This window comes from Lactuca virosa, chromosome 7 (assembly GCF_052849685.1).
Source record: "Lactuca virosa cultivar CGN04683 chromosome 7, Lactuca_virosa_CGN04683_v6, whole genome shotgun sequence".
In the NCBI taxonomy this organism is placed as follows: domain Eukaryota; kingdom Viridiplantae; phylum Streptophyta; class Magnoliopsida; order Asterales; family Asteraceae; genus Lactuca; species Lactuca virosa.
This window is the reverse complement of record NC_136432.1, coordinates 387,901-459,989: the sequence shown is the minus strand read 5'-3', so window position 1 is coordinate 459,989 and position 72,089 is coordinate 387,901. Positions and strand designations below refer to the sequence as shown.

At 36.6% G+C, this 72,089-nt stretch overlaps 1 protein-coding gene across 1 annotated transcript in view; it reads right to left on the bottom strand.

Annotated features, from left to right (window-relative positions):
- Positions 1–150, bottom strand: part of LOC145124477 (aluminum-activated malate transporter 10-like) — a 2,160-nt gene extending 2,010 nt beyond the window's left edge. The window contains exon 1 of the mRNA XM_079059821.1: positions 1–150. This exon is cut by the window's left edge and continues 339 nt beyond it. Coding sequence (XP_078915947.1) covers positions 1–31 — 31 coding nt within the window. The 5' untranslated portion in view covers positions 32–150.
- Between the last annotated feature and the right edge of the window lie 71,939 nt (positions 151–72,089).

Genomic DNA, 72,089 nt, shown 5'->3' with positions numbered 1-72,089 from the left:
ACGCCCCCGCCATTTCCAACCATGTTGCCATGTTTTAATGTTTAGCTACCTGTCTAGCTACCCCTGCAACCTTCAAGACTCGTACACCTGTAGCTTCGCTTCCATTCGCCGCTATAACGTTTTTGGTTTCACCACTAAAGCTAAAATCGACTTAGGAGAAGAGATGTACAACAAGCTTGGAACCACACTCTATATTTATATATAATTCAATTTTATGTGATGACAATGTTGCCATTTTGAAAAACAGACTTCACTTATTTTTTATTCTGGCTTTGGCTTGTGTTATGGGTGCGTTGCTTATTATTTATTATTATTTTTTTTTTTGGTAGTCTTCTTATCTTATGTCATAAATTTTAAGTTGGAATGCAACTTCAATGGGTGCCATGCCTCTTTGCCAACTCCTCCCATGCCCACTTCAGTGACTTCACCTTAGAATATGCAACCAATTATATGAATTCCAAGTTTCATTACTTTTTATCCAATTATATATATATATATATATATATATATATATATATATATATATATATATATATATATATATATATATATATATATATATATATATATATGAGAGAGAGAGAGAGAGAGAGGTAAGTTCAATTGAGAAAATAAAAAAGGTTGAGAATGGGGGAATCATTCTCAGCCACTCATTTATTTTTGCTGCAAAAACCTCCGTTGTAGCAGCGGAAATGGATAAGGAATACACATGTGTTTCCAACAAAACATGTTTCCTTAAACTATGCTAATCATTACCTTAATATATACAAAAACATAGTTTTTTTCGTTTTTTTAATTTTTAAGAAGCTATTTTGATCGAAAAATGATTTTAAATATACCAAAATTCATGATTTTTTATTCTCTACAAATAGACATCCATATTGATATACTTTTAAGATAAATTAAAAATTTTATTTTTTTTATATTTTCAGTTATCGTTATTCATAAGTGAATAAAAATGCATCAGATTTTTGCCACAGTATATTTGTTATTCACTTATGAATAAAAATATATAATTAATTTTTTTTTACAGTTTAAGTATTATTTATACTACTTATTCATATATGAATAACAAATTAACAGTAACAAAAATCTGATAAATGTTTTATTCATATATGAATATAAAATATAACGACAACTAATACACGTTTTATTCATATATAAATATAATATATGACGAAAGATGATGTAAAAAATATATTTTAAGTAAGAAAAACGTTATTACGTGTCATATTCATATATGAACGATACTTAAACTATAAAAAAAAAGTTAAGCATACGTTTTATTCATAAGTGAATAACGAATGTACTGTAATAAAAATCTGATAGATTTTTATTCACTTATGAATAACGAGAGCTGAAACTCTAAAAAAAATAAATTTTTTATTTTATCTTAAAACTATATCAATATGGATGTCTATTTATAGAGAATAAAAAATTATGAATTTTGATACATTTAAAATAATTTTTCGATAAAAATGCTTTCTAAAAATAAAAAAACAAAAAAGAAATATGTTTTTGTGTATATTAAGGTAATGATTAGCATGGTTTAAGAAAAAACATGTTTGGTTGGAAACACATGTTTATCCGTTATTCATTTCCGACGGTACGCCTAAGTGTTTTGCAGCAAAATAAATGTGTGGCTGAGAATGATTCCCCCATTCTCAACCTTTTTTTTTCTCAATTGAACCCTCCTAGTCATATATATATATATATATATATATATATATATATATATATATATATATATATATATATATATATATATATATATATATATATATATATATATATATATATATATATATATATATATATATATATATATATATATAATTTACTTAAATATTGAGTTTTGGCGGTGTATAACAGCTTAGCAAACAATAAACTTTTATATTATATTACGAACAGTCTACATTTTATGGTTTTTTAGGGCGACCTAAGTTAAGTCCTAAGTTAGGTCACCAATCAAAAATTCTATTAATTTATTAACGTGGTAAAAAGCATTTCCACATCTCATTATCCATTATTATTTATTATTTATAAGTTGTGCTACAGTTAGGTCATGACATTTCTTATATTTACTGTCCCCAAATATTTTATTTTCTATTGGTAGTTAGTTAATGCGTTGGATATATATATATATATATATATATATATATATATATATATATATATATATATATATATATATATATATATGGTGAGGTTCAATAGAGAACCATAATTAACAAGGAACCAATGAACCAATCGTAAGCGTCGGAAATCATAATGATCAACGGTCAAGAAAATGGACGGATGAAGGACTGAAGGGACTCGACGAGTTGTATGGTCAACTCGGCGAGTCAGTAGGGTGACTCGGCGAGTCAGTTAGGGTTTTCCCGGCTTTCGGCACGTAGGAACTCGGCGAGTTGCAGGGAGACTCGTACTGTAGGCTCGATGGTAATCCAGATGTGAGCAGTGGGCCCGGAAGGCAATCTAGACTCACATTGTGGGCCAGGGGTAATCCAGTCTGTAAAGCTGTGGATCCAGTACATGCTGTTAGTTGTATATGTGTTACGTGAAGTGTATCGGTATGTTGGCATTCCAACCCAATGGTTGAGGGCCTGGGGTATTCCATCTCGATGGATGATTGGACTCATAGTATGATGTTTGTTATTGTATGTTTATTATGGTGTGTATGGGTATTTTGAGGGTAACTCACTAAGTCTTCGAGCTTACAGTTTCAGTTTATGGTTTCAGGTTCAGCGGATGACCGCGGAAAGGCGAAGGCGTGACCGTACACTTCCTCGATTGATGATTATGATTTCTGGGAACTCTGATGTTGAATTATTTTGGAAACAAATTGCAATAATAGAATGGTTTTAAATGATTTAAAAAGTTTTTAAATTGGCTAAGTTTTTATGGATGTTACAAGTTGGTATCAAAGCCTTGGTTTGAGTGAATTGGAGGAACACTCGTGTGAATCCAGTCTCAAATCAAGGAAAGATTTTCGAAATGATTTCTAAATGGTTTTCAAAATAAGTAAAGAGGATGCGAAGTGTACGATCAACCGGAGTCAGTAAGTAGACCCCAAAATACCATACGGTTATTTGATATTGTGATATGTTAAAACAACATGCTAGTACTAGGCTAGGGATCTTCAGGAATTGCATGATAGAATTGCCTGATTACATGATGCCTGCTAGCCTAGGGTTTCCTTTATATGAGATTGACATCATTATTGTAGTTGTTTAGTTTATGCATCACGGTTATACATAATTAAGATCTTATAGCCAGAGAATGTTTGATTTGGCCTTATGTTCTGTTCTTATCTGATTGGGGGCTTAGGGTAGGATTGGATATTCGAAAGTCTACAGGGTCCAGCGTTATGTATGGCCAACATACACTAGTGTTACAGGGTTGGTGGAAGTTTCACGGATGGGTGGTTTGTGTGGGACCGGTAGGTCAGTTGTGAGACAATTAGCCTTCCTCTAGGAGTGAGGATTGAGCGCTCGCTATGTTCATGTATATTGTTAGGGTGTTGTGGTGATACTTGAGAAAAATATGGGTAGGTGTGGAAGGTAGTATGGGCTCGTACTACTGAAAGCACATGACCCATACACGTAGCAAGGAAGTCACAACCCCTGGGGTTTAGTTGGGAGTTGGATCCCAGTTATGGTATGGATTTTTTTTCGATACGTTTTGAGACAAGATCCAGATCAGGATCGAGAGCTGGCAGCCAGGATAGGCAAGTATTGTCAGAGGATCATGTCAAGGAGATCATCCGGGAGGAGGTGATCGAGATCGTTCGGGGGACAGATTCCGGAGATGATTGGGTCTTTCAAGACCGTCATGGTTGAGTATTTTGACGAGCGTCATGCAGCCATTGCTGAGACGGCTGACGCAGCAGCTTCAATAGCTGTAACGACGGTAGGGGGAGGAGCTGGTCGAGCTTTCCAGTACCGGGACTTATTACTGGTACATATTCTGATGAGCAGAGGAATGGAGTTATCTGGGATCAGGAAGATGATCTATACTCGTTATATTTTCGTGGGTTGAGCGGGAGAGGCTAGCACATGAGTTTCTAGATTTGAGGCTCGGGGGTTTGCTCGAGGCCGGAATGTGAGTCGCGGGGACTCCGGAAAGGAATGATGATTATGCTCAGCTGGGGTTTTGCAGTTGGGAGTGGAATGGTTAATTGATGGATTGAATTGTCGTTTTGTAGGGCAAGGATTGCGCCCTCTCAGTTTCGAGCTCAAAGGAGTGAGCAGACTTGTGACCCCAGGATCAGGTTGTATTCCAGCTCGGGGTCAGTTGGTTGCAGGGATATGCAACATTATTTCAGCGCCGGTGAGCGCAGGTGGGTCGACGTGACATAAGTAATTGTGAGGTCTGGTTTTCCTTGGATCTCTTATATCAGGTGGTAAGGATTGATTATGCGACCTATTGCACTTTTGGGATTGTAGACTATGTTTTGGGAGTAGTTTGAAGCCCGGTTTAAGGCAGAGGTTACTTCCGCTATTGCAGTTCAGCTGTGGATGTTTAAGATGGTAAGTGAGTCAGGGTGCGAACCCTGAAGAGAATGATTTCTAGATCCCGAGAGCGGGAAACTTGTTGGAACACCTTTGGAAAAGGGGATATTATGTGGGAGGTCTGTGGGTAGGGTCCCACAGAAGGGTTATTCAGCATTGTCAGGATTCAGTGGTTTTAGCAACCGTTAGTGGTTGATGGACTAAAGCGCCAAGGGAAGTAACTCGTCACCAAGGTATTAGTTGGAGCATCTACCTTTTGGTCTCCAAGACTTGAACGTGGGGTCATCCAAGAATTTGGGACTGTCGGTTCCACTGGGATTCAGGAAGTGTCCATCTGGTTCTTAGAAGTGTGTGATCATTTGGGATTGGCTAGTAATGGAGCACTAGTGGGAAAGAGTTGGTTGTTATTGGATCGATCGTTCGGAAGTGAGAAGGATTAGGAATCCTCCAATTCTCATGTATTATGAAGGCTTAGTCGAATCTAAGTGGGGGAGAGTTACCCCGGGATGCGGAAGCGGGTGAGGATTTGAATCGAGGATAAGTTTCACAACCCGACAGGGAGAATGGAGGACCCAGTGGCTGCTTGGTTTGAGGATTGGGTCGATTGGGGGTTCGGTAAAACTCCCCAGCATAAGAAACACGTCTTCTTGGTGCTCGATAGCAAAATTTGGGGAAACAGATTGGAGTTCCAGTCAGGAATTGAGTTCAATTCGAGTATTCGGTTGAGGGTGTGCTGGACTCTGAGGGTTTTTGGATCAATGAATTGATGGTTTTGCTAGCTTCCAGGGATCGGCAGTACATTCAACACGGGTGTGCAGGTATTGAGTATGCTGTTATGCTATAACAATCAGTAGGCCTGTCCCCAAGTATTGAACATGCTGTTGGGGTAGGCTGAAGATGTCGGTATATTTTTGGTTTGATCGGAAGTTGTTATTAGAGATTGGATGGAGTACAGAAGATCTTGGTGATCTCATCAGTTCGGAGTATCTCAAAGGATTAATCTTCTTGGATTGGGTGATACTCCAGTTGGGGACTGGGAGTAGATCCGAATGGGTGTTCCAGTTGTTGGATTGGGTGATACTCCAGTTGGGGACTGGGAGTAGATCCGAATGGGTATTCGTCAGCTTTAGGAAGGCTTGGGATCAGAATGTCCTGTCATTCAGGTTCTGGGAACCGGGTTAGATCTTTCTCATGATCGTCTATGGCATTTGGATAGGGTTGAGGTTGTCCTGATCTATACAGTAGGCCAAGATACCCGGTGCGGGCCGAATGAAAGTCGTAGGCATGGAGGCTCAAGAGGAGCGGTAGGGTTGAGGCGGTAGGCCAACAAACCTTGAGAATTTCAACTCGATAGTTGAATTGATTCGACATGGTGGTAATCGCTTATGGGACTGTATTTTATGGATGTGGTGTGAGACACAGGTGGAGATTCATTGATGTTGGGTCATGAGTGGGTATCAAATCGGTTTTGGGTAAGATCTCAAGTCGGGTATCGCGCATGGTTAATGCATGATTTTTTTCGTTCCAGCGAGAATATGGTTTGAGATATTTATACACTGAGGGCACAATCGCCAGGTTCAAGGGTAATGGATGGGTTTAGTTGATGGTGGTTTGAGTTATTGTGATGTGTCTTGGGTTGGTTTCATATATGAAAGAGCCATAGCGTGTCTGAAGTGAGGAAAAGATGGGTCGCTGAAAACCAGGTAGGAGGTGAGGCTGCAGTGGGTCATGTAGCGTTCATTATGTTAGCATAAGTTTGATGGCAGGGCGTGGAAGCAAGTCTAGCCAGTCGATTTTCTTCTCGGGAGACGCGTGGGACTGTTGTTTGTGTGTGTCGTTTGGTTCAGCAATCGGTGAGGTGTCCGGTGTTTCGGGTAGTGGGCAGACAAGTTGGGACCAGGGAGATTTCAACTTCGTCTGAGAAACATCATATGGTAGCAGGAAGAGTTGAAGTGGGTTTATGACTTGGGATTCATGTGTGGTAGAAGTTTTTGTATTGTGATGTTTGTTTGTTGATGAGAGGAGCGTCAATTAGGCTCTTCGAGCGGCGGAGGAAAGTGGATATCTACAGGGCCGGAGTGTTGGGCAACTTAAGTGACGATCGTAGTGTTAATCGGTCATCGGGAGCTTTCCATTCACAGGCTGTAGGCATAAAGATTGTGTTGGTTATGTCTTTTGTAAGAGCGCATTTGGAATAGATGTATTGTTGAGATTCGGGGGAGTTGCACTCGGTTGTGACGAATCAGAGGATGGTGGATGAGACGCAAGGATAGATCCTTGGATCTCAAGTTATGAGTAGACCCGAGTTATGTTCATAGAGGTATTCCAATCTAGGGTATTTCATCCTGAGGATGACCGGACCCTATGATTGATTGGGCATGATATGTTTGGTAATCTAACCCGAGGCTGATTGGGCCAGACATGAGTGTTCGTGTTTATTAGTGGATTGATTTTGTATGATATTTTGGAAGCTGAAGGACGCATTATCCTGTCAGCAAAAAGGGTTCACTTCAGGAAGAGGGAAAGTTGGGTTTCCGATAATTTGGATCATCAGGATTTTGTCAGGTTGGCAAAGTGGCATGTAGGATAGACCGTTTGAAAAGGTTCGGTTGAGATTCACATTGCATTTCACGTTTTGCAATGGCGGAAGTGCATCCTAGATGAGGAGACAGTAGTATCATTGGATGACATTCAGGTCGATGAGCGCATGAATTATGTGGAGAGGCCCGTGGCCATTCTTGAGAGGAAGGTGAAGGTTCTGCTGAACAAAGAAATACCTTTGGAAAAGGTACAGTGGGAGCACCGAAGAGGGTCCGAGTGGACGTGGGAGCCAGAGGCGGAAATGCGGAAGCACTATCCAGGGTTGTTCACCGCAGCAGACTTCGAGGACGAAGTCTAGTTCAAGTGGGGGATAAGTGTAACACCCCAATTCTCAAAGTATTAATGTATGGTTTTAAATTTCATGATTTCAAGGTCTACTCGACGATTTGGTTGCCCTGACTCGTCGAGTAGCAGCGGGTTGGTCCACGTGTTTAAGTGACCTACTCGCCGAGTCCAAGAGGGGACTCGACGAGTAGGAGCTGGAGGATGAAACCCTAATTTACGGGGTTTTGCACCCTATTTAAAAGATCATAAGCCTCCTTCAGCCCCCTTACAGCCTCTTGAGAGTTCAGCACACCCTAATCTGTGTGTGTGCTTCATCCTTTTGTGTTTTAAGCTTTGGGAGGTGGATCTTTGTAAGAAGAACTTGGAGAGCAAGTGGCTAGGAGCAAAGAACGTGTGGGGATCTGATATCTACCTCAGTTGTCATCTCTTGGAAGGTATCAAGTCGTTACCTTGATCTCATTTCCTTCTAGATCTCATTTGATTAAAGATTAGGGCTTTTCTAGCATAAGGAGTTTACGGCCGCAAACATTAGGAACTCGACGAGTCACTCATGTGACTCGGTGAGTTGACGGGTTATGCAAGGAACTCGACGAGTGGCTGGTTAAACTCGACGAGTTGAGGTCAACATGGACTATTGACCTTGACCTTGACTTGGACTTTGACCAAGGGTAGATTATTTGACTTCTGTGAGCATTTTGGGAAATTGGAAATTATGAGTATGGTTTTATGGTGAATATAGGTGGTGGAGTTTGTGAGGGTGATCCGAGAGTGGAGCTTATCACTTCAGTGCGTCAGTTGCGAGGTGAGTTATGCTCACTATACTAAGGGGTCTAAGGCACCAATGTCGGCCCACTGGATATGATTTCCTAGCAGTTGGTAGTATGTTGAGTATGAGTTAGTGTTGTATGATAGTTGCTATGCCAGTTAGGTAGATCTGTAGGACTACCTGTAGTATCATGTGATTATCTGTATGTGCATTAGTTGTGTTATATGTCGTATTTTGTGGGATGGGTTGAGGTGAAACTGCTCCGTGCGGTAACCAACAAACCCGGGAGCATTCCAGATACGAGCTGAGGGAGACTCGTAGTGTGGGCTCGATGACAATCCAGATGTGAGTTGTGGCTCGGAAGGCAATCCAGACTCACACTGTGGGTCAGGGGTAATCCAGGCTGTAAAGCTGTGGACCCAATACATGTTGTTAGTTGTATATGTGTTACGTGAAGTGTATCGGTATGTTGGCATTCCAACCCAATGGTTGAGGGCCTGGGGTATTCCATCCCGAGGGATGATTGGACCCATAGTATGAAGTTTGTTATTGTATGTGTATTATGGTGTGTATGGGTATTTTGGGGGTAACTCACTAAGCCTTCGAGCTTACAGTTTCAGTTTATGGTTTCAGGTTCAGCGGATGACCGCGGAAAGGCGAAGGAGTGACCGTACACTTCCTCGATTGATGATTATGATTTCTGGGAACTCTGATATTGAACTATTTTGGAAACAAATTGTTATAATAGAATGGTTTTAAATTATTTAAAAAGTTTTTAAATTGGATCGGTTTTTATGGATGATACACAAAAAGTATGAATTTTGATATATTTATTAATTTTTTTTCTATAAAAAAATCGACCGTAACTTTTCAACAAAGAAAATGAAGTGAGTTTTTTTCGAAAAAAAAAGTTCGTTTATTATATGAAAGACCCACACTTTCATACCTGACAATTGTTACTCCGAAACATGCTACATGCATATTCATAAAAACAATATTTTATATTGATAAAGTGATTACAAACTACTGGATACAAACCAACTATTTCAAAGTGTTATATATATTACATAACTTCCCAAGATTTTATAGATTTATACATATGGGAGTGTAAAATACAATAGTTTCAAACTATTCGAAAATCTTCTATCAATACAATAGTTTCAAACTATTCAAAAATCTTCTATCAGTATATAACTATACTGGAAGCTTATCTCCTGCAAATTAGTTAAACATTGAGAGGGGTAAGCGGTGACGCTTAGTGAGTTCAATAATAGATACAATATAACGTTATGCCATATATATACTTCAATATGGCAGAAGCAAGAGGAACAAGGAACAACAAAGGCATAATGCGAAAAGCTTTCCATATCAATCAATGAGACATAACAATTTCCATACTTGATATACAATCAATAAAGTTTCAGCACAAGTGGCATAGAAAATACTCAGGAATATCATTTTGCTAGAATATTCAGGCTTTCAGCCTTATCTTAGCATACTGCCGAAGCCAAAGTGATGCCTATGTCATACACTTCGTGGTCAACGGTACATACCAATACCCAAGTGATGCCTATGTCATACACTTCGTGGTCAGAGGTATAGCCTTGCTATAAAAATAACAGAAATAATAACACGATATGATAACATGGAAAAGCACATAGCACATATAACACATAACATACAATTGTTCCTATATATTAAACTCACCGTGAAATAACATGGGGTTAAAATAGTAATTTGGGTAGCACTTCGTTACTATAATTAGCTTTCTTCGTTGAAAACCGGGCCCTGCGAGGATTGGGCTTCGAAACCGAAAAGATAAATTTTTCGGGCTTCTCGGGAATTTCGGGGCGTGTTTCAGGCGTTGGAATTAATCTCGGGGCTTCGGGGGAAGTGGAAGTAGAAGAAATATAAGTTTAGGGGTGAATTTTGCCAATTTTCTAACATTTACCCGGGAGGTCTCGCACCCCTTATATAGGTGCGAGCCTCGGATCCGAAGCGAGGGAGAGAGGGCAGGTGTCTGCGAGGCTCGGAACACGCGGCTGCTTGGGCGAGGCTCGGATGCGAGGGTCAGACAGGTGTGCGCTTCGGATTGGTCGGATGACGCAGCTACTTGCTTCGGATCGGGCCAGCATCCTCGGTCGAATCAGGAAACAACATGCGGGTCGGGCGCGAGGGACGCATGCGAGAATCACGTGATCGACTTCGGACACCTGTGCGACACGCGTTGCTTCTCGGACGCGCCACGCAGAAGCTTCGGACTCGTGGCCAGCTCAGAGCGAGGGTGACGTGGCTGGCACTATTCATGTGAAAATTCTCGAAAATTGTGCCCAATCTTGTAAAATCCATAACTTTCTCATACGGGCTCCGTTTTTGACGTTCTTTATATGCACGCGTAGGGAAAATTATGCTCTATGAATTTCGTTTAGACTTCGTCGGAAAAATTTAACTTTATTTTTATATTATTATTTTTAACATACCGGGACTGGTAAATCCGTTAAAAATTCATAACTTCTTCATCCGACGTCCGTTTTCGTCAGACTTTTTACCGTTGTACTGCTAATGACGAGACCTTCGATTCTCGTTTAGGTTGTGTCGGCTAAAAATCACTCGATCTAAAATTCGAGTTTTTAGCTGTCTACTGCTAAGCTGAAACTTAGAAAAATCATAACTTCCTCATACGAAGTCAGATTTTGGCGTTCTTTTTATCAAAATTCTCGGTTTAACGAATACTACGACTTTCATTTAGACCACTAAGGCTAAAAAGTAGTTTATCAAAAACTTACTTTTTACGTCATGCGGCACCGTGCCGGTTTTGTCGCGGATCTTCGATTGGTCATAACTTCTTCGTTATAACGCGGATTTCGATGAGGTTTTCGCCTAACTGTTTCTAACGAGATTATCTACAACTTTCAATAATAAAATTTTACTTATTTTAAATTTTATATTTTCGTTAAATTTCGATATTTTAACTTTTAGTTGGAATCTCATAAGACTTCCAATATTTTCCGAGTGATTCTAAACATAGTTTTACTTTATTTCTAGTAAAAACTATCTGTTAGAACTCAATACTCAATATCACATAATATTTCATAATATTATTTACTTAAAACACGATTTCAAAACGTGTATGTTACAAATACCTCCTCCTTTTGAGAATTTCGTCCCCGAAATTACATCGATTAAAATAAATGGGGATATTTCGCTCTTATCTCATTCTTATTCTCCCAAATATAGTTCGAGCCTCGATGGTGTTTCCACTTGACAAGCACCAATTCTACTTCTTTATTACGTAGCTTAGTCGTTCTTTCATTTACGATTTCTTCAGGCTCTTCTACATAAGTTAACTTATTATCCAGTTTCACCTCGGATAATGGAACTGCTTCATCATACATGCTTAAGCATTTGCGCAGATAACTCACATGAAAGACATCATGAATACCTGCCAAGTCTTCATGCAATTCCAAGCGGTATGCTTGTTTACCAATCCTCTGGAGGATTTTGAAAGGACCAACAAATCTAGGACTTAGTTTTCCTTTCTTTCCAAATCGCATAATACCCTTCCATGGTGATACCTTCAACATTACGAAATCACCCACCTGGAATTCTATTGGTCGTCTCCTCTTTTCTGTATAGGACTTTTGTCGATCCTGGGCGGCTGTCATTCTTTCTCGTACAATTTGAATCTTGTCGGTGGTGTCTTGAATCATTTCAGGGCCTCCAAGGATTTTCTGTCCTATTTCACGCCAACATAATGGAGTACGACACTTGCGACCATATAATGCCTCATATGGTGGCATTTTGATTGAAGCGTGGTAACTGTTATTATACGAGAATTCAACAAGAGGTAAGTATTTATCCCAGTTACCACCGAACTCCAAGACACATGCACGAAGCATATCTTCTACTGTCCGGATTGTTCTCTCCGTCTGACCATCTGTCTGGGGATGATAAGCTGTGCTGAAAGCAACTGGGGAACCCAATTCACGTTGCATACTCGCCCAAAAGTGAGAAGTGAAGCGAGTATCACGATCAAAAATGATCTTTAGTGGCACACCATGTCTTGCAACAATTTCATCCAAGTATACTTGTGCGTATTTCTCCATTGGAGCCGTTTCACGCATGGCAAGAAAATGAGCGCTTTTAGTCAGGCGGTCGACGATTACCCAAATGCTATCATGCTGTCTAGCAGTCTTTGGCAATTTGGTAATAAAATCCATGGACAGTTCTTCCCATTTCCATACAGGAACACTAAGACTTTCTGGGGTTCCGTAAGGCTTTTGGTGTTCTGCTTTGACTTGTAAGCATACTAAGCATTCCTGTACATATCTTCCAATGTCTCTCTTTAATCCAGGCCACCAATAATCAGCTCTTACATCATAGTACATTTTACTTGTACCAGGATGTATTAACAGTTTAGATTTATGGGCTTCATCTAAAATCTTCTGTCTTAATCCACCAATCTTTGGAATCCATAGCCGATTTTTGAATACCTTTAATCCTCGTGGATCATCGAGTAGAGCATCATTATAATGTATCATTCCTTCTTTCTTCACATTTTCTGACTTTAGGGCCTCTTCTTGCCATTTCTCTAGTTCATCAAGAATAGTGAATTTTACTGTAGTATGAGTAATAGCATAACACATACTATTACGATAAACCTTTCTGCTAAGTGCATCGGCAACTACATTAGCCTTTCTAGGATGATACAGGATTTCACAGTTATAGTCTTTGATCAGCTCCATGGCTCGTTGTTGTCTCATATTCAAAGTTTGCTGACTGAATATGTACTTGAGACTCTTATGGTCAGTATACAATTGACATTTTGTACCAAAAAGGTAATGTCTCCAAAAGTTTTAGGGAAAATACCACCGCAGCGAGTTCGAGATCATGGGTGGGATAATTCTTCTCATAATCTTTCAGTTGTCTTGAGGCATAGGCTATCACTTTACCACGTTGCATCAACACACAACCGAGTCCCAATCTTGAAGCATCGCTATATACGGAGAAATCATCATCACCTTCTGGGAGTGATAAGATTGGAGCATGAGTCAAAAGATCTTTTAAAGTCGAGAAAGCTTTTTCTTGGGCTTCACCCCATTCGAACTTCACTTCCTTTCGTGTAAGACTCGTAAGAGGTACGGCTATACGAGAAAGTCTTTAATGAATCTCCGGTAATATCCTGCGAGACCCAAGAAACTACGAATTTCGGAAGCATTACGGGGCACTTCCCAACTTTGAATGGCTTCGATTTTGGTAGGATCTACGAATACACCGTCACTAGAAATCACGTGGACGAGAAATTGAACTTGACGAAGCCAAAATTCACATTTCGAGAATTTAGCATATAGTTTCTCCTTTCAAAGAAGTTCTAATACCGCACGAATATGAATGGCATGATCAGCTTCAGACTTGGAATAGATTAGAATATCGTCAATGAATACGATGACAGATTTATCGAGCATTGGGCGGCATACCCGATTCATCATATCCATGAATACAGCAGGAGCATTTGTTAAACCAAACGGCATAACAAGGAATTCATAATGCCCATATCGAGTACGAAAAGCAGTCTTCGGTACATCCTGCTCGTGAACTTTGAACTCATGATAGCCAGATCTTAGATCAATCTTTGAGAAATAGCTAACACCCTGAAGTTGATCGAACAAATCGTCGATGTGAGGTAGTGGGTACTTGTTCTTGATTGTCACCTTATTCAGCTCACGATAATCAATGCACATCCGCATCGATCCATCTTTCTTCTTGACAAACAGTACCGGAGCACCACAGGGAGAGGTACTCGGTCGAATGAAACCTTTGTCAAGTAGTTCCTGCAGTTGGATCATCATTTCTTTCATCTCACCTGGCGCAAGACGATAAGGAGTCTTTGCAATCGGAGCAGCACCAGGCACAAGGTCAATTCGGAATTCTACTTGCCTGTCCGGAGGAAGTCCAGGCAATTCTTCAGGAAAAACATCTGGATATTCTTTAGCAATGGGAACATCATTCACCATTTTCTTCTCCTCTTTTGAGACATCAACTGTGTAGGCCAGATAGATAGAACACCCTTTCGATATGAATTTACGAGCTTTGAGGAAAGATGTTATTTTTAAGGTTCTCTGTTCTCCGTAGACATAGATAGGATTATCCTCTTCAATGGGAATACGTACTATCTTTTCATAGCACAAGAGGTCTGCGTGGTTCTTTGACAACCAATCCATGCCGAGAATAATGTCAAAGTTGGGCAAGGAGATAGGAATTAGATTAGCAAGAAAATTGTAGCCTTCAATTTCTATAACACAATTCCTATAGACTTTATCGGCAAGTAATGATATACTTCCAGCAGTATCTACGTGAAATGCTTGCGCGAGTGCATAGCAAGCAATTTGAAAAGAATGCGCAAATTCATAAGACACAAAAGAATCTGAGGCACCAGAATCAAATAAGATGTGAGCAGGTCTAGAGTTAACAAGAAATGTACCCGTCACAACATTCGGGTCCTTGCGTACCTCTTCTGTGGTGATCTGGAATGCACGACCCTTAGCTTTTGGAATCTCCTCCTTTTTAGTTGGAGTACCCCTTGATTGTTAAACATGAGCTTGACTTTTCACCGGTTGTTGAACAGAAGCTTGACTCCCCGCACTTTGACTAGTAAGAGTAGGGCATAAACGCTTCCTGTGGCCAGTAACACCACATGCAAAGCATGTAACACCTTTCATTGGACATACGGGCCTCTTGTGGCCTATTTCTCCACATCCATAACAGACCACAGATCCTTCCTCTATTCTGCATTCGCCCAGATGATTCTTTCCACAATTTCGACAAGCTGGCGACTGAGGAGAAAAAGATTGTGACCTGCCGCGGCCACGAAAAGCACTCTGAGATTGTACTTGCTTGCTAGGTTCAGATCGAACGGATTGAGTTGGTGGAATAGGGGAAGCAGGAGCAGTCCTTTCAGTACGTGGATGTTTCGGAACAGTAAGAGTGGCACCACGTAGTTCTAAGTCGTGCTCACGTCTTCGAGCATACTCAACGGCTTTATCGAATGACAGTACTTCCCGATTGGCAACGAAATCGTGAATTTCGTGCCGTAGTCCCTCTAAGAATAACTGAATTTTCTCATCTTCAGTTGGAATATACTTTACAGCAAACTGTGCTTTTTGATTGAAATGAGTTTCATACTCATTCACAGTCATTCCTCCCTATTTAAGCTCGAGGAATTCCTTCTCCACTCTCCTCCTCATATCTAGAGGACAATACTTCCCTAACAAACGAGTTTTGAACATTTCCCAAGCTAAATTCTCCTGGTCAAACCCGTTTAGAGCTTCATATGTTGCTTCCCACCACACCAAGGCTTCTCCGATGAGCATTGCGGAAGCATAATTAGCATTGTCTTTATTATCCACATGAGAAATTGTTGGATTAGTGTCTAAGTCCATAACTATTTTGGTATGTACTTGACCCGATTGTGAGCATGGTCCTTTTGGGTTGCCTTCACCATAGCAATTTGTAGGATGAATTAAGAAGAGAAAGGTTTAATTATGATTTATTAATATATTATGAGAATAATATATTAAAGGAGAAATCATATTGTTTAATTAATATTAGTCAAGAATTAATTAAGAATTAATTTAGTGGCTAAAAGAGATTAATTAAACTTAGGGGACTGGAGTTGAAATTATAAGATAATTGCAATTGGGCTATGGATCACCTAAGAATAATAGGTTGGACGAATTCAATGGGAAGCCCATTAGGAATTCGTCCAAGGGATATTCTAAAGGGGTCCATGGGCTGCTTAGGGCCTAAGCAATCAGATTAGGGTTTCCTAAGTTCAAAACCCTAATAGCCTAAGTATATAAAGAACCCCTAAGCCCCAAAAACGTAGCAATCCTTTTGAGAGGGTTTCTGGACGTCTTTTGGGTGCTTTTCTTCTTCTCTTCTTCATCCAGTTGCTTAGTGGTGTTTGTGACTCCATTAGAGGTGCAACACTTGAGGCACTAAGCTTTCTGAAGCCAAGGAATTGATTGTTATTGCTACATAACAATCAAAGGTATTCTCTAAACCCTAATTCAGATTATAATATGTTAGATCTAGGGTTTATAGCTTTGGATATTCAATTGCATGTTCATTAGACAAACTAGATCCAAAAGCTATTAGGGTTTGCATGTACACCATAGGAACGATGTAGTGCTCAAAACCCATCAGTGGTATCAGAGCCTAGGGCTGTTTGTTTGATGTATTTGATGCTATATTTGATTATTCAAGCTTAAAATCGAAAAATTATGCTTTCCGGGGGGCTGGACTCGTCGAGTCCATGACGGAACTCGCCGAGTCCACTGGGAACTCGACGAGTCTGAGGCGCAGAAGGCTGATTTTGCAGGATTTTGACCTATTTTGGGTGTGGATAATTACCTAAAACGTTTTTTATTAATAAAATCCGAATTTTATCAATATTTGGAGATTATCCTTGCCAAAATAGAAGATAATTATCAAAATTTAGATAATCATTTGTTTTATTAGATAAAGATTGATTATTTGTAATTTAGATTTGAATTATCTTGTGAAAATAAAATTAAAGGTCAAATTAGATAATTATAAATTAATTGTTCAATTTTAAATTATTTGCAATTTGATCTTGTGTGTTTTGAATAGTTTCAAAACTTGCCCTCAAGTTTAGAATTTAAAATTTTGATTAAAAGTTTGATTTTGAAAGATTTGAATTCTAAACCCAAATGTTTTGATAAAGTTCAAAACTTGTCCTCAAGTTTTGGAATTTAAATTTTGATTAATAGTTTAATTATGTAATATTTAAATCCTAAAACCCTAGTATTTTTTGAAAAAGTTCAAATTACACCCTTATGGTTTTATTAATTAATTAAGGTGTATAATTAAAAGAGATTTAATAAACCCATAAAGTTTTGGTTTACATTTAATTAAATTAAAAGTATAATTTATTAAATTAGACCACCTAATATTTTAAAAGTGTAAAATACACCCTATACTATATATAACATTAAAAGTCTAATATTATATATATGTATGAGTAAACAGTCAGTCTTACCGTTAGTAGGCCTCATTCACGAAGCTGGTCTATAAGGGGTGTTTAAGGAAATTGCCTATAAAATGGCGATTGAATGGGTATCCACTCTCACCCACCGCACTCTTGACTAGTGGATGGTCGTTAGCCGAATGGGTAGGATAGGACGAAACCTTCCATTATAAGTATAATGAAGTACAAAGTAACTAAATGTTCTTACAAATTCCCAAATCATAGTTACTTTAGGCAAAATGTGAAATTGTATGCTAATCCATGGAATTACACTTCACACCCTTGCCAAACGTTAGTGGAGCGTGCGTGGTTAACCGGTACACTAATTTGGGGTTGGCATTGGTAGTGAAGGGTGGCTCGATGTTTATCATAGATCAATGGAGCGTGTGTGGTTAACCGGCACATTAATTAGGCGATAGTAGCATTGAGTGCATCACGTAGATTCGTATGGCTATTCACACCTTGTTTGTGATCCTCGGCATCCCAGTCGCAAATTTGAAGGGCATAATCGAGATTAAACATGCCATTGAAAAGTTCAATGAATCTCAAAAGATCTAGGAGTTTCAATTCATTTAAAGCTTAAGTTTGTTTTTTTTCGTTTTTAATGGTGGAAATTGGTAAATCGTCATTTACCTACCTTCAAATATTTTGCAGCTAGATTACGGCATCCCTCTTCTAGGTTGTAGAGTATTGTGTTGGATCCTAGCCTTAATGTTTCATTTGGGTGTTACATCAAGAATTCTTATCAACTAACTTGAATTTTCTCCCGTTTTGTAGATGTCTAAATCTTACAATGGTCTTCCCAAGTCCTTTGGAACAAGCTTTCCAAATGAAGATGACGTTCCACGATACGATCAAGGAAATGAGAGTCATGCTTCACTTCCTCCACCTCCTCCAATTATTCTCCCTAACCCACAAGTTCGAAGGCTTGAAAAGTTCAAGCTCACTTAAGCCCTTTTGGCAAGCAAACACGAAGATGGGAAACCTGTGTATGCACACGTCTTAGAGATAAAGTCACACATTGACAGGTTAAGGATGTTGGGTGTCAAGATTACAGGTGAGTTGGCTATTGACCGGGTTCTTCAGTCGCTTCCTGAATCATATAGTGAGTTCGTTAGAGAGTACTATATGATGGACCATGACGTGACCCTCATTGATTTGACCTATTTGCTTATAGCTGCTGAATCAGCAATGATTTGGCGTACTGATCAAGCAAATTTGTCTGGTGAATCAAACTCCCGAACTTCAATGGACATTGAAAATGGTGACATTGGAAATCCAGAAAAGGTAAATTCTGAGATAGTTCCTTGTGCCATTACAAAAGAGTCCATTTGCTTCTATTGCCAAGAAAAGGGGCATTGGAGACGAAGCTGCCCTATTTACCTGAAAGATCTGAGAGTCAAGACGTATGGCTCTACTTCAGGTAAAATCTATTAACTAACTCTATAAGTTCATATTCTTTGATTCTTAATACATGATGTGATAAGATTACATTTTGATGTTTTGTAGGATCGAAGAAAAGAAAGGAAGCTTAAGGAAGAAGCGTGCTGAATCTGATCGTGAAGAAATGGTTTTCGATCGCATGGATTCATTGATCGGATTTTTGAGCTGCTACTTTAGAGTTAGGATATATTGCTAAGAAATATGTAATAGCATAGTTTTCAGTTGAACTGCATTGTAAGGACAGATTTTTCCGCAATAAAATAAATTTTGATTTTATCTTATTTATTTATCCTTGCAATGGTGTGTGTGAAAAAATTAATGTTTAATTGTTTCTATTATTAGTAATAATGGATTTGATTCTTAATTATGTTATTTGTGGAAATGTCGAGAATTTACCAAATAAAGGAAGATTCTCATCGCCCAAGTTTCAATTGGACAAAAACCTGGAATCATACAACTTGGTTGCGTGATGAATGAGAAACTTCATATTTGGAAATTAGACTAATTCTTTGACAAAGTGTCTAGAGAAGGACTAGGAGATCGAGTACACTAGGTTGTGCGTTGAGCAAGTCCACCACAAGAGTGATAAATATATTCGTCATGATTTACTAAAGTTTAGTACATATGGTTATACTTATAAGATTAAGTATAATTCTGAGTTGATCGAAAGAGTTTCAATCAATAGCAGAACGAATAAGAAGAATCAAGTAGGCAGAAAGATAAAATTTTCTCTATTCTAAGAAGAAGGGAGAGTACCTTTTATTGTGTTTTATGATAAGCTTTAATGATTAAGAACTATTTCTCAACTGGTTCTCTAAGTGAGTCTTAGTGCATTTGTATGTCTAAGAAGAGGAATCGAGAATTATGGAAATAGTTAAATCAATAAGTCAATCATACTTCGGTCCAAAATCAAGTCTTAGAGTCATACTCCAAGATTGTGACTTGAGTGACAAGTCTTAAGTAGGTTTGTAAAACTTATCAAATGTAGAATAAGAAAGTTTCTTATTCTTGTACATTTGAAATTGGTAAGTTGTGATGTCTTGGATAAGACAAAGACCAACTAGGACCAATTGTGTGAAGTGTTAAACTTGATAAGAAGCTACACTTACTCTTGAATATTTGTTTGTCGAGAAATATTTCTTGACAAGAGAACCTCATATGTCAAGGAGTCAGTGGGAGTCTTAATGGTCTTGAAAAGTTTCAAGAACAAATCAAGAATAAACCTAGTTGATCATCACTAGCGCACGACTTGAGGTTTATAACCTATCGTGTTGACATTATCTTGTTTATGTGTCATTCCAGTTGAGTTAATTGTGCATGTGAATTCTATGAGTTCTCATTTGAATGCATAAAGACAAAGCACCTTGATCAATGGAAAGTACATTGATATGTAGGGGTGAGTTGCTTGGAAGACACGGTGGGCATTCGTGCTACCATGAGGCAAGGAATCGAGTTTGAACGAGTTTAGTCCATATGATTTTGGATTAGTCGCGAACCTTGTCTTACGATTATGGTTGTGGCAAATTCACATGGATAGGAACATATACACCATGAAATCTAAGTGTCATAAGGTTTCCCTACTTCATGAAAATGATTGTGAGCAAATGCTTTCACTAAGAGAGATTTTAAGAAGATAGCAATTGTGAAAATTGTACTCTCAAATTCGATTATGATTATGGCATCCCTCTTCATAGTTCGAATTGTGAGATTTGGCAATTAGTCTGAATATCTGGGACTTAGTAACATAAATTCTGAATTGTTTAGACACACATGTGAGCTATCTAAGGCAAAGATGTATGAGCTTAAAAAGCTTAGATAAAGGCTTATCAAAGCATTAGGTATTTGAAATATGAACTTGAGAAATTCAATAAGCATTGTTTTCTAGAAGTTCAATTGTTTTCTGAATACATGTCAAAGCTAGTGGGAGCATAAGTGTTATGCTGGTAAGAAAATAATCATCATGTTAGTGGGAGCATGATTATTATGGTAAGTATTGCAAGTTAGCAATATTAATTATAGAAAACAAAAGTTCACTTTGCAAAGTTGCAAATGTTGAAAAGTTGTTTTGCTATAATTAAGGGAGAGAATATTATACTTCGTTTCAAAATTCTAAAGCTTAGATCGAGAAATGTTAATAAATTTAGTCAAGGATACATAGTGCATTCTCAAAATTCGATTATGATTACGGAATCCCTCTTCATAGTTCGAATTGTGAGAACATGGCTAACAAAATATTATGGCAGAAGACTGATAAAGTATCATGTCTTTATGTGAGACATTATGCATCGTGTCCCATATGCTTCGGGTATATGATCGATTGCATATGCTATAATATTTGACCGTTCTAAAATTTTCCAAATGCCTAGGGCATTAAGAGGGAAAGAGGGACTAGAATCGGTTTTGACTAAAATAATTAAACAACTATCAAAGGACGATCTGAGGTTCACTGAGGATTTGTCGCTTGTGAGCAGTTGGAAGTATAGTAAAGGAAGGACCATGTTGACATTATTGTGAATAGATAATATTATATTTAGAATGAGTTGTCACATGGCAAATATGGAAATGTTTCCATTAATGGGAGTTGGATATTAAGAAATATGTCTAGATTGGAAACTTTTATGCGAGAAGGATGTTCAAAGGAATGTACTTTGAATGTGAGACTTCACGTCTATGGAATTGTCTTGTAACAATTTTCGATAGAATACCTTGTAATTTAATTAGCCGGGTCTTGGTGACTTTTGTGCTATGACATTACGAAAGGATCATTCCATAAAATGTTAGAATCTAACATATTCTAAAAGTGGCAAGAATTTGGTATTCTTACACTAATGATAAGGATTGGGGATTGTGAAATGAGTTTCATTGGAAATGTTTTCAATTGATCTATTTCACAAAGTATGGATCATAGGAAACATAGTGTGCATGCTCGGAGCATGGGACATCTATTGTTGTAATTCAAGTAACAATTTGATTATCCGAAACATTAAACAATGAATAATGAGTAGTCAATATGGTGTTGAAATAAAAGGTGTTTTATTTACACTCATAGTTTTGGGACCATATAGGATTAAGTATTATTATTGTGTTTCACTTTGCATGTTTTGGCTTCCAGAATAACTGGGCTATTCGAACCTCCACAGTCGGTCATACATTGGAAGTAGGTATGAAGCAAGACTATCATGAATTTGTCTGTAGATTGTCTAAAGTGTTTAGACATAGCACAAGTTTGCTGCAGAGTTCATGAGTGCTTTAATAAGATTAAAGTATTGGATTAAACCCACGCTCACTTGAATCACTTCATGGTTTTTATCACGAGCGATTGTGAGACGATACTATTGTATATTCTTGAAACCGAGACGTGTGAGTTGTTATTTGCTGGTCGGTTGCACATTGATGATAAGTAAACGCACCAGTAACTTGGTGTTATAAAACTTATTGTTGTGTGTGACTCGATGAGTGAGTGCAAGCAAGCATTTGAGTCGAAGTTTATCCATTCCTTTTACCCAAAGTGGGATAAAAGCGATATCTGTGGGCCCCTCGATGATTTAGTGATGACACCCTAAGCGCTTGACCAAGCCGGGACTAAGTTGATGTGTTCAATTGTAGTCTATTGTCAGTCGTCATGAATCGGAAGTCGGGAAACAATACATAGACAGAGAGAATGATTTAAATCCATGTCTTGTGTCTATACGATATCTTGTAGAATGGAGGAATATATGATCCCTTATCTAAAGGACAGGCGTATCTGATAAGATCAGAGTTGACAGCAGCTTTTGAAAGCTACGATTGCTGATCAGGTTCTAAAGTCATGCAAAATAGTTATTAGACTTATCCAAGTGGGAGACTGTTGGATTAGTGTCTAAGTCCATAACTATTTTGGTATGTACTTGACCCGATTGTGAGCATGGTCCTTTTGGGTTGCCTTCACCATAGCAATTTGTAGGATGAATTAAGAAGAGAAAGGTTTAATTATGATTTATTAATATATTATGAGAATAATATATTAAAGGAGAAATCATATTGTTTAATTAATATTAGTCAAGAATTAATTAAGAATTAATTTAGTGGCTAAAAGAGATTAATTAAACTTAGGGGACTGGAGTTGAAATTATAAGATAATTGCAATTGGGCTATGGATCACCTAAGAATAATAGGTTGGACGAATTCAATGGGAAGCCCATTAGGAATTCGTCCAAGGGATATTCTAAAGGGGTCCATGGGCTGCTTAGGGCCTAAGCAATCAGATTAGGGTTTCCTAAGTTCAAAACCCTAATAGCCTAAGTATATAAAGAACCCCTAAGCCCCAAAAACGTAGCAATCCTTTTGAGAGGGTTTCTGGACGTCTTTTGGGTGCTTTTCTTCTTCTCTTCTTCATCCAGTTGCTTAGTGGTGTTTGTGACTCCATTAGAGGTGCAACACTTGAGGCACTAAGCTTTCTGAAGCCAAGGAATTGATTGTTATTGCTACATAACAATCAAAGGTATTCTCTAAACCCTAATTCAGATTATAATATGTTAGATCTAGGGTTTATAGCTTTGGATATTCAATTGCATGTTCATTAGACAAACTAGATCCAAAAGCTATTAGGGTTTGCATGTACACCATAGGAATGATGTAGTGCTCAAAACCCATCAGAAATACGAAACACTTTCTCTGTGTTCTGGATCCAGGTAAGAACAACAATGGGATTAAGAACACCAGAAAACTCTGTAGCACCACTACTCTTGAAATCTTTGAACGAGGAACGCTTCACCTCCCATTTTGAAGATTCTCCAGTGGCTTTCTATTTTCCTTTATCACCATTCTTTTTGTGTTCTTCGAGAGTCTGTCGAATAACACCGGTAAGTCTACCCAAGAGTCGCTCCTCACGAGGAGATACTGGAGTATTCACTTCCTCGGGTTGAGGACCTCCACCAACCTCAGGGGTATGGCTACTAACCTGTTCAATCACTGCTCTGCAATATGGAGTAACGTTGTATTTTAGAATATATTAGTGGATTGATTTTGTATGATATTTTGGAAGCTGAAGCACGCATTATCCTGTCAGCAAAAAGGGTTCGCTTCAGGAAGAGGGAAAGTTGGGTTTCCGATACTTTGGATCATCAAGATTTTGTCAGGTTGGCAAAGTGGCATGCAGGATAGACCATTTGAAAAGGTTCGGTTGAGATTCACATCGCATTTCACGTTTCACAATGGCGGAAGTGCATCCTAGATGAGGAGGCAGTAGTATCATTGGATGACATTCAGGTTGATGAGCGCATGAATTATGTGGAGAGACATGTGGCCATTCTTGAGAGGAAGGTGAAGGTTATGCTGAACAAAGAAATACCTTTGGAAAAGGTACAGTAGGAGCACCGAAGAGGGTCCGAGTGGACGTGGGAGCCGGAGGCGGAAATGCGGAAGCACTATCCAGGGTTGTTCACCGTAGCAGACTTCGAGGACGAAGTCTAGTTCAAGTGGGGGATAACTGTAACACCTCGATTCTCAAAGTATTAATGTATGGTTTTAACTTTTATGATTTCAAGGTCTACTCGCCGATTTGGTTGCCCTGACTCGTCGAGAAGCAGCGGGTTGGTCCACGTGTTTAATTGACCTACTCGCCGAGTCCAAGAGGGGACTCGACGAGTAGGAGCTGGAGGATGAAACCCTAATTTACGGGGTTTTGCACCCTATTTAAAGGATCATAAGCCTCCTTCAGCCCCCTTACAGCCTCTTGAGAGTTCAGCACACCCTAATCTGTGTGTGTGCTTCATCCTTTTGTGTTTTAAGCTTTGGGAGGTGGATCTTTGTAAGAAGAACTTGGAGAGCAAGTGGCTAGGAGCAAAGAACGTGTGGGGATCTGATATCTACCTCAGTTGTCATCTCTTGGAAGGTATCAAGTCGTTACCTTGATCTCATTTCCTTCTAGATCTCATTTGATTAAAGATTAGGGCTTTTCTAGCATAAGGAGTTTACGGCCGCAAACATTAGGAACTCGACGAGTCACTCATGTGACTCGGTGAGTTGACGGGTTATGCAAGGAACTCGACGAGTGGCTGGTTGTACTCGATGAGTTGAGGTCAACATGGACTATTGACCTTGACCTTGACTTGGACTTTGACCAAGGGTAGATTATTTGACTTCTGGGAGCATTTTGGGAAATTGGAAATTATGAGTATGGTTCTATGGTGAATATAGGTGGTGGAGTTTGTGACGGTGATCCGAGAGTGGAGCTTATCACTTCAGTGCGTCAGTTGCGAGGTGAGTTATGCTCACTATACTAAGGGGTCTAAGGCACCAATGTCGGCCCACTGGATATGATTTCCTAGCAGTTGGTAGTATGTTGAGTATGAGTTAGTTTTGTATGATAGTTGCTATGCCAGTTAGGTAGATCTGTAGGACTACCTATAGTATCATGTAATTATCTGTATGTGCATTAGTTGTGTTATATGTCGTATTTTGTGGGATGGGTTGAGGTGAAACTGCTCCGTGCGGTAACCAACAAACCCGGGAGCATTCCAGATACGAGCTGAGGGAGACTCGTAGTGTGGGCTCGATGACAATCCAGATGTGAGTTGTGGCTCGGAAGGCAATCCAGACTCACACTGTGGGTCAGGGGTAATCCAGGCTGTAAAGCTGTGGACCCAATACATGTTGTTAGTTGTATATGTGTTACGTGAAGTGTATCGGTATGTTGGCATTCCAACCCAATGGTTGAGGGCTTGGGGTATTCCATCCCGAGGGATGATTGGACCCATAGTATGAAGTTTGTTATTGTATGTGTATTATGGTGTGTATGGGTATTTTGGGGGTAACTCACTAAGCCTTCGAGCTTACAGTTTCAGTTTATGGTTTCAGGTTCAGCGGATGACCGCGGAAAGGCGAAGGAGTGACCGTACACTTCCTCGATTGATGATTATGATTTCTGGGAACTCTGATATTGAACTATTTTGGAAACAAATTGTAATAATAGAATGGTTTTAAATTATTTAAAAAGTTTTTAAATTGGCTCGGTTTTTATGGATGATACACAAAAAGTATGAATTTTGATATATTTATTAATTTTTTTTCTATAAAAAAATCGACCGTAACTTTCAACAAAGAAAATGAAGTGAGTTTTTTTCGAAAAAAAAGTTCGTTTATTATATGAAAGACCCACACTTTCATACCTGACAATTGTTACTCCGAAACATGCTACATGCATATTCATAAAAACAATATTTTATATTGATAAAGTGATTACAAACTACTGGATACAAACCAACTATTTCAAAGTGTTATATATATTACATAACTTCCCAAGATTTTATAGATTTATACATATGGGAGTGTAAAATACAATAGTTTCAAACTATTCGAAAATCTTCTATCAATACAATAGTTTCAAACTATTCAAAAATCTTCTATCAGTATATAACTATACTGGAAGCTTATCTCCTGCAAATTAATTAAACATTGAGAGGGGTAAGCGGTGACGCTTAGTGAGTTCAATAATAGATACAATATAACGTTATGCCATATATATACTTCAATATGGCAGAAGCAAGAGGAACAAGGAACAACAAAGGCATAATGCGAAAAGCTTTCCATATCAATCAATGAGACATAACAATTTCCATACTTGATATACAATCAATAAAGTTTCAGCACAAGTGGCACAAAAAATACTCAGGAATATCATTTTGCTAGAATATTCAGGCTTTCAGCCTTATCTTAGCATACTGCCGAAGCCAAAGTGATGCCTATGTCATACACTTCGTGGTCAACGGTACATACCAATACCCAAGTGATGCCTATGTCATACACTTCGTGGTCAGAGGTATAGCCTTGCTATAAAAATAGCAGAAATAATAACACGAGATGATAACATGGAAAAGCACATAGCACATATAACACATAACATACAATTGTTCTTATATATTAAACTCACCGTGAAATAACCGGGGGTTAAAATATTAATTTGGGCAGCACTTCGTTACTATAATTAGCTTTCTTCGTTGAAAACCGGGCCCTGCGAGGGTTGGGCTTCGAAACCGAAAAGATAAATTTTTCGGGCTTCTCGGGAATTTCGGGGCGTGTTTCAGGCGTTGGAATTAATCCCGGGGCTTCGGGGGAAGTGGAAGTAGAAGAAATATAAGTTTAGGGGTGAATTTTGCCAATTTTCTAACATTTACCCGGGAGGTCTCGCACCCCTTATATAGGTGCGAGCCTCGGATCCGAAGCGAGGGAGAGAGGGCAGGTGTCTGCGAGGCTCGGAACACGCGGCTGCTTGGGCGAGGCTCGGATGCGAGGGTCAGACAGGTGTGCGCTTCGGATTGGTCGGATGACGCAGCTACTTGCTTCGGATCGGGCCAGCATCCTCGGTCGAATCAGGAAACAATATGCGGGTCGGGCGCGAGGGACGCATGCGAGAATCACGTGATCGACTTCGGACACCTGTGCGACACGCGTCGCTTCTCGGACGCGCCACGCAGAAGCTTCGGACTCGTGGCCAGCTCAGAGCGAGGGTGACGTGGCTGGCACTATTCATGTGAAAATTCTCGAAAATTGTGCCCAATCTTGTAAAATCCATAACTTTCTCATACGGGCTCCGTTTTTGACGTTCTTTATATGCACGCGTAGGGAAAATTATGCTCTATGACTTTCGTTTAGACTTCGTCGGAAAATTTTAACTTTATTTTTATATTATTATTTTTAACATACCGGGACTGGTAAATTCGTTAAAAATTCATAACTTCTTCATCCGACGTCCGTTTTCGTCAGACTTTTTACCGTTGTACTGCTAATGACGAGACCTTCGATTCTCGTTTAGGTTGTGTCGGCTAAAAATCACTCGATCTAAAATTCGAGTTTTTAGCTGTCTACTGCTAAGCTGAAACTTAGAAAAATCATAACTTCCTCATACGAAGTCAGATTTTGGCGTTCTTTTTATCAAAATTCTCGGTTTAAAGAATACTACGACTTTATTTAGATTACTAAGGCTAAAAAGTAGTTTATCAAAAACTTACTTTTTACGTCATGCGGCACTGTGCCGGTTTTGTCGCGGATCTTCGATTGGTCATAACTTCTTCGTTATAACTCGGACTTCGATGAGGTTTTCGCCTAAATGTTTTTAACGAGATTATCTACAACTTTCAATAATAAAATTTTACTTATTTCAAATTTTATATTTTCGTTAAATTTCGATATTTTAACTTTTAATTGGATCTCATAAGACTTCCAATATTTTCCGAGTGATTCTAAACATAGTTTACTTTATTTCTAGTAAAAACTATCTGTTAGAACTCAATATTCAATATCACATAATATTTCGTAATATTATTTACTTAAAACACGATTTCAAAACGTGTATGTTACATTATATATCATCATAGATCTATATGGAAAGAGGACGAAAAATTGTGAACAACGGTATATTCGGTTTTTTTTTTCAATAAAAAACATGGCCTAAAAAATTTAAACGAAAAAAAGGAAGTGAATTTGTTATAATCCGGTACATGTGCGTTCATTGTAAAGTCTACAACCCTTCCTTTTGCCGTTGATCGCTTTAAATTTTGCTGCTTTGGATTGGTTCCTTGGTTCCTTGATTAATAATGGTTCTCTATTGAACTTTTATATATATATATATATATATATATATATATATATATATATATATATATATATATATATATAGGTTTCGGTTTCGATGAATACTCAAAAGATGATGAGGAGTGCGTGGACAATTTTTCACCATCCATTTCCTCAATGACACAAACGTTAAACTCAAATACTTAGTCATGGTGCGTTCGCATGTGAGTTTAATCATGTGTGTTTTATAATAAAACCCAAATAAACTAATACGGACTCGTGGATTTAATCACGTGCGGCGAACGTCATTTAAGTGTGTTTTATTATTTATTTTTGTTTATTTTGGTTTTTTTCTTTTTTTTCTATTATTTTTTTCTTTTTTTATTTTTCGTTAAAAAAAATTCAAAAAAATATTTTAAACAGATATATATATTCGGTTTTAACGTTTTTAATTTTTTTTCGTTTTTTAATTTTTTTTTGTTTTTTTATAAAAATATCTTACTACATACTAGAAGATAATAGTGTTTTTCTTTATTTTTATTTTTATTTTTTGATTTTTTAAACTAAATTTCGGTTTTAGTTTTTATGTTTAATGATTATAAAATTTCAAATAAGAAGGATATTAAGGATCATAATATTTTTCGTTCATACTTTTTTTTTAATCATATTATTTTTGGATAATAAAATTTTGAATAAAATTATTTTGAATCATAGTATTTTAAATCAATTAATTTTTGAATTATATGATTTTGGATCAATAATATATTCAATTAAATATTTTTTTGTTCAAAAAAAATTATGGATCATTATATATTTTGAATCATAAATATATAATTAAGGGTTATAAATTATTTGAGTCTAAATATTTTTAGATCATAACAAATTAAGGATCATAAACAAGTTGAATCAAAAGTTTTTTAATATTTTGGATCATCATATTTTGGATCATATTATGTTCAACATTTTTTTTTTAAATTTCTATTTCTTAAAATTAAAAATAAATACTTCAAAAACTTATTTTTAAATTTTTTTTATAAAGTCACTGGTATATTGAGTAGAAGTATCCTTTAAAGTTTTATGATTTTTGGAGAATTTTTTTCTGGATTTTTTATAAAAAAAATAAAATATATATATTTTTTAATTTTTCATTATTGTGCTTGTTTCGTAGAGAATTAAATTTTAAAAAGTTGGTTTTTTCAGATTTTTTTGTCAAAGAAAAAAAAAATTATGATGAAAAAAACGAATTGGATTGAAAAATAAAATAAAATAAACCAATAATAAGGTGCCGTGTCTGACAGTGAAGCACGTCTATCTCCATTTGAATTCTTACGTGAGGCGTGTGACTTTTGGAGTATTTGACAGTTATGAGTTATGACCCTGAACTTTAAGCACTTAGCTGGAAGATTGCAAAAAGTTGGCGATAATCATCAAAATGCCACCGTGCGATTTTTTTAATTTAACCAAATTTTTAAATCAAATCCCAGTCATTTGTTTTTAATTGTTAAAGGTCTAGATTTGTCTTCACGATCCTCACTGAAACTAATGTTATCCTATATATATATATATATATTTAATTGTTAAAGGTCTAGATTTGTCTTCACGATCCTCACTGAAAGTAATGTTATCCTATATATATATATATATATATATATATATATATATATATATATATATATATATATATATAGAGGTTATAACCCGTGGAAACCATAATAGTTATGTTCAAAGTTTTTATTATATAGACAAAAATAAGATTAAATGTCAACATAATAAAAAGTAATGTATTTCAGATTGTAAGTAAAGCCGGATGAATTTGATAAGTAAAAAAGAAAATCTTTTAAATTACATTTTGAAACACTTCTTTGTATATATCATTTGACGTTTTGTTATTTGACTTTTTATTGGTTAAATTACAATTTTTATCTAAAATCAATACTTTAATCATTATATGTTCATTTTTTCTGGATAAAGCAGCATATAAATTTTGTAAACTAAAATTTAACAATAATAATTTATTGTGTTAAAAAAAAGCTGTAAACATATTTGTGATTGAAAGTAAACTAATATAATTTTTGATAATTATTTAAAGATAAAAAAAAATAATTACATGTGTAAAAAGTTATTGGAAAAAAAAAATTACATGGACTTATGCTGGTACACTAACAAAATATAGGGATTAAATTCAAACTTTAAATAAGAAGCATGAAATTGGATTAGAGGAGGTATAAGAATTTTTAAATCAAAGATGGTTTACCACTTACCAGAAAAAAAAAGGGAAAAATTGAAAATTCATTATAAATACTTCTTAGTTTTTCGATAAATTTATGTTATTAGGTTTAGGATGTTTTTTAAAATTTTAAATGAAAGATTTTTAAAATTACCAAAAAAAAAATGGAAACTTAGAATTTTGAATTTTGAATTCCTCATAAATATTTTCCGGAAAATAAGGAAATACAAAAAAAAAATTAAAAATTAGGAATTTCTTAAAAATTGCCACGTGTCAATTAGTCTACTTAGAAATGAGACATGTGGCATTTAAAGGTTTTGTTTATTAAAGGAGATATATATATATATATATATATATATATATATATATATATATATATATATATATATATATATATATATATATATATAGAGAGAGAGAGAGAGAGGAAGGCTCATGCGAAAATACAAATATCATATGAAAATGAAAACAATCAAAAAGGATGGAACACATCATTATCCATATAGTTTTAATTAAAAATACTTAAATTATGTATAAAGGTTATTTGAGTAATTTACAAAATTAATAACTCCTCCTTTACAGGATCAGTTTTAATATACATATTGCAGTTTAAAAACTTCTGCACAAGGGATGAGCATGGTGCGGTTTTAAAGCCAAACCGAACCGCAAGGTGCGGTTTTTGTATTCTTAAAACCGTTGGGTGCGGTTTTCCAATGGTTCGGTTTTGCGGTTTCTAAATGCGGTTTCGATTTGTATCGGGTTTCGGTTTTAAACCGACTCTAAAATTTGGTGTGGTCTTTGATGTTTTTTGGAGTATTTTTTTTTTTAAAAAAACACGATAACAGTGTGGATGTAAGCTTGTGTGGTGCAATTTTTTCATTTTTTGAAACTGTTTATTTGTGAAGGTTTATTTTCAGTACAAAATAAATTATATAAATCAAAAGTTCTAAGTGACTTTATATACAAAGGTTGACTAAGAAAAAAAATTGAATTTTCGTTTACTTGTTATAACCTTATAACATATAGATAATTAGTGACCTACTCTGTTGTGGTTTTAACTACAAAAATAAAAACAAAATAGAAAATAAGTTTGGATAATGATTTGGAATCCCGATTAAATTGGCTAAAACTAACTATCAAATTCTAAAGTCCAAATATAATATGTATTAATATTTCTTAGTATTTTAAAAAATATGTATATATTATAGAATATAAATAAAAATTAGTGATTTATTATTTTATAGATTTTCGGTGCGGTTCGGTTTTGATGGACTGGTTTCTTGGTAAAAACCGCACCGACCCGTAGACCTTCGGTTTTTGAAAAAATGAAATCTGCACCATTGGTTTTTGCATCGGTTTCGGTTTGTTGGTTGCGGTTTGTTGCGGTTTTGTCGGTTTATTTTTAGTCGGTTCAGTTTTTCTCACCCCTACAGCACAACATCCGATTAAAACTACTTTCCATTCAATTAAGATCTTATATTCAAAATTGATTCTACGCAATTAAAATCTATCCATCTCTCCTATATAGATAAAAATTTACACATCAATTTCAATTATATATAATATTTAAATTTTGAATTTTAATAAAAGCTTGAAGGACAAACAAGTAAATGACTAAACCAACTTTTTTGTAACTTCCACAATCAGTTTTGGAACCAATAATAAACGATTGTTTCCTTTCAATTAACTTTCATAATCTAATAAACTATTGTTTAAAAAACAATATTCTAGCTGTAACATTTAATAAGGCGCCAAAAGGATGTATTCTATAGAATACCAACTCTATCATATCCCTCATCTGTAATCAAACTATGTCATAAAATTCAGAGTAAAAAATAGTATTTTATTTATATATTTTTAATTAAATAAACATGTTTTACAATGAAACATCCAATACTAAATAACATGTTTTGCATAAACAAACTGGCCAAAGTACATTATTTTGATTTATTCAAATTACATTCATCTTTAACTAATTCCTTTCCTAATGAACTGCTTCCACGAGGTAACACTTGAGTTTATTAGTGTGAGATATGAAATTGGCAACAACGAACCTGTAAATGAAACAATTTCAAGAAATTAATATTGATGGAGAAATAAACTGATAATATTGGTGAACCAGGTCGATTTGAGCCAAAACATTTGTTATTCGACATTCTTACAACCTTAATTGGCTCATCTTTACACATCCTAAAAAATACATAAAAGAAAATATTAACACCAAATAAAAAATACTATGAAGTTGAAGGTTGGTATGTTACATACATGTTGACATCTACAAGAATGATGGATTGTTATTTATCAATTAAGAATTTGAAGTAGGTTTTCACCTGCATTAACATGTCACAAATTTTGTCAAATACTTTAAGGGAGACATAATAAATTAATAAACCAAGGTCCAGAAAATAAAGGTACAATTTATCAATACATATGAGGAAAAATAATCAATTGATTTTATGCTTCAAAATTTACCAAAATAGGCTCCATTTGCCCACCATTTCCTTCCATTGATAACAAATGTATCATCTTCTACCTGTATGATAACTCTATCAGTGATTTCATAATAGAGTCTCTCAATGAAAGAAATTACAATAAAAATATAAAATAATTACACATACTACAAAGAAAAAATTTCTAATGTACCAAATATTTAGCTCTAAATAATATAACTCAAACAGACTTCAATTAAATGATGCAAGTTTGACCATAATCTGAATTTTACAAATCTGATAGACTTCAATTAAATTATGAAAACACACAAGGTTTTTCATTACTTTTATTAAAACTAGAATCAACAAAATTCTTCAAACATCATTTCAACAAACACCTAATAGAAGCTTCTGTTGACTTCTATTAGAACAATTCACAATAGCCTTTAACACTTCTTCATCAAACTCCAACAATCAATTAATCTTAAAATATAGGATCGGTAAATTATATTAAACATATTACTGCTAACAATCTTACCAAAAACAAATACTTGTGAGCTGTGACTAATAAGAAACATATATACTAAAGGTAAATTAGTAAGTAAATCAAATAAATATGACTGTTAAAACATATATTATTGCTAAAAATTCTGTTAAAAACAAATTAAAACCTATAATGATTAGCATTTTGTAAAAATAACTGCAAAGGCTAAACAAATTAGTTATATTATACATTCTGCCAAAAATAAGAATTGTGACTATTAAAAACTAGAATATTGACTATTAAAAACGGATTGATGATATATTTGTGATTAGTAAATCAAAGACAACCAAATCCAGATCTGGTTGTCAAAGTTCCACTGAGGGGGTGGGGGGAATTCAGAGTAGGAGATTGAGATACAAATGAAAAGGAATTTGATAAAAAGAACCATTCATACCCTTGTGTAGTTTCACGCTTGCTTCTCCATGACCCATACAAAAATAATTGTTAGTGAATTTGGACAAAAGAATCATTCGTTCCTGGATTCAAAAAATATATACAAAGCCTTATTCTACTTTGGATCATCTAAAAAAAGTACTATTTTTTTCTATTTTAATGTTGCCTCGAGACTTGTCACTAGAATAGATTAGAAATTTATATACAGCACACAACAAGATTTGAGAAATTACCAGGTAATGAGGGGAAGGTAAGTCAATTAAAGTTGTTTCAAACCTGAAAAACAAAACCCATAATCCAAGATCGTTCATTATGATCTCAAATCAAATCAACGAGGAGATACCTCCTCATCCCAAACCCTAGTTCTAATACCCAAATCCCCAAATCCATCTTGTCTAACCTTAAATTAAAATTCGATAAAAATCTTTGTAGTGCAAAGCACCGAGCAGTGAGGGAGAACGAACGAAGAAAGAAGAGAACCATAGAAGAGAACTGGACCTATAGAGAGAACATGTGTAGCCGACAGACGACAATAGCAAATGACGGTTGTAAACGACGAATATGTCCAACAGAGGTCGCTTGGAATGTAGTCGCGAAGGGCGGTGAAGGAGGACATTGCCATTGAAGACATCATGAATGAAGGGATTTCGTTTTATTTCAGAAGCCATGATTGGAGGCGGTGCATTGGTCGAAGGGGTCGAGCGGTGGTGGAAGTGGAGACTGATGTTGAAGACCGATGGTAAATTGAGATGTCGTTTGATTTCAGAAGGCATGGGTGAAAAAACTAAGGCAAGCGGGCGGAAAATGGTGAGTTAACTTAATGAAACCAGGAACATGTCACAGTTGTATTGTTTTGTAACCGTAGTCCATATATAAAAGGTAAAATTATCGTCTACTCCCTAATCTTATTAATCTAACTATTGTCATACCTCCGACGGACAGGTTGACAAATATATAAAAAATAATATTTATTTATCTTATTTTTATTGAAAATAAGTACAATGTTATTATTTCCAACAAAAAAGTTTCATGACTAAGTGCTTAAGCTATTAAGCACTTTAATGGGTTCAAAATATGATTGAAAGTGTGGATCAAACAAGATACAACAACACAAAAACATTACAATACAAATGGGGGAGGAGGGGTAAAATGGTCCAATATCAAAAATGATGCAGGAGGGGTACAATGCTATTATTTTCAAAGACGAATTACCATTTTTCCCCCATCCCAATTTATATAGTTGTTTAAAATATGACAATTGTCGAATGACCGTTATGCCCCCCCCCCCCCCCTCCAATTGTGATTTGTGAATGTACTTTTTTTGTTTGTCTAATTATATATTTAACATTCATTTCTAAATCTTCATTTTTTTAATTTTTTGTTTTATTTTCTTATTTAACCATTTTACTTTGAAAGTACAATGGTTTAATAAGAAAAAAAAACATAATTTTTTTTCGAAAATATGAATTAAAAATGAAAGTATGATGCTATATTTAGAAGTACAATGCTTAAATAAGAAAATAACATAATTTTTATTGAAAATAAGTACAATGTTATTATTTTCAAAGACGAATTACCATTTTGCCCCCATCCCTATTTATACATTTGTTTAAAATATGACAATTGTCAAATGACCGTATTAAGTCTCTCGTGATTGTTATTATCAGAATGAGAGCCTTTGAATGAAGATGAAGGTGTTCCATTTGAATTCAATTAAATGCAATCCACATAAAAAAAAATTGGAAGTAGAATGTCATGATTGTGTCGAATTTTTGAACTACAATACCCTTGATGAAAAAAATATGAAAGTAAAATGTTGTAATGGAAATAAATGAGAATAGGAATTTGGATATTATAAAACAAAAATAAATAAAATCACATTTTTTATTGCATCAAGTCCAAAATTAGATGAGGGAAAAATTGTAAATTTAAAAAGATAAAAACACAAATTTTCACTTTTCAATAAATTCTTCATCGAAAGTACCAATTTAACCTTGTTAATGAGGTTGGTTATGAAAAATCATTAATTGTTTGTATAACAATTGATGATGAATTACATATTTCTACTACAACAATGTATGGAAGGGCAAAAGAGTAAAAGACCACCATAATTAGTAAAAGCCAACTGCTCCAACTTTGGTTTGGAAACACAAGTGGAAGATTTGGTATTAGGAATTTCATTGACAATTAGTTGTTCCCACTCCTCTGTTATACGTGTTGTGATTTTATCTTGTCTAGATTTCAAGTCCATATGTCGGATTTCCATCTATGTTTTCTCTTCAAAGACTACAATACCCTTTGCTTGCTTTGTAGGTCCATGCTCAGATAAAGATTCTCCTTGAGTTGATTTAAGTTCATGAGGTAACTCTTCTGATTTGTTAGGTAATGACCTGGATATGTATAGCTAGGTGTCATGAGTCATGATTCATGGACTTGATGTAATCCAAGCAAAACTTAATGCTAAAAGGATAAGATATCTACCGAAAATGCAAGCTTTCTTTCACAAGCATGTTTAGTTTTTGATGAAATCCCATTTTGTGTGGTTAGGGATTATAGTCGTGTACTTCAGTCTGAGCAAAATAATAGAATATAAAAATGTAAAAGAATATAAAAAAACCCAACTATTTTAAGACATATTGGTACTGTATGAGTTGATAATCAAAGAAAAATCTAACCTCAAGCAAAGAGGCTTTTATGGGATCTTTTATATCCTTAGCTTCTGTAGAGTCAAATGATCGGCTAACATCAGGGACATGTGTCATTTCTTCTGATACTGCGAACCTCTGTAGGAGTCACAAGAATTAACGGAAACCATTAAGAAAGAGATAAATTATTGATCATTTAGATTGGTGATATATGAGACATTTGGTTAAAATTCCCATTTCTTGTGGACTATATGAAGTGGGACCCACCCTAAGAAGCATTGCGGCAGAAGTAGGTAATAACACTTGAATGGTGTTTTTCTCATAGTATATGTGTACATTTGGATGAGCAAACCAATCCCTGGTCTAGAAAGTACAGGGCACTGCAAATCCCTTGGAATACTACAAAGTCATACCAATTTTCATATTAAAATTGAAAAAACATGAACCAGAAAATGCAGACATTCACTGACCTTGGTTATTTAACTCTGGTCGATATCATCCACTTCATTGGAAGAAGATGGGACAACAAAAAAGGGAGTCCCTATAATTAACCATGTGATAAAACACCAAGAAGTGGAACATTTTTATGTAAAGACTTTCATGAAAGGAAAGTATATTGCTATTATTAAAAGTAGGTTGCCTTAAGTGAGAGTAAGACAAGTGAACGTGTGTAATATTTGGCAACCGATGTGATGGTAATAGTTAAGAAACATGATGTAAAGTCTAAATTACTTGAATGTCATTTAAATGAAAGTAAATTGTCATAACTGAAAGTAGGATGCCTATATGATATAAAGTTGACAATGTGTAACATTGAAGGATAATGAAAAATTGAAAATAGCTATGGTTTAGGTAAAGAGAATAAATGAAAGTACCTTCGCTTAAAGACCTAAAGTTGGTTTTGTCAATGATGTTGAAGTCAATAGGAGAGGTGACATGCCGCAACTTTGTGTAGTAATGAAAGGAGGGCATTAATAAGACTTGTTTTCTTCATATTGTCTGCAAGTTGCTTCCCAGAAAATCAGTCACGGGTGAGAAGTCAACAATGATGGGTCAACCTGAAGAGTGGCTTTAGGGATGTTTATATGACATAAGAGTTATGGTTGAAAGATTTTGATACAAGAAATGAAAAAGAAGAGCATACCTGCGTAATATCTTCCAGTGAGATTCTTGAGGGCTTTTGCAACATATTCCTCTTCCCTAAACTGAATGTATATATTTCCCACCTGTGAAGGGAATGGATTATCATAAAATGTTTAAGGAGATGTAAGGTGGGTAATTAGTTTGGTAAGAGATTTACCATGTGGTCAGCAAGGTTGTCACAAACATTCAAGCTTTTGATTTCCCTGTACTTGTTCAGCTCCTCGAAGAGATCTTCATAGAAATTCTAAATATTTATAAGAGAGACTTGAGTATTATCGCATTGTTGATGTTAATAGTAAGTGAAATAACACACTTATTGCAAGCTTGCATTATATAACCATAAGTATATCCTAAAGGACGTACCATACCAAAATAAATCTGTAAACTTGCTTTGTATAATCTGAGAATTTAGTAGCTATATTAAAAGCAAGATAAAAATCCATTTTAATGGTTCAAGATTTAAATAAGTTACACCAATAAGTTGTTTATAAACATCAAAACAACCAAAACCAGAAATGGCCAATGTGGAACATGGTAATAACTGAAATAAGTTTAATTGATAACCTAGTCATGTTGAACACTAAACAAACAGATTAATTTAACCATAACATCCTGCACATGAACATATGTGTTGCAACAAATCGACTTTTGATGTCCATTGGGTTACTTTCATCTCATAAATCTTGTAGCCATTGTTTTACCAGAGAGCACAAAACCTTTGCATCTACAAAAATGTTCAGTAAAAGCACTTGTTACACAATTCCCAACAGTGACTATGTATCTATAGGATCAAAAGAAAGGAAAATAGTTTATTATATTGAAAAGGGTTATTTCCATAAAAGACCCTACATTTTGATTTTTTTTCTTTTTAGACCTAAAAGTTTTTTCTTTTCCGAAAAAGACCAAACTTTTACCTTTTACTTGTTACTTTAGACCCTAATAGGTAAATTAAGTATTTTTATTTCATAAAAGACCCAACATTTTGTACTTTTTTCCAGTTTAGACCTAAAATATTTTTTATTTCAAGACTAGTTGTATAAAAAACGTGATTATATCCTTTTAGTTTAAAAATATACATCGATTTAAACAATATAATTATTATGCCTACATTTATTTATGATTGTAAAATTCTTTGTCCATGTATATTTATAAAAAAAGACTCTATATTTTGTAGTTTTTTCCGTTTTAGACCTAAAATGTTTTTTTTTTCAAAATAAACTCAACTTTAAAATTGGTTATAATCTTCAAGACCAAATATATAAGGTACTTTTTTATTACGCCGAAAAAGAAAGTACACATGTATACACTAAAAAATATTATCTGATCTATTATCTTTTGAACGAATATAACCTAGAAGAATTGCAAAATTTTATTTTTGTCTAAAAGATATATCTTGGATATATATTATATCATTAAACTTGATATATTATTTATAAAAAATGTTATTATTACTGCTAATAAAAAGTTCGATGTTAATTTGATATTTTTTTGTAACATGGATAATACATGGCTAGGAAGAATCTTTTAGCATAATAACATTTTTTTTATTTGTAGGAAATAAACATACCAGGTAATTTAACAAAACTGTATACAAAATATTTTTTTTTAGTTTGTCTATTATACTTATTTCGTGAGTTTGGACATATTTCCCTCTCTCACTTTTCTATATTATTTTTTTGGTTGAATTTTTTAATCAATTTTTTTGGAACAGTTAACAAACGAACTAACTATCATACTCTAAAACCAAAGCCATAGAATATTTTGTAGCATTAGCACGTTATTGAATAATATGGTATAACTATATCAAATACACACATAAAAATATTAATCCTAAACATTCATAATAGTTTTGTTTAGATATATCAAATTTAAGTTTTGTTTAAAATTGCAAAATCTTATTTTATATACAGTTTATTAAATTACATGGTATGTTGTTTTTTTCTACAAATAAAAAAGTTGTTATTATGCTAAAAGATTCATCTTAGCCATGTATTGTCTATGTTACCAAAAAACATCAAATTAACATCGAACTTTTTATTAGCGGTAATAATAACATTTTTTATAAACAATATATCAAGTTTAATGATATAATATATATATATATATATATATATATATATATATATATATATATCCAAGATAAAGTTTAATTATATCTTTTAGAAAAAAATAAAATTTTGTAATTCTTCTAGGTTATATTCGCTCAAAAGATAATAGATCAGATAATATTTTTTTGTGTATACATGTATACTTTCTTTTTCAGTATAGTCAAGAAGTACCTTATATATTTGGTCTTGAAGATTATAACCAATTTTAAAGTTGAGTTTATTTTGAAAAAAAAAACATTTTAGGTCTAAAATGGAAAAAAGTAACAAAATATAGGGTCTTTTTTTTATAAATATACGTGGAAAAAGAATTTTCCAATCATAAATAAATGTAGGCATAATAATTACATTGTTTAAATCGATGTCTATTTTTAAACTAAAAGGATATAATCATGTTTTTATACAATTAGTCTTGAAATAAAAAACATTTTAGGTCTAGATTGGAAAAAAGTATAAAATATAGGGTCTTTTATGAAATAAAAATACTTAATTTATTTGTTAGGGTCTAAAATAACAAGTCAAAGCTAAAAGTTAGGTCTTTTTCGGAAAAGAAAAAAGTTTTAGGTCTAAAAAGAAAAAAAAATCAAAATATAGGGTCTTTTATGAAAATAACCCTATTGAAAATAGATGAAAAGTGTGAAAATTATATCAAAATGGCCTTACCTCCTGCTGCTGCTACGCCTCCTTCCCTCCCCCTCCTCCAGGGACTTGGTGATGTCCATACCTTCAAGATGAAGAAAAAAATGAAAATCCATGTTGCTGCTAAGTTTTATATATCATGAATCATTGGTTCATGAAACAGAGGGAATAAGAGGAAGCAAAGTAGGAGGCCTACCTGATACCACCATGCAAACGCCCTGGATTTGAGGAAGAAGGTGATGTCAAGAGAATTGAATAGGAGAAGATTACGGAAATATACCAATTATCAGTGGAAAATTGAAAGGAAACGTGAGTTAGAGTTGACTCTCAGCAAAGGAATCGACCATCCATACTTCATAGGATTCATCATCGGGCGATTCGTCTTCAACATGTCAAAAACGAAGAACGTAAGTAAGGTTCTAGAGTACGCAAACTAAAAAAATTCAATTAAAGCATCAAAAACCCAGAAAAAATTAAGCAGAAGTCAATAATTTTACCTTAGGTGAACAAATATTATACGAATTCGAATCCATAACATCAAATGAAGCAATTCTTTTTACCAATTAAAAGATAGGAACATTAAACATCGGAGGATCATTATATAGGCCGATTTGTACGACGTGCTTGGAGCAGTTAGCGAATAAGAAGCATGGAAGCAATGTGTGGAGAATGTGACATCCCCAATTTCAAGTACGGATTTGTTTATGCTTTATTTGAAAATCAAAGTATATTTTTAAAGAAATATGTTGCAGAATTTGTTCTGAAAAATATGATAAAAAATTTATCAAAGCATTTCCGAAGAAATTTATTATATTAAAAACCTCGGGATGTCATTGTCAATACAAATCAAAAGCATAAACAGAAAGAACATAGGCCTTATAATATCTATTTATTCTAGTGGTCTGTATCTTTCATCATACCATCACTCTCTCTTGCCACTACCTGTAATGTAATAAACTAAGTGGGTCATGCTTGGGAGTCTGGTGAGCACATAGGGTTTTCAACCCAAAATAATTAAGTTTATTAATTTCATCAAATCAAACAGCCTGATTACCCGTTCCCATTATCCTCACTTTCTATCTCTAATACATATACAGTCTAAATTATTTAAAACATGTATAAATCATTCATCCAACATAGATATCAATAACACAAATAATATGTACACATAGCACGTAATTTATATTAAATACTTCATATCTATGTGTAAGATGAAAGTAACTATGCACTCACCTTAGTAGCGTGAGTTGATAGAATCTAACTAGAAACGGTCAGCGGTTCGTGATCGTCGAACTCGGGATAAGGAATGCCTTCAACAAACGAGAGAGAGAGAGAGAGAGAAAGAAAGAAAGAAGATTTGGTGTAAGGAGAGCAAGGGTTGATTTTGCTATGTATAGGGTGTCCAAGGCAAGTTCGCGTCATAGACATGCCATGTTCACATCGTGGCGCATGGCTGAATCACTTCGTAGGTTTGCCATCTACGTTCTAGCTTCGAAAGGTGTCCGAATGACATTTTCACGTCGTGAAATACCTATGTTCACGTCGTGAACTTCCATGAATCATCCTGTAGCCTTACCACGTGTTTTCTAGCCTCGATTAGTGTCCTTGACTAATTTCACGTCGTGGACTTAATGTTCACGTCGTGGATTTTAAGGCGGCTAGGGTTTCTGCCATGTGTCATGCCCTCAGACAACTACATCTTCGGAAGCTCATAACTTTTGCATACGAGCTCTGTTTTTGACGTTCTTTATATCCACGCGTAGGTGGAGACATACTATACAACTTTTGTTTAGATCACTAAGGCTAAAAAGTACTTTATCATAAACTCACTTTTTACGATTCCCGGTGTCGTGTCAGTTTTGTCGCGAAACTTCGACAGGTCATAACTTCTTCGTTATAACTCGGATTTCAGCGTTCTTTATATCCTAGGAATCCTTGTCCCGACCAATACAACTTTATTCATAGATATTGGGTATATCTATTATTTTATTTTTGACGCTTATTTTTATTCTTAACTTATTATATCTTATAAATAAGTATAATGCACATAAAATCACATAGTTCACATAATATTCAAATAATTCCTCTTTATTACTTCAAAGTAGGTTATAATTGTTAACCCTAACTATTATACCATTATACTAATGCTTAGCCTAGAAACACGGGCGTTACAGAGAAGAAGGAGGAGGGTCGTCGGAAACCGATTGCTGGAACTGCACAGCAACCGTAAATATTGAGTTTAAGCGGCTGAACACAACAACCGTAAATATTGAGTTTAAGCGGCTGAGATCAAAAGTTTCAAGAGTTTGAACGGCTGTGATATGGACAACGGTTTTCCACTCACCATCGTCCATAGTATAAAGAATATAAAAGTAATTTACACTTTCACTCCTTTAAATACTTAATATTTCCATCTTTAGTTAAATTACGAGATGTATTAGATTGCTTTATTAAATTGCATTTAAAAACCTAAACCTTAAGATTTGGTCCGTATTTTTAGGAATTAAAAATTTATTGAATTTAAAATAAAAACTTTATTCTTTTCTACCCTTCATATTAACATACCTAGGAAGTACTTGTTTTTTATATACATTTACAAAATTACCCTTTAAAGAATTTCTTTGAAAGCAAAATTAATGATTGGGGAAATTAGGTAAAGTGTAATAACTGATAAATGAGAATGAGACTGATGGTATAATAAACAAATCAATGAAAATATATTTTGCAAAGTAAAATAGCTTAGTAAAAAAAATTATGGATATAATGTTATTACCGAAAAAACAAAATTTGTACGCTTTAATAAACAACTACATGCAAGTAGATTGTTATTTCTTGCATGTAGAACTAATATTAACATTAAAGAGAATTTTTTAAATCTCGTAAATGTAGTCCACAAGTTGTAAATAAGAATATACAGAAATATAGGTTATGTTGTGACTACAATTATATCGCAATTGAAACGTATATTCAAACGAAATTAGTCTATGAGCTAAAAATGAAAAAAAATGTTTTCCCTTCTTCAAAACATATATAAAATAAAAAGTTTCAGATTATAAAACATAAACCAACATAATTGGATGATTGAAACTATAAATTACAATAAAAACAAAGTATAAAATCATAAAAAAATATAAAAAAAATATTACCAAACAAAAAAAAACAACGGTTAATGAATGCAATGTCAAATATACAATCACATCTATCTACTTGGCATAGTTACAGTCTCAAAATTTGAACGAAATAAAAAGACTTCATGGCAACGATGAATCGGAACAACACACTCAATTTTTTTCCTGTAAAGAAAGAAAGTCCATTGTTTCGATAATCCTACCATTCATGTGCATCTCCATTGATGTTAATAACATCAACTTCAACCCACTGATTCCGAATGAGAACCCAAATACCCCACATACGATCTCCATTTAGACAAAAAAAAATCCCAATTTTCCCTTAAATTTTATTAGCCTCGATGTATACGACATGTAATTTATATGTGTAGAAGGTGAAAATATGATTACATATTCTTCAGAATATGCATCAAATCTCAAAATTTGACAGTTTGACAGTAAGATGTAAACTACACCTTTACTTATAGTTGCTTCTTCCGATATAGGATGAACAGAAGATGGTAACCGAATATTACCAAAGTCTCTCCATTCCCATGTAATGGACTGAAATAATTCTAGTCCGAAGTTTTCATAGCCATGATCCTTTGTCACGTCACTACAACGAAAAAAAACGTAAAAGTTATACAACCAATTAAAATAAATAGTTAAATAATAATAGTAAAATAGGTTTACGATGAATCTGCATATGATAAACGAATGATATTGAAATGCAACGGGTTCGAACGCATAACCACCATAGCAAACTTAACCGCAATGTACTTATAAATTGGAAATGGAAATGTTTTGCAATCTAAAGTCGTTGGTTTACAGACAAATAAAACTTTTCTGGATATTCATCCGAATTATCACATTCACCAAGAATGAGTCCGTTTCTAAAATTGTACACGCATTTAGTAGACAACCAATGTCAAATTTATTCGAACCACACGACGGAACAAACTGACGTTCTATCGTTCCCCATGGTTTTTTTTGAACAATAAATCCATGAAGCACATTATTTTTTCGCTTGTAAAGATCAAGAACATGGTTGTTGTGCGTTAGTTTTTCAAGATGTTTACTTGTACAACCTATAATATGAAATGTCTTTAATGATGTTCTTGAAAGAATTTCAATAAACATGTCAGTCTCTAATAATACTAGCTGTAAAACAATTAAAATAATCATATAATGAACAAACATAAAGTAAAAAATAAATGTTTAAAATGCATATAACATATGAATGCTAAAAAGGTAGATGGAAGTATAAAAGTACAAAAATTATGTCAAGGGTAAGCAAAAAATAATTGTTTGCCAATATCAATAACAATCAAGTCCATCACATATTTATTATCTACATTATCAAGAACATCTTCATAGTACAATGTAACAATGTAAAACCAATCGATTTACCATTACGAAGCAACCAATATTAAAAAAAAGATATAACATGTTAATATAACAATTATGGTGCGAGTACAAGCAAAAAAATTAATCAAACTTTTAACCAAATTATAAAAATTGGTAAAAATCTCTATCATATGATAGAAATAAGTTGAAATTGAAAAAAAAAACATATTAATTGGGTATATCTTTCGCTATATACAGTCTACTTTACATGTTTTATACATAATACAAAAATACTTTGTTTTAATTGATTAAAATGTTAAATATGTTGCAATTATTCTTTATAATGGGAAATACATTGTTAATATTGGTAATCCTTTTCTGCAAATGGACAAACTTTGACAAAAAAAAACCAATTCGTATATCCCATATCCTTACAACTATGCCCAAAGAAGAGTATACATATGTTGTACATTAAAGGAAAAGAAACATCTAAGCAAAGAGAAAAAATATGTAGTATTAGTCAATATATGTATAAGCTAAGGGAATTGACATTAAGTAAAATTGAATGGTATAAAAAAATCATTATAAGTACAATGCTAGTATATGGAAAGTGGAATGACCATTATGCCCCCCCCCCTTCACTCCACCCCATTTATAGATATTTTTAATAATCGCCATTCTCGAAAACTTAACATTCGGGATGTTAGATTTGACAGCCATGGACCAAGATTACAAAACTAGAGCATAAGGACCAAAAGTCAAACCAAGCACGAAAAGGCAAGTAACAACATCCAGACTTGAAGGCTAATGTATGTAAAATGAGTCTATAACCTAATACAAAGTAATGTTATATAACATTTACATTCACAGATGTAAAAATCACACCAAAGAGCGCAACACACAACAAAATAAGAAAAAGAAGATTCAAAATTTATCCAATTTTGCTATTAACTTAAACATAATTGAAAAATATACCTTCGTATGAAGTTCTGTTTGATGATTGATTTCGTAGCCTTCAGCATCCTCCATTCTTGATTGTAGGAAACAAAGATGTTCTATTGTTTCAGAGAATTACATACTGAAAGAGAGTTTGTTTGTGTTGACAGATATCAGAAAAAAAAGATAGCCTGTATAGCAAATAACTTACATCAAAATAAATTAAAACATAAATTCATCTACAATTTTACTCAAGAACATACAAAATGTGACAAAATAATCCGAATTTGTTTTCTGTAACACGTTTTGTTTACCAACAAACCAACATAATATACAAACATACTCAATAAAATTGAAAACGCAATACAAAATTTCAATGGTTAAACGATCTAAGTTATCCAATTTCACAAAAATCATATATTTTTGTGACATATAACACTTAGCAACATATCAACAAACATTAAAAAAACAGGAAGTAATAGTTAATATGAAGTTGAAACCTTGTATCACGCTTTCATGTGCTCCAATTTCAGAAAACCCGATTAATTGAAGCAGAATGAAGAAACTTATGGAGACAAAAAATGTTTTGATGTTCTAAAATGGACATAGTTCATTTTATTCATTTAAATAGTAGGAATGAACATGCAAAGGAAATCCGGTGAAACAAGTTCTAGAAGAAATGGTTATACCCACTACCCCTCTACTTTAATCCCATGTTTCCTAAACTCCAATCACGTATACAGTGCAAATTCCATTATTGCCCTCAACCGTTTTTTTTATTAATATAAATAATCTTTAAATAAACCAATAATAGATAAAAACAGCAAAAAAAAAAAGCAACACTGTAACACCCCGTTTATTTATTAGATAAATGACTAAATTAATGAACGTATAGTAGCCTGATAATCAATAATTTTATAGCAAGGTGTTGGTCTCGAGGAGCCAATTGTCACAATTTTAGAGATTGGGGGTGAAAAGTGTAAATTCGGACTTAATTTGTAAGTATTATTGAAGTCGCAACTAGTTTCAGAGAAGGATCATGTTCAGAAGTCGTGCGAGACGACTAAGTGGGAGTCCTTTGGCTCCGCAGCCGGGCAGAAACCCGATATTTCAGATGACTGATGGATGAATTGAGACCAGGAAGGTCTCGATAGATTTTGGGAAGCAGCCATGTAGCAACATACTGCTTCAGGAAGTTCAGTGTATCGGGCGGGATTCAACGATAATGATTCAGTATGAGAGGTCTGTCAGGGAATCAGACTATCTCAAGACAGCAGATTTCAGACTAAGTAGATGTGATCTTGTTGTGAGGGATTCGTTCACCTGCGAATTTTAGGGCTTTGCGAGGACTGGTTGCGGCCACCGTGGGAAGGCAAGGGTGTGCCCAGGATGGTGACCACGTTACTTGAGTGGTTTGGTGCATAAGAAACAATAAGGAATGATTTCGAGGACGAAATCTAATTTAAGTGGGGGAGAGTTGTAACACCCCATTTATTTATTAGATAAATGAATAAATTAATGAACGTATAGTAGCCCGAAAATCAATAATTTTATAGCAAGGTGTTGGTCTCGAGGAGCCAATTGTCACAATTTTAGAGATTGGGGGTGAAAAGTGTAAATTCGGACTTAATTTGTAAGTATTATTGAAGGCAGGGACTAAATGGTGATTTCTGGGACCTCATTTGAAGAGATTTTGGAGGCTAAGGGGTTGTTTGGTAAATTAGGGATCGAATTTGAGAGGAATTATGGAAGCAGGGGTGTAATTGGTACATTTTGTACCTAAATTGTAATGGATTTTAATGCTGAGGGTTTAAAGGGTAAATATGGGATTGATCTTGAAAAGAAAACGGGAAGGAGGGACCAGAGGCGTTATTTGGACGCAAAGTTTGTATGGATTCGCGGTTTAAACCCGTGTTATCCCCCCTTGTCGCATCTTACACCCTAACCCTAGCGACCATTTTGCAGCCGCCACTCTCCCTTCAACCACCTCCGGCGCCGCACCCCTCTCCACTGTCAAGGTCACAAGAGCTGTTGCCTTGCCGATGAGCGCCATCGTGACGTAGTTGTCGGGATCGTAAGCAAACCATGGATGTCGTCGAGAATGCCCACTGCCATATCCTCCTTGCCGACGACAACAAGGCCGTTGTCGTGGCCGTCTATGCCGCCTCCCTCGTCTGTGAAGCCAGAGAAACGAGACGACGGTGGGGCTGCCATATCAGTCAACGACGAGGCAGGGAGACGCCAACCGCCACTGTTGCATTGATGTTGCCGACGCTACCCAGATCGATCTTCGCCATCTCCTGCCCGACAGTCACCGACGAAGCCGTTGAAGCTGATTCCTCCGTCGTCGACCTTCTCCTTCGCGTCCGAGGTGTCGCTGCGTGGTGGGTGCTCGTGCTTTGTGTGTGTGTGCGTTTGTTGGCTGTCATCGCCAAACCTTCGCTGTCGGCCGCCATACGCCACCAAGAAGGTGGCTGGGTCCTTTTGCAACAAGAGCTTGTGTATGTGGCTGTGTTTTTCCACTGTTGGTGTGTGTGTGTAGTTGAAGTTCTCGGAAATGGCATCACCACCACCATAGGGTGGTGGTTGCCGCCATGAACCACCAATGTGTGTGTTTAATGTAGTTAGTGTGTGTTTATTTTTGGTTAAGGCAGTGTAAAGTGTAATTAGCTAAAGTATAATGAAAAGAAATTGAAAACCACCACCTTAGGGTGGTGGCTGCCGCCTCCTGCCGCCACCGGCAGCCGTGTCGGGTGGCGGTGTGCTTAGTTGTGTTGGGATTGCTAGTTTGGGATGTTTGGACAAGGGACTAAAACCCTAATGGGTTTAAGGACCTAGCTATTGGGCCTATTGGGCTAAGATGGGGATTGGAAACCCTAATTAGGGTTTAGAAAACCCTAATATTGGATTTATGGGCTTGGACCTATCGGGACCCACATTTGGGCCACTGGAATGGAATTGTGTGTTAAGCCCAATCACATCATATGATTTATTTAGAAGAGTGATGGACTTAATGGATTAGGTCCTTAATGGGTTAAGTGAGAAACACTTAACCCTAATCGTCATTTTATGTGAAACCCTAATTCCACTTGGGTTTATTGTTGGGCCTTTTTATTGGGTCTTGATGATTGGGTTATTAATGGGTCATCCAAAGTCAAGCAAATGGACTAGAATAATTAATGGGCTTTGAGGTAAGGCCCATATGAGGAGTTGGGCCCAATTTGGAAAATTGGGCCATAGATGGGCCATAGATTGGGCCTTTATGATTATGTGGTATTGGGCCATTAGAATGTTGAATGTTGGACTGGACTAAATGGTTGGGCCTTATGGTAAGACCTTATAAAGGTTTGGGCCCAATTTGGAAAATTGGGCCATGTGTTGGGCATTGAGCCATAGTTGGACTTTTGGGCCTTGGATTGGGCCTTGGGCTTGCATAAAGCCAAGCTTGGGGTAATGTAGTAATTATCCAAAGTATGTACTTATGGTTATGTAGTGGAACCCAATTATTAATTGGGTAATGTTTTGATATTGACAGACCGGGAATTTGTCATCCAGCAGCTGGGGTTGAGTCTGCGGGACGTCAGTAGTGTGGGGTTGAGTCTTCGGGACTTCAGCAGTGCGAAGTGAGTTACCTTCCAGTAGGGGTGGGTCTAAGGCCACAATGCCGGCCCACCAACAGGGGTAGTTGGTAGATAATTGTCTTTGTGATAATTATCTTGGTATGATATGTTTGTGAGATATGCTTATGTGATATGCTATGTGTGTTAATGGTAGTGGCAGGGAATAGTTTTTCCCTGACTCGGTCGTTAGGACCGAAGGGTAGGTCAGTACCCCAGATATGTCTGACTGTATGGTTATATCCTGTTATTGTATGATAGTGGTAGGGGTGAAATAGTCCCTGGTTACCGGTTGAAAGATACCGATGGCAGATATCGGTTGAAAGATACCGATGGCAGATACCGGTTGAAAGATACCGATGACAGTTACTGGTTGAAAGATACCGATGGCAGATACCGGTTGAAAGATACCGATGACAGTTACCGGTTGGAAGATATCGAAGGGGTATACAGAACCCATGCAATGCTTATATGTCTGTTTATGATATGTTAGTATGTGATCAACATGTTTATGATATGTTAGTATGTGATCAACATGTTTATGATATGTTAGTATGTGATCAGCATGTTTATGATGTTAGTACGTGATCAGTATGTTTATGACATATTATTATGTGATAATGGTAGGGGTGAAATAGTCCCCGGTTACCTGTTGAAAGATACCGAAGGCAGTTACCGGTTGAGAGATACCGATGGTGTTATGTGGTATGTGGTATGATGGGGGAAATCACTAAGCTTCGTGCTTACGGTTTACAGTTTTGGTTTCAGGTACTTTGTTTCAAAGGAAAGGAGTCGGCTTGGTCGCAGCGCATCACACTATATGTTCCGCACACGAGATCCTTGGGATTATACTCTGATATGGTTTCATAATATTATATTTTGATTATTCACACTTTGGTTTTATGTAATAACCTAATTAAAAATGAAATTTTTGGCCTTGAATTTTGGGATGTTACAAACACGTACCAGAGCCTTGGTTTGAGGGATTCGGACATACTCTCAGGTGTGTCTGAACTCGAACTAAGGGCTTGGTATGAAAATTTTCAAAGGTGAAAATCATTTTATAAAAAGAATTTGAAAAGAATTTGGAAGGAGAAAAGAACTTTGAAAAGAACAAGGTGTGTGATGCGTGCAATCAGCCGAGCTCAAGTAAGTTTTCCCCAAGATACCCATACATGTTATATTATGATATGATATGATTATGATAACTGCATGTTAGATTAGGGCTAAGGATCTAGGAAGATGCCTTATATGCCTGTTGTATGTGCTTGCTGAGCTGCATGATAATACTGATCAGTTAGTGATAAGATAGCCTGTTTAGGTTATGTCTTATTATGTGAGCCTTAGAATCGCATGCTAGTATAGATCCCTAACAAGAGGATAGACTGATCTGATTGGAATATGTTGGTGAGATTTTCCATTGTCTGAATGCTGCTTGCTTGGTGCTGTGAGGGACTCTTAGTAATGTGAGCTAGCTACTAAGTGAATATGCTAAGTCGCGAATGGCTATATTCATGAGGTAGCTAGTTGACATTAGTGGGAGGTTCTTTAGCATCTGAGGACTGGGTGAGTAAGGGAACCTAGGAAAGCCTAGGATATGCTCAGTGGGTTAGTAGTGAGGTTCAGTGAGACTTGGGTGTACCAGTTGAGGAAGTGACTTGGAGGATTCGGGAGGATTGCTGAGGAAAGTATGGATAGGTGTGGAAGGTAGTATTGGGCCCGTACTACTAAAAGCACAGGATCCATACTCGAATCAGTGAGAGTCTTGGAGAATCTAAGAAGCTTCAGGGAAGAGTTTGTGACCCAGTTTGGGGACAGAGGATGTTCCAGTTGTTGCAGCTTAGCCTTTGGCAAGCGAGCTAGTGAGCGTGACAGGGTGTCAGACCCTGAAGGATATGATTTCCAAGAGGTTGCAGATGCGAGATCGATTTGGAGCACTTTGAGAAGAGAGGTGCGTGCTAGGTGAGTATAGTAGAGGGTCCCGGGAAGAGACCCATGACTTCTGATCATCGGGTGAAAGGCCAACAGGGCCTGAGTCAGTGCAACGCGTACGAGAAAGTACACGAGGGAGTTTGTCGCTCCAAGGGTTTAGGCTGCTACAGGTGTGGCAGGGTTGATCATGTCAGCCGGAGGGGATCAGTATTCCTCCAGATGTTGCGGGTATGTCATCTTCTATTGCTACTAGATGGATGTTGGGATACGTATCACTTTGGGATTGTGAGCGAGTTTGGACAAGTCAGATCTCGGGGCGGTTCCTGCTAGTGTTTGGGCTATCAAGGATCATATATGTCATCCTGCATGCCGACGGGTCCTTGATGAACCCACAGAGGGACGTACCTTGCGGAGCGGGTTCCGCGTGTACCGTTATCATTCCGGATCTTTGTCAAGATCTGTGCAGGAGTATTATTTAGAGGATACTCGATCAGGGTTGGAGCGATTGTTCTCCAATGAAGTCAGCGTTCAGAGGTTCTATCATTGTTCAGGTATGGTCGGTAATTGTTTATGGATGGACTTTGGAGTTCAAGGCACTACCGTTGCTAGGACAGAACTAGTGACAGGAAGAGGGTAGTGTCAGTCGCGGGTGTTAGATGCATAAGTGGTTGGTCATTGGATGTTCAAGAGAATTGTGTTTTCGCATGGGCTGTGTTCGGTTAGAGTTCCGTGGTACTGCAAGATTGGGAGTGGGAACGAGGATTCGTCAGCTAGAGTGAAGATTAAGGTCTTCAATTGACAGCATGTTAGATGGATTGAGGTGTCAGACTGGATCAGATTTCAAGAGTACTCATCGAGATTTCCGAGGATGGGAGATCTCAAGGTTTAATCGGCGATTAAGCGCTAGCATTGGCAGGCACAGGATGTCATCAGTGGGATATTAGAAAGCGAGAAGGAGTGGGAATCCTTCAATTCTAATGTAATGTGAAGACTTAGTCGAATCTAAGTGGGGGAGAGACTTTTTATAAAATTCTCCAACTGTGAGTTCTGGTTGCGCGGGGTGCAATCTCTTGGGCACCCTGTCAACCAGAAGGGTATTCTAGTCGATCCGGCCAATATAGAGGTCGTGATGCAGTGGAAGATTCCGAGGTCTCCATCTGAGATTCGGAGTTTCCTGGGTCTAGCAGGTTATTATCGGAGAATTATATGGGATTTCTCCGAGATTGCGGTTCCTTTCATCCGACTGACCAAGGAGTCGGTGGCCTTTCGTTGGGGGCCTGAGCAGCAGGCAGCCTTCGAAACTCTCAGACAGCGGTTGTGCGAGGCACCGATTCTCACCTTGCCAGAGGGTGTAGATGATTTCGTGGGTTACTGTGACGCTTTGATCATGGGCATGAGTACAGTACTGATACAGTGGGGGTCACGTGATAGCAGGTTTCGGGAACCAGGTTAGAGTTCCGGTTAGGACTCAAGTTCAGTTGTGTGTTAGGTCGAGTGCGTGTTCGACCCAGTATGGAAAGTGTTGTAAGACTGCGGGGGTAGCCGTAGCATTCACTAGCAGTCAGATAGTTTGGAAAGTGTTGTAAGACTACAGGGGTAGCCGTAGCATTCACTAGCAGTCAGATAGTTTGGAAAGTGTTGTAAGACTACGGGGGTAGCCGTAGCATTCACTAGCAGTCAGATAGTTTGGAAAGTGTTGTAAGACTACGGGGGTAGCCGTAGCATTCACTAGCAGTCAGATAGTTTGGAAAGTGTTGTAAGACTACGGGGGTAGCCGTAGCATTCACTAGCAGTCAGATAGTTTGGAAAGTGTTGTAAGACTACGGAGGTAGCCGTAGCATTCACTAACAGTCAGATAGTTTGGAAAGTGTTGTAAGACTACGGGGGTAGCCGTAGCATTCACTAAAAGTCAGATAGTTTGGAAAGTGTTGTAAGACTACGGGGGTAGCCGTAGCATTCACTAGCAGTCAGATAGTTTGGAAAGTGTTTTAAGACTACGGGGGTAGCCGTAGCATTCACTAGCAGTCAGATAGTATGGAAAGTGTTGTAAGACTACGGGGGTAGCCGTAGCATTCACTAGCGATCAGTTAGTATGGGAAGTGTTGTAAGACTGCGGGGGTAGCCGTAGCATTCACTAGTGGTTAGTTGGCATGGGAAGTGTTGTAAGACTACGGGGGTAGCCGTAGCATTCACTAGTGGTCAGATAGTGATAGAGTGTCGTGATACTGCGGGTGTAGTCGTAGCTTTCACTAGGTTGGTAGATGGCATGAGCGTGTTGTTAGAACGCGGAAGGAACAGTAGTACCCACCAGTTCGGGTGCAGCAGTGAGGATATGGAAATCCACAGATTGGATTTCGGTGTTACCCAGATGGATTAGATCTGTTTGAGCCAGTGATGAGACTGTAGTAGCGCCACTACAGTTATGGGATCAGGAAAGCAATGGAATGTATAAGATTGCTTGTGATATAAGGCTACCATTGGTTAGGTGGCAATCACTTTTAGCCTTGGATTTGATGATGACAGGATTCGACGTATGGACCCGATCAGTTAGATCAGGAGGTTGTTAGAGCCACAGTGGCATGATAACTAGTCGCAACTAGTTTCAGAGAAGGATCACGTTCAGAAGTCGTGCGAGACGACTAAGTGGGAGTCCTTTGGCTCCGCAGCCGGGCAGAAACCCGATATTTCAGATGACTGATGGATGAATTGAGACCAGGAAGGTCTCGATAGATTTTGGGAAGCAGCCATGTAGCAGCATATTGCTTCAGGAAGTTCAGTGTATCGGGCGGGATTCAACGATAATGATTCAGTATGAGAGGTCTGTCAGGAAATCAGACTATCTCAAGACAGGAGATTTCAGACTATGTAGATGTGATCTTGTTGTGAGGGATTCGTTCACCTGTGAATTTTAGGGCTTTGCGAGGACTGGTCGCGACCACCGTGGGAAGGCAAGGGTGTGCCCAGGATGGTGACCACGTTACTTGAGTGGTTTGGTGCATAAGAAACGGTAAGGAATGATTTCGAGGACGAAATCTAATTTAAGTGGGGGAGAGTTGTAACACCCCATTTATTTATTAGATAAATGAATAAATTAATGAACGTATAGTAGCCCGAAAATCAATAATTTTATAGCAAGGTGTTGGTCTCGAGGAGCCAATTGTCACAATTTTAAAGATTGGGGGTGAAAAGTGTAAATTCGGACTTAATTTGTAAGTATTATTGAAGGCAGGGACTAAATGGTGATTTCTGGGACCTCATTTGAAGAGATTTTGGAGGCTAAGGGGTTGTTTGGTAAATTAGGGATCGAATTTGAGAGGAATTATGGAAGCAGGGGTGTAATTGGTACATTTTGTACCTAAATTGTAATGGATTTTAATGCTGAGGGTTTAAAGGGTAAATATGGGATTGATCTTGAAAAGAAAACGGGAAGGAGGGACCAGAGGCGTTATTTGGACGCAAAGTTTGTATGGAGTCGCGGTTTAAACCCGTGTTATCCCCCCTTGTCGCATCTTACACCCTAACCCTAGCGACCATTTTGCAGCCGCCACTCTCCCTTCAACCACCTCCGGCGCCGCACCCCTCTCCACTGTCAAGGTCACAAGAGCTGTTGCCTTGCCGATGAGCGCCATCGTGACGTAGTTGTCGGGATCGTAAGCAAACCATGGATGCCGTCGAGAATGCCCACTGCCATATCCTCCTTGCCGACGACAACAAGGCCGTTGTCGTGGCCGTCTACGCCGCCTCCCTCGTCTGTGAAGCCAGAGAAACGAGACCACGGTGGGGCTGCCATATCAGTCAACGACGAGGCAGGGAGACGCCAACCGCCACTGTTGCATTGATGTTGCCGACGCTACCCAGATCGATCTTCGCCATCTCCTGCCCGACAGTCACTGACGAAGCCGCTGAAGCTGATTCCTCCGTCGCCGACCTTCTCCTTCGCGTCCGAGGTGTCGCTGCGTGGTGGGTGTTCGTGCTTTGTGTGTGTGTGCGTTTGTTGGCTGTCATCGCCAAACTTTCGCTGTCGGCCGCCATACGCCACCAAGAAGGTGGCTGGGTCCTTTTGCAACAAGAGCTTGTGTATATGGCTGTGTTTTTCCACTGTTGGTGTGTGTGTGTAGTTGAAGTTCTCGGAAATGGCATCACCACCACCATAGGGTGGTGGCTGCCGCCATGAACCACCATTGTGTGTGTTTAATGTAGTTAGTGTGTGTTTATTTTTGGTTAAGGCAGTGTAAAGTGTAATTAGCTAAAGTATAATGAAAAGAAATTGAAAACCACCACCTTAGGGTGGTGGCTACCGCCTCCTACCGCCACCGGCCGCTGTGTCGGGTGGCGGTGTGCTTAGTTGTGTTGGGATTGCTAGTTTGGGATGTTTGGACAAGGGACTAAAACCCTAATGGGCTTAAGGACCTAGCTATTGGGCCTATTGGGCTAAGATGGGGATTGGAAACCCTAATTAGGGTTTAGAAAACCCTAATATTGGATTTATGGGCTTGGACCTATCGGGACCCACATTTGGGCCACTGGAATGGAATTGTGTGTTAAGCCCAATCACATCATATGATTTATTTAGAAAAGTGATGGACTTAATGGATTAGGTCCTTAATGGGTTAAGTGAGAAACACTTAACCCTAATCGTCATTTTATATGAAACCCTAATTCCACTTGGGTTTATTGTTGGGCCTTTTTATTGGGCCTTGATGATTGCGTTATTAATGGGCCATCCAAAGTCAAGCAAATGGACTAGAATAATTAATGGGCTTTGAGGTAAGGCCCATATGAGGAGTTGGGCCCAATTTGGAAAATTGGGCCATAGATGGGCCATAGATTGGGCCTTTATGATTATGTGGTATTGGGCCATTAGAATGTTGAATGTTGGACTGGACTAAATGGTTGGGCCTTATGGTAAGACCTTATAAAGGTTTGGGCCCAATTTGGAAAATTGGGCCATGTGTTGGGCATTGAGCCATAGTTGGACTTTTGGGCCTTGGATTGGGCCTTGGGCTTGCATAAAGCCAAGCTTGGGGTAATGTAGTAATTATCCAAAATATGTACTTATGGTTATGTAGTGGAACCCAATTATTAATTGGGTAATGTTTTGATATTGACAGACCGGGAATCTGTCATCCAGCAGCTGGGGTTGAGTCTGCGGGACGTCAGTAGTGTGGGGTTGAGTCTTCGGGACTTCAACAGTGCGAGGTGAGTTACCTTCCAGTAGGGGTGGGTCTAAGGCCACAATGTCGGCCCACCAACAGGGGTAGTTGGTAGATAATTGTCTTTGTGATAATTATCTTGGTATGATATGTTTGTGAGATATGCTTATGTGATATGCTTATGTGATATGCTATGTGTGTTAATGGTAGTAGCAGGGAATAGTTTTTCCCTGACTCGGTCGTTAGGACCGAAGGGTAGGTCAGTACCCCAGATATGTCTGACTGTATGGTTATATCCTGTTATTGTATGATAGTGGTAGGGGTGAAATAGTCCCCGGTTACCGGTTGAAAGATACCGATGACAGATACCGGTTGAAAGATACCGATGACAGTTACCGGTTGAAAGATACCGATGGCAGATACCGGTTGAAAGATACCGATGACAGTTAGCGGTTGGAAGATATCGAAGGGGTATACAGAACCCATGCAATGCTTATCTATCTGTTTATGATATGTTAGTATGTGATCAACATGTTTATGATATGTTAGTATGTGATCAACATGTTTATGATATGTTAGTATGTGATCAACATGTTTATGATGTTAGTACGTGATTAGTATGTTTATGACATATTATTATGTGATAATGGTAGGGGTGAAATAGTCCCCGGTTACCGGTTGAAAGATACCGAAGGCAGTTACCGGTTGAGAGATACCGATGGTGTTATGTGGTATGTGGTATGATGGGGGAACTCACTAAGCTTCGTGCTTACGGTTTACAGTTTTGGTTTCAGGTACTTTGTTTCAAAGGAAAGGAGTCGGCTTGGTCGCATCGCATCACACTATGTGTTCCGCACACGAGATCCTTGGGATTATACTCTGATATGGTTTCATAATATTATATTTTGATTATTCACACTTTGGTTTTATGTAATAACCTAATTAAAAATGAAATTTTTTGCCTTGAATTTTGGGATGTTACAAACACGTATCATTTGACTTTTCCTCATCAAATCTCTTACATTTGTAAGCCTTTTGTAACAGCTTAATCGAATTTAGTAAATAAAAAATAAGTTAAATGCTTTTTTCAATTATTAGTGTTTTTTACAACAAAAAATCGAAATGCCCTGTAAACTAAAACACTGAAAATGCAAGTAGGGATAAAATGGTCCAAAATAAAAATGATGCAGGAGGGGTAAAATGGTCCCAAATCATTAAAACGAATTAGGAATCTGTTATAATTGTACAAAAATAATACATGTATTTTGCTTTTACGGATTCTCACTGGTTTTTTCACCTAAAATTTTATAAATTTTATTAAAAATCGAGTCATGATGAAATATAGAATAATAGATATATAAAATAATTGTACATCACAAATAAATGTTGAATAATAGATATACCACATCTGTATTTTAAATAAAGGTAAAACAATTAACTATTTAAGCATTGTACTTTCAAATATAGCATCATATTTTCAAAAAAAAATTATGTTTTTTTCTTATTCATATTTTCATTTGCAACAGATAAGCATTTCAATACAGATTGGGGGGGGGGGAGGGGTAAAATGGTCCGAAATCATAAATGATGTAGGAGGGGTAAAATGATCCAAAATCATTAAAACGAATTAGGAATCTGTTATAATAAGAAAAAAAAACATATATTTTTTTAAATATGAATTAAAAATTAAAGTATGATGCTATATTTGAAAGTACAACGCTTAAATAAGACAATAACACAATTTGTTTTTGAAAATAAGAATTAAAAGTTAAATTATGATGCTATATTTGAAAGTAAAATGCTTAAATAAGAAAAATAACATAATTTTTATTGAAAATAAGTACAATGCTATTAATTCCAACGAACAACTTTCATGACTAAGTGCTTAAGCTATTAAGCATTTTAATGGGTTCAAAATATGATTGAAAGTGTGGATCAGACAAGATACAACAACACAAAAACATTTCAATACAAAGAGGGGAGGAGGGGTAAAATGGTCCAAAATCAAAAATGATACATCATGGGTAAAATGGTCCAAAATCATTAAAATGAATTAGGAATCTGTTATAATTGTACAAAAACATTACATGTATTTTGCTTTTACGGATTCTCACTCGTTTTTTCACATGAAATTTTATAAATTTTATTAAAAATCGAGTCATGATGAAATATAGAATAACAGATATATAAAATAATTGTACATCTCCAATAAATGTTCAAAAATAGATATACCACATTTGTATTTTAAATTAAGGTAAAACAATTAACTATTTAAGCATTGTACTTTCAAATATAGCATCATATTTTCAAAAAAAAATATGTTTTTTTCTTATTCATATTTTCTTTTGCAACAGATAAGCATTTCAATACAAATGGGGGGAGGAGGGGTAAAACGGTCCAAAATCATAAATGATACAGGAGGGGTAAAATGGTCCAAAATCATTAAAACGAATTAGGAATCTATTATAATAAGAAAAAACATCTTTTTTTAAATATGAATTAAAAATTAAAGTATGATGCTATATTTGAAAGTACAATAGTTAAATAAGAAAATGAAATAATTTTTTTTGAAAATAAGAATTAAAAATTAAAGTATGATGCTATATTTGAAAGTACAATGCTTATATAAGAAAATAACATAATTTTTATTGAAAATAAGTACAATGCTATTATTTCCAACAAACAACTTTCATGACTAACTGCTTAAGCTATTAAACATTTTAATGGGTTCAACATATGATGGAAAGTGTGGATCAGACAAGATACAATAACAACACGAAAACATTTCAATATAAATGGGGGGAGGAGGGGTAAAATGGGCCAAAATAAAAAATGATACTGGAGGAGTAAAATGGTCCAAAATCATTATAATCAATTAGTTATTTGCTAAAATTGTAAAAAAGTAATGCATATATTTTGCTTTTTAAAGAACATTGCTGATAATGGTAATAAAATGATGAGTTATTAAAGATAAATCAAGAACTAATAAAATGTACTTTTTTTGTTTGTCTAATTAATTTGGCAGAGGGTATAAATCACATGTTTTTATTTTCTTCTTGTGTTTGGATGAGAAGGGTAAGAATGAATCGGTTATATAAGTACTGTTATAAACCAATGTACCACATCTGTTTATTAAATAAAGGTAAAACAATTAACTATTTAAGCATTTTACTTTCAAATATAGCATCATATTATAAAAACAAGTTATGCTTTTTCTTATTCATATTTTCTTTGGCAACAGATAAGCATTTCAACACAAATGGGGGGAGGAGGGGTAAAATGGTCAAAAATCATAAATGATGCAGGAGGGGTAAAATGGTCCAAAAGCAAAAAACGAACTAGGAATCTGTTATAATTGTACAAAAATAATGCATGTATTTTTTTTTTAAAGAACACGATTGATAATGGTAATAAAGGGATGAGTTATTAAAGATAAATTAAGAACTAATAAAATGTATTTTTTTTGTTTGTCTACTAATATATTTAACATTCATTTTTTTAATTTTTTGTTTTATTTTCTTATTTAACCATTGTACTTTGAAAGTACAATGTTCTAATAAGAAAAAAAACATAATTGTTTTTGAAAATATGAATTAAAATTTAAAGCATGATGTTATATTTGAAAGTACAATGCTTAAATAAGAAAATAAAATAACTTTTTTTTGAAAATAAGAATTAAAAATTAAAGTGTGAGGCTATATTTGAAAGTACAATGCTTAAATAAGAAAAATAACATAATTTTTATTGAAAATACGTACAATGCTATTATTACCAACTAACAACTTTCATGACTAAGTGCTTAAGCTATTAAGCATTTTAATGGTTTCAAAATATGATTGAAAGTGTGGTTCAGACAAGATACAAAAACAACACGAAAACATTTCAATACAAATGGGGGGTGGGGAGGAAGGGTATAATGGTCCAAAATCAAAAATGATGCAGGTGGGGTAAAATGGTCCAAAATCATTAAAACGAATTAGGAATCTACTATAATTGTAAAAAAAATATTACATGTATTTTGCTTTTACGGATTCTCAATGCTTAAGCCATTAATCATTTTAATGGGTTCAAAATATGATTGAAAGTGTGGATCGGACAAGATAAAACAACAACACGAAAACATTTCAATACAAATGAGGGGAGGAGGGGTAAAATGGTCCAAAATCAAAAATGATGCAGGAGGGGTAAAATGGTCCAAAATCATTTAAAATCAATCAGTATTTTTGTAACATCCGGATTTTCAGGGATATTATTGTGTATGTTAATCTTGAGGTTGAAGAAGAGACTCGACGAGTTGAGGGTCCAACTCGCCGAGTCGAGTCGAGATTGCTCGCGTGGATTTAATGAGTGGACTCGACGAGTCAGAGGAGGGACTCGCCGAGTAGGTGTTGGGCAGAGAAACCCTAATTTCCCGGGTTTGGGACCTATTTAAAAGCACTTATAGCCTCATTTGCGGCTACCTTCCCCTGTGAGCAAACCCTAATTCCTATTTGAGCTAGAGAGTGAGAGAGAATCTCATATTGTGCTTCTTGTGCATCATTTGAAGAAAAGGATGAGGTTATCAAGCAAGGAGCTGGAGGTGAGGCTGTTGGATCCAGTGGTTTCCTGTCCAAAGCTCCTGAGGAAGGTATGAAGTCTTCACCTTTCTTCTTATTTTGGATAGATCTCATATCTATGGAGTTTTAGGGCTTTTTGTCATCTTTTGTTTGGGTTTTTGAGTAGCATGAGTTATCAAAGAGTCTAGACCTCAGATCTGGACCTTGTGAGGTCCTTAGAGTCTAGGTGCCCCGGCTTTATTCATCCATAGGAGGGTTTTTGGGCCTAATCACGCATGAAGGTCATGTATTAGCATTTTTGGAGCAATAACATCATGCATGAACGTAAAGATCGAAGCTTTACGTGACTATTGAGCCTTGAGATGACAGATCTAGTGTTTGGAGTGATAGATCTGTTTTAAATCGTCTGAATGAGCTTTGGGTCTGAATGAACTCGCCAAGTCGGTGAGACGACTCGACGAGTTGGTTAGGGTTTGTCCCAAAGAGATGAATCGTGCGATGACTCAGTGAGTTGGGAGTCAACTCGACGAGCCGAGTCAACCTTCGCGAAACTTCTGAGTAAAACGATGGAACTCGACAAGTCACAAAGGTGCACTCGGCGAGTCAGGTCAAATTCAGACCGTTGACTCGAGTGTTGACTTCTGTTGACTTTGGGGTTTTGGTCAACATGAGTAATAAAGACCATGGAGGGGTAAAATGGTCTTTTATCCACTTCAAAGAGTTAGAAAGAGAAAGAATAGTCTTCGGTTGTTTGAATTGTGAAAAGAGTATTAATTAGAGATATTTATCCCTTGTGTTAGGCGGAGACTAGTTCAAGATTCGAGTGCGAGGTTATGTACTTGCTGTTTGTCAGGTGAGTCTTCTCACTATACCTTACCTAGAGTGGTAATTATGTGTGACCGGAAGGTCTTATGTGGTTATGAGGGTTACGTAATATATGATTTTATCTATGTGATATGTATATGCTATATCCTGAGATTGCATGGTTTGGACCGGAAGGTCAACAGAGTTAGGACCGGAAGGTCTACAGAGTTAGGACCGGAATGTAACACCCGTAGATCCGGGCTAGTCAATTTAAATATAATGGGGGTCGAAAATGACTTTTCGACAAAAGATTATTTAGAATAAATAATCTTAACCATGTTGTAGAATATGTCTCAAAGGTTCCGTACATATAAAGAACGCCGAAATCCGAGTTATAGCGAAGAAGTTATGGCCCGTCGAAGTTTTACGGCAAAACCGGCACGACACCGGGAAGCGTAAATAGTGAATTTACAATAGAGCAACTTTTAGCCTTAGTAATCTTAACAAAAGTTGTAGAATACGTTAAACCGAGAACATACAAAAAAAGAACGCCCAAATCTGACTTCGTATGAGGAAATTATGAATTTTCTAAAATTTGGCATAGCAGTACACGACCCGAAACTCGAATTTTAGTTCGAGCGGTTTTTGGCTTATGCGACCTAAATGAGAGTTGAAGATCTCATTAATAGGAACTCAACGGTAAAAAGACAGACGAAAACGGAGTCCGTATAAAGAAGTTACGAATTTTTCGCGGTCATTTAACAGTCTAATCTCCTCCTACTGTTAAATTTAAGATCGGTCGAGAATTAACCGACGGAGTCTAAATGAAATTTGTATATCTTGTTTTTACTTACGCGTGGAAAAAAATAACATCGAAAACGGACCTCGTATGCGAGAGTTATGATTTTTCTAAGTCGGGAGGATGTTGTGCGAGTTTGGGTGACGTGGCGCGATCACAATCGTTGCTTTCTCTCCAAGGAAAGCCATCAGAAGATGACACATGGCACTGACTCGGCGAGTCAATGGACCGACTCGGCGAGTCCATCAGGAATTCAGCCTATAAATAAGAGTGCCGGGTTCCCTCATTTCCTCACCCCTCAACCCTCTTCTTTCTCTCTCTATACTCTCTCTCTCTCTCTCTCTCTCTCTCTAAGCTCCCTAACCCCCCCTAAAGTCTAGGTAAACCCCCTAGCACCCGAAGGAAGCCCCGAGAAAAGAGCCTTTCGGCTCAGAAACTCTGCTCCGGCAGAGCCCGGTTTTCGAGAAAACCCGCTGTAAGTGAGCTATGCCTACCCTATCTTTAGTATAGTTTATGTTATAATATAGTAATGTTATTAGGAACTTATAATGAGTATTTGGGCTATTATTATGATTTATATAAGTGTCGTTATAATATCTTTTTAACCACTCGCGGTACGGGGAATCTGGTTTGGAGGGCCGCTTGGGTTGCTGGATTCAGAAGTGCTATATGCCAAAATGATCCTGCCCTCCAGTGTTTCATGTCTAGCCCCTGTCTATTCATAGCGGGTGAAGAGTATTGTGTTAACGCTTATATAATAGTAATAATTAGTCTCGGTTAATATTAGACTAAACTTTAGTCGTAATGATACTAGGTTTTGTCCGAGGGAAATTGTTTTAAGATTAACGAAGCGATGTCCAAGTACCGAGTCACCACCTTATCAGGTGAGTGCATAGTTAATTTCATCTTACACATAGATATGAAGTATTTAATATAAATTACTATTGTATTAGTGTCTAAGTCCATAACTATAATTGGTATATACTTGACCCGACCCGGCATGGTCCATTTGGGTTGCATGGCATCGGAACATTTGGATAGACCTTTTGTGAGAAGAGGATATTTGTGACATATTAATATATTATAAGTTCTAATATATTAGTATGAAATCATATTATTTAATTATAATTGATCAAGAATTAATTTAGTGATCAAAAGAGACTAATTAAATATACGGGGATTGATTGTGTAAATCATTCATTCTTATATATGTGGGCTTATGATCCATGATTCCTTATGTTGGGTTTAACCCATGTGGTGACCCATGGATACTCCATGGAGTTTAAAACCCATGGAGCATAAGGAATGGGTAAAGTCATGAGTTACATGGTGTAACCCTAATGTGCACACTATATAAAGACCCCATTGGTTGGTGAAATCGGCACTAGTGCATACACAAGAGGGCAAGCCAATTTCTATGAGTCAAGTATCCTCTCTCATGGTTATTCCAAGATGTTCATGATGTTGTGTGAACCATTTGAGGTGTCACACTTGGGGCACTAGGCTCTTAAGCTTCATGGAATCAAGCTACAACAAAGAGATATGTATTCTATCTAGTTTGGTTATCCTATTACATATGATTGTATGCTAGTTAGGGTAATACCTTGGAAAATTGATATTTGCATGTATAATAGAGAAAACATAGATACAAGGTATTTAGGGTTGCATGTACACCTTAGGAGTTTTAGAATGCTCAAAACCTAACAGTGGCATCAGAGCCTAGGCTTGTTTTTAATTATACTTGCTTATATTTGTTGAAAATCGAAGTTTTTGTTGTTCTGGGCTGGGGACTCGCCGAGTCCACTGATTAACTAGACGTATCCATGTGTAAAATCATCCAACTCGACGACTTGGTTCATGCACTCGACGAGTTGGACCCCCTGATAGCATATCTTCGTGTTTTAAGGCTGGAATTGGTCTACAATCATTACCTTAAACTATTTTGGACTTATAAAACCTGTTTTTGATGTGGTAATGATTATGGTAAACCAATTTTAAAGTTATTATTAAAGTTTCAAGTTTTATATATGTTTATATGATTCTTGAAAATTGTTGATATGGATTGTTCATGCTTATGAGTTTTGGTAGATCATAGGAATTATGTGCAAATTGTTTGTTAGTGTAATTCTTGATCTTAATGAAATTGTATGGACTCCATAACTTGTCCTCAAGTTATGGATTACCAAAAGTTTTTTGTGTTACCTTGTTTATGAGTTAATTTAGATTATGGAAAAATTATGTGTTAGTTGTTTTCAATCCATATTGATCTAAAAGTAGTTCATAAAATGTGTTTTTGTAACTTGTCCTCAAGTTATATGAAAAGTCACATTTATGAATCTTAAAACTCATAAAAGTGCCATAGGTTACACAAATGAAGAGTCATCTTTGTCATAAATAGTTTTATGAACTTCATAACTTGTCCTCAAGTTATGGATGTTCAAGAGTCTCTTCATTAAAGTTTTTTTAAAAAACTTTAATTAAACTCATAAGTTATAAAAAATCCAAGAGTTTTGAAAAGTTTCAATACTTGCCCTCAAGTTTTGAAATTTGTAAAGTTATGCTTATGAATGCTTTAATTCCAAATGAAACCCTAGAATTTTAAAAGTTTAAAATTCAACCCTTATACCATTATTATAATTTTAATTATATAGATATGTATAAGATAAAGTCAATCTTACCGTTAGTAGGCCTCATTCACGAAGCCGGTCTATAAGGGGGTATAAGGTTACTGCCTATAAAATGGCAGTTTAATGGGTGTCCACTCTCACCCACCGCTTCCTTGACTGGTGGAGGGTCGTTAGTCGAACGGGTAGGATAAGGACTATAATTCTCCCTTCATTAAAAGTATAATGATAAATACTAAGTAACTAAACACTTATAAATTCCCAATCTTAGTTACTTAGGAAAATGTGAATTTGGTGCTAACCCATGAAATTACACTTTGCACCTTTGTTAAGTCGTTAGTGGAGCGTGTGTGGTTAACCGGCACACTAACATGGGACTGACAATGTGTGGCGAAGAGTAACTTAAGTTTATCATAGATTGGTGGAGCGTGTGTGGTTAACCGGCACATCAATTAGGTGATAAAGTTGAGGGTACCAAGTCAATTTGCATGGTTATTCACACCTTGTTTGTGATCCTCGGCATCCCAGTCACAAACTTGAGAGGGCACAATCAAGATTCAAACATGCCATTGAAAGTTCAATGTATCTCAAAAGATGTAGGAGTTTCAAATCCAATTAAAACTTAATTATATTTCGTTTTCATGGTGGAAATTGGTAAATCGTCATTTACCTACCTTCAACTATTTTATAGCTTGGATTACGGCATCCCTCTTCCAGTTATAAATAGGTTGTTGGGTCCTAGCCTTAATATTTCATATTGGGTGTTATATTAAGGACTTTAAATCAACTAAACTTGAATTTCTCCCATTATAGATGTCTAGTTAAGACAACTATGGTCTTCCTAAATCTTTAGGAACAAGCTTTCCTATTGAAGATGATATCCCACATGGCAATCAAGGTGAAAGATTAATCCCTTTGTTGTGCATTAATGGGACTGGAAATCATGCTTCACTTCCTCCACCTCCTCCAATAATTCTCCCTATCCCACAAGTTTCAGGACTTGAAAAGTTCTAAGTCACTCAATCCCTATTGGCAAGCAAAGACTATATGTGCTTACATCTTGGAGGTTAAGTCACATATTGGCAAGCCGGGAGAGTCGGGTGTCGAAGTCTCGAGGTAGCTGGCTGTTGACTTGGTTCTCCAGTCACTCCCTGATGACAGATCACGACATGACCCTTAGTGATCTTACCTATTTGCTTGATGCTACTAAATCAGCAATGATTTGGAGAATTGGTAAAGCAAATTAGATTGGAAGATCTACTTCCCAAACCTATTTGGACATTGACAATGGTGACATTGGAAGTCCAGAAAAGCTTTCTCTTTCCAATAGAAAGGGATTGGCCATGGTCAAGTCATTTGACCAATGGTAAAGAGAAAGGCTAAGTCTGAGACAATCAAGTGTACCATTTCCAAAGAGTCCATATGTTTCTTTTGCTAAAAGAAGGGGCATTGGTTGCGAAGCTGCCGAATTTACCTGAAAGTTCATAAGGATGGTAAAAGTCAAAAAAGGTTTGACTTTGCTTCAGGTTAAAGTCCATTATCTAACTCTATGAAGTCTCTTTTGGAGATTCTTAATACATGATGTAATGTAATTACATTTTGATGTTTTGGAAGAATCAAAGGAAGCTTACAGAAAGAGTTTACTGATTCTGATCGCGAAGATGGATTTTGATCGCATGGTTCGATGATCAGAATTTTGAGCTGCTGCTTAAGAGTTATGATATGTTGCTTAGGAATAGATAACAACATGTTTTTCATATGTATTTTCATTGTAAGGATAAGTTTTTCTGCAAAGTTTAAAAAATAAAAGGAAATTTTGATTTTATTTATTTTAAGTATCCTTACAATGGCATTTGTGAAAAAATTGTTGTTTATATGTTTCCATTGATAAGAAATATTGGAAAAAATGGATTTGATTCTTTCATTTGTGGTAGTGTCATAATTTACCAAACAAGGAAAGATTTTCATCACCCAAGTTTCAGTTGGATAAAAACTTGGAATCATGCAACTTGTATTGTGTGATGAATGAGAATAGTCATCTTTGGGAAATTAAGACTAAGTCCTTGTTCACATGTATATGTGAGTCAAGAGAAGGACTAAAGGATCGGGTGCACTAGGTTGTGCGCTGATCAGGTTCACCACAAAGAATGATAAGATTATTCGTCATGATTTACTAAAGTTTAGTAAATATGGGTATGCTTAAAAGTTTAAGTGTAATTCTGAAACATTGGAAAAAGTTTCAATGTATGGCAGAACGGATGAGAAGAATCAAATAAGGCAGAAAGATAAAAGTTTCTCCAATCTGAAGAGATGGGAGAGTACTTGAGTATCTTGTTTAATGATTGTTGAGTCCATTTGTGTTGCGTCATGGGCCTTACGTTTTGCATCCGGATTGGGCCTGTCCATCCGTGATTATCTAGATTAGCTAGTAGGGTTATACAATATATATGCATGCATGTATGCATTATATGATGTTGATTATTACGTTCATAACTTTTGTAACCCTAAACACCTCTACAATAGCAGTTCTTAATCGAGCTCTTCTGAGGTGTTAAAGTTTTAATCATTCGACACATTCAAAGTCATTCTTGTATTCGTATTTACATTCTTAATTGTTTGCTTGCTCAGAATCTAACGATCCTAATAGAACTTTGTTCTAACAATTGGTATCAGAGCAGGAGACTGTGTGATCAATACACATTCCTTCTGTATTCAAAATTCCTTAGGGTTTCCGCTTTTATCGTATAAATAGAAGCCGTCCTCTTTGTTTCGACGGTAACTCTGTTTCAGATAAAACCCTAATCTCAAGTTTACAGGTTTGATTCTAGCAGCTCACCATGTCTCATGAAGATTCGCAAACAAATCCCATCAACATCTCAAACAGCATTGGATCTACAACCAGGATACCCATACTCTACACTCAAGACTATGAAGTATGGGCGCATCACTTCGAAGACTACGTGGTTGGATCTGAAGACAATGGCTACCTCATCTGGAAAGCTATCACACTTGGGCCGTTTGTTCACTCAGGAACGAACACTACTGTTAAGTCCCAAAAGGAATATAACAAGCTGGTGGCGGATGTAGAGAAGATGCCATAGGACGAAAAAGACAAATTGCTATGTAATGTGAAGGCCATGAGAATGATCAGATTCGCCTTGCAATCTGACATCTTTCGGTTAGTTGGTTCATGCACGACGGCCAAAGAAATCTGGGATAGGTTGAAAGAACTTTATTCAACTGATGAAGATCTGGAACACTCCATTCAAACCCTGCTGCTGTCAGAATTTGGAGTTTTCGAACAGAAACCAGAGGAGAAACTCATACAAACTTTCGATAGGTTCAATCATCTCCTAAGTAAGATGATCAAGCATGGAATAGAAAGAAAGTTGATCGAGCAGAAGGTGACTTTCATGAACGGGCTGAGACCGGAATGGATGGCTGTGGTTTCTACTGTGAAAGCACATGAACAGTTTAAGTCTTACTCGCTAGCGAAACTTGTGGGCATACTTAAGTCCCATGAAAGTGTAGTAACCAAAGAAGCGAAAGTAGTTTCTGGTGTGGGATCGCTGGCACTTGTCTCAAAAGGAAAAAGTGTTGCAGAAGAAGAAGAAGAGTCTGATATGTCTGAGTGTGATCTAACAAACAAGGAGTATGCTATGATGGTATCCAATCCGAAGAAGTTTGCACGGAGAAAATTTCCTGTCAACAAGAACAGAAACTGGCACGGAAGTTACAGCTCTGAGAAAGTGAAGGATGAAGCGAAAATCTCCTCTCAAAAGGATGAAGAGAAGAAGGAGAGCAAGCTTGCAGGAGACTCTGGATACGACTGCAATTATTGTCACGGCAAGAACCATTTTGCCAAAGATTGCATGTTAAGGAAAATGGCTGAGAAAAGAGATGGTGAAGACGATGAGGCGTACTATATGCGAAAGTTGGAAGAGATCAAGAAAAAGAAGGCGACTAACAGTTCTATGAATGCCTTGATTGTACAGGAGAATGCTGATGAAGATGAGTTCGGTGGCGCTGAAGTTTGGTCAACCGACTCTGAAGATGAAGAGGTGAGAAAGCCCACTCATGGAAAGGCTTATGTGGCAAAGGAAGTAGGTTCGGCTGGAAAGTGTTTAATTGTCATTGTTGGTTCATCAACCGAAAGCGCAAATGAAGAACCGAACCTGACCGAGAACAAGTGTTTTGCAGCAAAGCCTGTTAGTGAAAAGATCAACGACTGCGATCGGCTAATCAAAAAGGTACAATCCATCCTTGAATCACTTAAAGTTCCAATAACAGATTATGAAGAAGAATTAAATGAATTAAAATTTAAATTTACTAACTTAAGTGGTAGTCTCATGCAAACTCGCTTAGCGAATTCTAACCTAACTGACCAACTCAGCAGGGTATCTTCAAAAAGTGAGGAGAGAAGGATGTGGATTGAGCTGAAGGAGGCGGAGTTAGTTAGGGATAGGGATGAAAGTATTTATTTGCAAAGAGACAATTTAAAGTTTTTAAAACAAAGAAATGTTTTTTGTTTAATTGCTAAACGTTTATATACTAATATTGCTCAATTGCATTTAAGCTGTGAGATAGGAAAGAAAATTCATAAAATGATTTTGCCCTTCCTTGAATTTAAGGAAGATGAGATCATAGCAGAATGTGAATCAGAAGTGTCATCAGAAGAGACTAAAATGTCTTACAAAATTGGACTAGACAAGATAGAAACCTTCATCGATTCTAAGGAACACAAATGTATGCTAAAAGATATTTTAGATGAAAATGATAGGTTGAAAATTAAGTCAGATAATATTCAATCATTTGACCTGTCTAATGCCAAATTAACTTCAAAAAATAAAAGGAACTTAGAAAACACGTCTGAATTTGATGAGGAAAGTGAGATGAGTGAAATCTCAGTAGAAGACGTTGTTGATTGCTCTGAGTTTATGAAGAGCGAAACCGAGCATGAGAAACCCCTTATTTCTGAAAACTCGGTTGAATTCGCTCGCCTGTCAAAAGACAAGAAACAAAAACTCAAAGAAAAAGCTTTGGTTTATCAAAAGGTTCAAACTGTGCCAAATCAGGTTTATGCAGTTACAGGAGTCACTCCAAAGCAAACGGCAGAGTTAAGAATCTTGATCGACAAAGATAATGCTGAAGGGTGCGACGACTACTTCTGGTCAGCCCCTATTGACAACGCAGACGAAACCGTAGGCTTGTCTGAGCAGACTTCTTGGAGGGTTAAAGGAAGATATGTTGCTGAACCCATCAGCAAACCCTCGAGCTTTGACAAACCAAGCACAAGTGGAACCAAAGAAATCCCTGAAGAACCAATGGTAGAACCGAAAGTTCCAACCAAGACTATGACAGAACCACATGTTCCAACAAAGACACCCGAAAGTTGAAAAGAGAAGCCAAAGGCCAGCTTCAATATTCACAAGTCACATAAGGAGTTAGCTTAACAGAAACACTTGAGAAATCAAAGATACGCAAAGAATCTGAATGAGCGAAATCGTCACTGGGAATCTCAAAATCCCAACTACACTCCTCCTAAGAAAGAATCAATAGATAAAGGAAAAGAGAAACTGAAAGGAAAAGAAAACTTCAGCCCAAGTTCCTATTATTCCAAATCTCATAACCGAAAGTCAGGTTTCGGTCCCTAAAAGGGCTCACAGAACCGAAAGACAAGTTTCTGTCCAAACGTCTCGGCTAACAACCAAAAGCCTACTTTCGGTCCCAACAATAGAACTCAGAACCGAAAGTCAAGTTTCGGTCCTCAGTCTAGTTTCGGTCCTTCTAACTACCAAAGAAAATCAACTTCAGTGAAGGATATCAAGGGCAAGGGAAAGCTTGAATCTAAGCTAGATAATAAGAAAAAGTCAGCTAACCCTAGGATACTAAAGAAACCATCTAACAACACACCAATTTATACACCAAAACTTAAACAAGATAAAACTAAAATCAAGGTGTATACCATTAAAAGAAAAGATCAAACCACTCTAGTAAAAAGAACATATCTGGTTGATATTTCTACTGTAATTCCTTTCTCTGTGAAAAACTCACCTGGACCCAAGAAACTTTGGGTTCCTAAATCTGCTTGAATTTGCAGGTAATAAGTGACGAGCAGTTCGATGATGAATGGTATATAGACAGTGGCTGCTCGCGTCACATGACAGGAAGGAAGGAAGAGCTGAGGGAGTTTCGGTCCCTGAAAGATGGTGGGTGTGTAAAGTATGGAAACAACTCCTATGGAACAATCAAGGGATACGGTATGATAACCAATGGAGACTTCACGATTCAAAAAGTGGCGTATGTGGAAGGATTGCAACATAACCTCATTAATGTGTCACAACTAGTTGTGGGCACAGGTTTGAAGGTTTCATTTGATGATGAGGGCTCTGAGATTATTGAGAAACAATCTAAGAAGGTTCTGCTGAAGTCTGAACGTAAGGGAGAGATGTATCCTTTAAATCTCAACCCCATACGAGGAAAACCAGCAATATGTTTGCTGTCAAAGGCGAACACTGATGAAAGTTGGTTGTGGCATCGTCGACTATCGCACCTGAACTTCAAAGATATCAATAAGCTGGTGCTTGGTGATCACGTTCGAGGACTCCCTCTTCTCAAGTTCGACAAGGAGCATCTATGTGCAGCATGTGAGATGGGCAAACAAAGCAGAAAGAGCCACCCTACACGCATAAATACAAAGATCGTTGAAGCACTTGAACTATTGCACATTGACTTGTGTGGACCTTCGGCTATCGAAAGCTTCGGTGGTAGTAAGTACATTCTTGTCATTGTAGATGATTTTTCACGCTTCACCTGGGTTTTCTTTCTTAAGCAGAAATCAGATGCAACTCCCAAGTTGAAGACATTTATCAAGCAAGTGGA